At 35.3% G+C, this 72,089-nt stretch overlaps 3 protein-coding genes across 4 annotated transcripts; 2 read left to right on the top strand and 1 right to left on the bottom strand.

The window, feature by feature from the left end:
• Positions 1 to 7,889: 7,889 nt before the first annotated feature.
• On the bottom strand, positions 7,890 to 9,867 carry LOC133829481 (uncharacterized). Of its 2 annotated transcripts, XR_009891802.1 has the most exons (3): positions 9,767 to 9,867; positions 8,343 to 9,197; positions 7,890 to 8,259 (listed from the first exon to the last, which is right to left on the bottom strand). XR_009891802.1 is itself a non-coding variant. In XM_062259203.1 (2 exons), the coding sequence occupies exon 2, from the start codon at positions 9,195 to 9,197 to the stop codon at positions 8,406 to 8,408; it is 792 nt and encodes a 263-aa protein (XP_062115187.1). In that variant the 5' UTR covers positions 9,767 to 9,867; the 3' UTR covers positions 8,293 to 8,405. The 2 variants fall into 2 exon arrangements, 1 of the variants encoding a protein (XP_062115187.1); XM_062259203.1 differs by lacking the exon at positions 7,890 to 8,259 and having other exon boundaries at positions 8,293 to 9,197.
• Positions 9,868 to 19,961: 10,094 nt separating this feature from the next.
• On the top strand, positions 19,962 to 25,994 carry LOC133831464 (NADPH-dependent thioredoxin reductase 3). Its single transcript, XM_062261766.1, has 10 exons — positions 19,962 to 20,235; positions 20,918 to 21,125; positions 21,254 to 21,359; positions 23,233 to 23,498; positions 24,186 to 24,465; positions 24,650 to 24,757; positions 24,870 to 24,956; positions 25,069 to 25,173; positions 25,417 to 25,547; positions 25,724 to 25,994. The coding sequence occupies exons 1-10, from the start codon at positions 20,028 to 20,030 to the stop codon at positions 25,782 to 25,784; spliced, it is 1,560 nt and encodes a 519-aa protein (XP_062117750.1). The 5' UTR covers positions 19,962 to 20,027; the 3' UTR covers positions 25,785 to 25,994.
• Positions 25,995 to 39,792: 13,798 nt separating this feature from the next.
• On the top strand, positions 39,793 to 41,869 carry LOC133831465 (glucose-6-phosphate isomerase 1, chloroplastic-like). The gene has a single exon (XM_062261767.1). The coding sequence runs from the start codon at positions 39,840 to 39,842 to the stop codon at positions 41,694 to 41,696; it is 1,857 nt and encodes a 618-aa protein (XP_062117751.1). The 5' UTR covers positions 39,793 to 39,839; the 3' UTR covers positions 41,697 to 41,869.
• Positions 41,870 to 72,089: the final 30,220 nt, after the last annotated feature.

The following is a 72,089-nucleotide window of genomic DNA, read 5'->3' on the forward strand; positions in this document are numbered from 1 at the left end:
TTTCATTTTTTTAGATTATATGTTTCTTTTTTCAAATCATGGATAAGGTAACCACTTAAAATAAATTAAGTCGCCTCCCCTTCCACTCAAAATATTTTATTATTTATTATAAATGTTTATTATTGTACTTATTTTTTTTACTATACATAAAAAAATCAAATCAATTTTTTTGCTCTAACTTTTTTTTTTTTAACATTTTTTTTAAAGATCATGACTATTTTTTTCCTTGCTTGGGTTAAGTAACTAATAACAATCACGTTTTCATATATGATATTTTTTTTCAAATTTGGATGTTCCCATCAGGGTAACTAGGTAGTCATTCACGTTTTCATATCAGATTTTTTTTTTCAAATTTTGAATGTCTACATCAGGGTAACTGGTTACCTATTCATATTTTTTATATCTATTTTTTTCTTTCCGAATTTGGATATTCCTATCAGGGTTACTAGTTACCCATTGAAGTTTTCATATCTATTTTTTTTTTCAAATTTGGATGTTACCACTAGGTAATTTGTTACTCATTCACATTTTTATCAAAAAAAATTTCTTCAAATTTGAATGTTCCCAATAGGGTAACTGGTTACCCATTCACGTTTTCATATCTATTTTTATCTTTCCGAATTTGGATGTTCCTATCAGGGTTACTAGTTACCCATTCAAGTTTTCATATGTATTTTTTTTCCAGATTTGGATGTTCCCATTAGAATAACTGGTTACCCATTCATATTTTCATAAAAAAAAAATTTCTTGATTTGAATGATCCTATCAGGGTAACCAGTTACCCATTTACGTTTTCATATTTTTATTATTTTTCTTTCCAAATTAGGATGTTCCTAAAAGGGTTACAGTAAAAAGAAAATGCTGATAAGATTTATTTGACTTTTTTTTACATATAGTGGAAAAAACTATTAAAATTACAATAATAAAATAGTAAAATAATTATGTAATGTTAAAATATATGTGTGAAAAAAAGAAAAAAATGGAATGAGAAAATAATAAGTACAAAAAAGAAGAAAAAAGAAGGGAAAAAATAGGGGAAAGAAGAAAAAACTGAAGAAAAAAAACTAAAGAAATGATAAAGGAAAAAAAAGAAAATGAATGAATAAAAATGAAAAGAAGAAGAAGAAAAATAATGGAAAAATAGAAAGAAAAAAAAAAAGATGAAGGAAAAAATTAGTAGAAAAAATGGAGGAAGAAAAAAAGAATGAAAAAAAATGAAAAAAAGAAAGAAAGAAAACTGAAAAATATGAAGAAAAAAAACAAAATAATACAAATGAAGAAAAAAAAAATAGAATAAAAATGAAGAAGAAGAAGAAATGGAAAGAAAAAATTGATAGAAAAAAATTAAAACAAAGAAAAAATAAGTTTGGAAAAAAGAAAGGAAAAAATAATAAAAAAATGAGGGAAAAACTAAAAAAATTGTTTTGGTTTAAATTTAGTCTACAAATTTTAGTTAGATATTAATTGTGTTTCTCATATTTTAATTTTTTCTTTAATAAAATTTCTCATACAAATTAAGAAAAATATAATTTTCATATTTTTGCACATTGATTGTATAAAAGTCATATTTTGACAAAAAATTTTTTTTGGATTCTTGGCAAAATGACCTATTTTTTGTACTTTATCATAGTTTTGATAATTTTTTTACAAAATGTCATGTGACAAACTAGATAGTTAGTCGAAAAATTCAGATAGCTGGTAAAAAAATTTAACTAATTGAATTTTTAGATAGATACCATTTTGTAAATAATTATCAAAACTAAAGACAGAATGCAAAATTACTTAAAAAAAAATCATTTTGCTAATTATCTCGCTTTTTTTTTTTTAATAAGCATATATGAAATAATTACAAAAGTAATAGATGAAAAACATGACTACACAAATACCCAAGTTTCCATAAAATAATCCAATTATTCTATACAATTTTTTTAAAAAAACAAATCTCATCTTTTTAAACTATATTATCATCCCCATAACACATCTTACTAATTATAGAGGGTGAATTCTCAAAAAATGGGCAAATTGAGAGAAATAAGAGGAAAAAACTTGCCACAAATGTAAATTTAACAAGGGAAATTTCATTATTTATGTCTAATAATGTCTATATTACCAAAAAATCCCAACACTAATAATATTTTCAATTTAATGCTAAACTTTCCTCTCATACCCAAAATACCCCTCCCATTATATAAAAAAATCACAAAACCTTCTCTTCCACTCTCCTCCCTCTTTCTCTCTAATTCTCACGAAATCATCCATAAAACCTACAGTTTTGTATAATTTTATTGTCAAAATCATTGTTAGTCATCTCCATTGTTTCTGTGAAATCGTTAATATAAAAGGCAACATCTATTTTGAGAGTTTTTGGAGGAGAAAAACCATGGGTAATGAGATTTTACATTTTATGTGTTGGGTATTATTTGTTTACATTTTTTTGGCTATTTTGAACAGATCTGAGCCGATATTGGTGTATTTTTCGGGATTTTTTGAGAGATTCCGCGATCTGTGTTTTTCTGGGTTTTCTACAATTTTTTTGCTCGATAGCAGCTCGATAACGGTTCGATGGTATGTAGAAGAAGGTCTTTGTAAGAGCTCGATGTAGCTCGATGTGAGCTCGATAATAGCTCGATAGGTTCGGGTTTAGTGCTCGATTGTGCTCGATGGAAACTCGATAAGGGTTCGATAAGGGTTCGAATGGATCTACAATATTTGAGCTCGATAGTAGCTCGATATGAGCTCGATAGGGTTCGATGGAGGGTTTGGTTAGGTTTTATGGTCGGTTTTGAGAAATGGTAGCTCGATGCTAACTCAATAATAGCTCGATAGGGGTTGGATGGAGGGTTTGGTTAGGTTTATGTTCTGTTTTGAGAAATGGTAGCTCGATTCCAACTCGATAATAGCTCGATAAAGCTCGATAATGTTATTTTTTATTGCATTTCTGGAAAAATGATAGTTTTCCTGACAATGTTAATGCTTTTTTTTTTCCAACACAAGCTCTATTGTCTACGTTTTTGTATCCTACAATGGTGTTTGGGAATTACAAGGGAATAAGTGGATTTTCAAGGACCCTTAATGCACGGTGATACCGATGGAGGATACTGTAACGTACTTGCAACTTCTTGACATATTGCACAAGGAACTTAAAGTTGATAAACAGATGTATGAGTTGAAATTGGAGGTTCCTTACACTTGCGGCGACCAACCATTTACACCCGTTCATGTTGAAAGTGATCTTGGTGTCTGTGCATTCATAGGAGTAACATCTAAAGAAAGGTTGGCCTTGTGTGTCACTCCTGTTAAAAATATTGTCATTGCAGACCCATATTCCACTCCCGGACCTGAGGGAGCAGCCAGTACTTTAGGATTTCCTATTGGTGACCTGAGGGACAACCAGTATGAGTACAACCCCTATGTGAATGACGATCCGGTAGCCGAACACAATGAGGACTTAGGAGACAATTCGGTGGATGATGATCTATTAGTTGAACATTTGCAAGTAGAAGAAGCACAAGAACAACCAATACGTCATATTGCACGGACGAACCCACCAAGTCAAGGACGCCGAACACCTGGCACCAGCTCTAGTCGTCCTGGTGGAACAGAATATAACTATACAGGGAACATTTCAATATGTTCAACAGAAGATCACAGAAAATGGAGTGCTCCCATGTTTACAAAAGAAGATATCATAGCTTGTAGTCGTTCTGAATCACCCTCATCCGGTATAGCGTTGGGGAAATTACATCTTGGGAAGACATTTGAGAACAAGATGGAATTGAAAACCAAAGCGGCTCTCTTTGCAATGAAGAATAATTTTGAGTTTATGGTTAAGAAGTCTGGTACTGATGTGTTGTATATCACCTGCAAGGATCCTGATTGTGGTTGGAGAATAAGAGGGAAAAAAGTAGCGCGATCAGAGATGTTTGAGATCACTGTTTATAATAGTGTACATACTTGCTCACTAGAATTGCGACAAAAAGACCACCGTCAAGCAGCACCTTCTGTCATTGGGCACCTTATCAAGAACAAATATGCTACTGATGGCACTAGCTATCCACCAAACAGCATAAAGGAGGATATGAAGAATAATTTTGGGATCGATATGAGTTATATTAAGGCTTGGAGATGCAGAGAGAAGGCACTCGGTTATGTTAGGGGGACACCTGAAGAATCGTACTCCAAGTTACCTTCTTACCTGTACATGCTGCAGCAAAAGAATCCAGGTACAATTACTGATTTTGTCACAGATGACGGTCGCTTTCTTTACTGTTTCTTCTCACTCGGAGTTTGTAGAAGGGGATTTACATCATGTCGTCCTGTTATATGTGTGGACGGCACTTTCTTAAAGTCAAGGTACGGTGGCCACATGTTGTGTGCCGTCGCATTGGATGCGAATAACCACATTTATCCAATTGCATTCGCGATTGTTGACAGTGAGAATCATGCTTCTTGGAAATATTTCATGATGAAATTGAAGGAAGCCATTGGAGTTGTTGATAATCTGTCTTTTGTATCAGACAGGCATGCTAGCATTATTCATGCTCTTGAGTTGGTCTTCCTTGATGCCTACCACAGCGCATGCTACCATCACATAAGTATGAATGTAATCGCTAAGTTCAAGACCGATCACTGTCACAAGGAGATGTGGAATGCGGCATATGCATTTCGGAAGTCAAAATTTCACAGGTTCTTCAACAATATAAAGCAAATGGATCCTGCTATAGCTCAATATCTCAAGGGTATTGGCTTCGATAAGTGGACTCGTGTATACTTTCATGGGAATCGATACAATGTAATGACAAGCAACTACACTGAAAGTTTCAACAACAAAACCAGAGACGCAAGAACCTTCCCAGTCACTACTTTTGTGGAATTCATTCATTTCACAATTCAGTCATGGTTTGCCGCGCATCGTGAGGAGGTAGAGAAGTGCACATCCAAATTAGCAACAACATATGAGAAAGATGTCTCAGGCATTGCGGATGATGCAAGGTACTTGAAAGTCCATCCTCTTGGACAATTTGAATTTCATGTGGTAGACCCAGAAGGTGATGGTGACGTGAATTTGATGACCAAATCATGCTCTTGTGGTCAGTTTCAAATAATGGGTTACCCTTGTGTTCATGGTGTGGCTGCGGCCATGTTGCGTAATGTCAACATTTACTCACTGTGTTCACCATATTACAATACTGAGATGTGGAGGGAGTCTTACAAAGAAACAATTTACCCAACTGGCAATGAGGATGATTGGGAAGTTCCCGAGAACATAGAGAAAATGCAAGTTGGGGTTCCCATTGAAAAACAACCAGTTGGTCGACCGAAGAAGAATAAGGTGGGAAGAAGACAAACCGCACTCCATCGAATGGAGAAATTATTCCCAGTTAGCGCAAGTGTAGCATGTGTGGTGGTCTTGGCCACAACAGGGCTACATGCAAAGCTAGGCTTTAAACTTTTTTTTCCCATTTGAACTTGTTGTATTAATAAACTCTTTTTATTTGATTTTTCTGAAAAGTTATGTTTATGGCAAAGCTAGGCTTTAAACTCTTTTTTCCCATTTGAACTTGTTGTATTAATAAACTCTTTTTATTTGATTTTTCTGAAAAGTTATGTTTATGGCAAAGCTAGGCTTTAAAATTTTTTTTCCCATTTGAACTTGTTGTATTAATAAACTCTTTTTATTTGATTTTTCTGAAAAGTTATGTTTATGACAAAGCTAGGCTTTAAACTCTTTTTTCCCATTTGAACTTGTTGTATTAATAAACTCTTTTTATGAAGGTAACAAATTTTGATAATTCAATAACAGTTCGATATAGCTTGATATTAGCTCGATAACAGCCCATGAAAGTTTTAAAAAAATGTGAACAACAAACTGTACATGTAAAGACCCTGTATATATATACAATCATCAAGGTAACAAATTTTGATACCACAAGTCTGTGGTCCACTTGTTCCTGAACACCTCCATATTTTCATCGCAGATAGCTTCCAATGGAAGACCGACCATTAGATGCTCAATATACTTGATAGCATACACACCACAATCCCCACTGTAAAAATAAATAAATATTAAGTGCACATTACTATAAATTTAGTTAGAAACAAAATTAGTATAAAGATGATGTTTGTTACCTTCTCTTTGATTGAGGGAGCTCGTGTTTCTGTTTGCGACGCAATGTGAACTGATGCGGCCTATTTCCTGCTGATGGAATCTTCAACATCAAGCTATCAGTAAACAGTTTACTCTGCATTAACAGAGAAGGTAGCATAAAGCACCATGGACTCATAATATCCTCAAGCTTTGCGTCACTAATCACCGAGTTGTCTGAATCGTAAACAGTCAGAGTCCAACTAGAAATGGAAGCCTCAATGGCAAACCAATATTGTTGTCCATAGTTCTGGCACCAATATACATCCTCAACTCCTCCCCAAGATGCCAGAAACTGCTGCTCGATGCCGGTCAACATGGACATAATGTCAGCATCCCAATAATACTTTGTTTTGTCGGCTGTTTTCTTGAACTGATCATATCGGGCAGGTATCACTTGTGAGAAATAACTGTTCATCACAACTGCATTCTGTCGATATATATTGGGAAAATACTTGCGACGCATACGAAGCATGTGTTATGCCGCATCAATATGCTGCAAAAGAGAGTACGATAAAAAAATTAGCAAAAACCATCATAAATTGTTGCTGTCGAGCTCCATCGAGCTCACATCGAACTCACATCGAGCTCATATCGAGCTCACATCGAGCCAATCTGAAACAGTAAAAAACAACCTACTTTAACATACCTATTGAACTACCATCGAACTACTATCGAGCTCACATCGAGCCAGCATGAAACAGTAAAGACAACCTATTTTAACATCCCTATCGAACTCCCTATTGAGCTCCATCGAGCTCACATCGAGCAATCATGAAATAGTAAAGACAACCTATTTTAACATCCCTATCGAACTCCCTATCGAGCTCCATCGAGCCACTTTGTTAAGGGAATTTTCACTATCGAACTCATATCGAACTCACATCGAGCTTTTAACATCCCTATCGAACTACTATCGAACTCATATCGAGCTCACATCGAGCCACTCTAAAACAGTTAAAAAAACAACCTATTTTAACATCCCTATCGAGCTCCATCGAGCTCACATCGAGCCACTCTGAAACAGTAAAGAACAACCCCTATTTTAACATCCATGTCGAACTACTATCGAACTCCTATCGAGCTCACATCGAGTCAGTAAAAATAAAACATGTAAAATTGAAAACAGTCCATAATTAGGTATAAATGGCTTACCCCATCATTGAGCCACGACTGGGGTGTCTTCAACGTCAGAAACCATGCTGGACCGTGACTCCCAGTCTTTACATCCCGAGGGGTCTTGTTGGGCATGTCTCCAAGAAGCCACTTGCACATTGTCCTATACTGTTTGGGATCTGGCTTCTTGAGAGGGTCCAGCACATGTGTAGCCTCGTCTGCTGGTGCAACTGCAGCTGTGCGAGGTCTTTTCCTCGTGGGATCCGTATAGTCCTCAAACCAATCTGGCTTGCGTCTTTGGCGTCTAGCCCTCTGAAACTGAACCCCAGCAACATCCTCAGGGTTGACAATAACGACTCCCGGAGTCTCAGTATCTGGTGTCACAATGATGGTAGGGGGCGTCGTTGGATCATCAACATAGTCTAGCGGAATATCCAATGACTCTGACTCTGAATCTTCATTGGACCCCCTCGGTTTCTCCTTAACAAATGTCAGGATCTGACTGAGTACGTCCAAGATCACTGACTAGTTCTTCAAGAGGGTCTCCTGTCGACTCTGTCCAACCGCTCAATTAAGTCGGCCAGCTCAGGGGCTGAGGCTGAGGCTGAGGCTGAGGCTGAGGCTGAGGCTGAGGCTGGTGTTGGGGTTGGTGTTGGGGCTGACGCTGAGGCTGGGGCTGATGTTGGGGCACAGGTTGAGGCTGGGGCTGAGGCTAGGGCTGATGTTGGGGCACAGGTTGAGGCTGGGGCTGAGGCTGGGGCAATAGGAGGGGTGGGACCTGCAACCTCCTCCCCCGAGGCAGCATCAACAAATATCTTGGCTGCCTCGGCAGCCTGAGAAACTTTCTCTGCCATTTTCTCAAAAGTCGCATCCTCCTCCTCATCAGTCTCCGAGGGATCCTAGCCAAGCCCAGGATAAAGGGGAAGATCTCCCTCAGTCAAAGACAAGTAATAGTCTTTTTCTGCTGGCCGAGGCTTCAACATCGGAAGAACAATTAACTGTAAACAACATAAAACATTTGGTTAACTCAAATAATGATAAAAGATAAGCATATAGATAAAAAAAAAACAACATAACTTACATTCTTCTTCAATAATATCGGTGCGATGACGGACTTGGTGAAATCCTTGTTCCTCCGATGCGACTAGCTAAGCATCCTTGGGAACATGTTTCCCGAGCTCACAACAAGCTCCACCGCAAGCTGTTGGATAGCCTCATATGCCCAGTACTGTAAGGCGGGGGCATAACCATACATACTGTATTTGGACTCTTGCTGCACCTTGGCATCCTTCTTGGCATCATAGTTGGCCTTTTGCTTCACCATGTCCTTCTTACAAGAATGCAATAGCCTCCTATAAGAGTACCTTCCCCATGGATAGCTGAAGAAGTACTCTACATTCTCAACAATTTTTAGAATATCTCGCCAAATGTGCAGCTTGCCCTCAATGGCATTCAGAACCCCCTCAACAAACAGACATAGACCAAGCTTGTACACATCTTCCACATCCGTACAAGTCTTGAAAGCATGGTCCACCTGTGACAGCTTTACTTTCTCAGCATCGTTGAAATACTCATTTATCAACCGATCGCTGAGATTACGCCCTTCCAACTCTTCTGGTGACGGGAAGGCACTGAAATCCAACCCCGTCACCAGGGCAAACTCTCCCATGCAGAATCTACAAGACTTCGACCCCAAGAAAAAATGCACCTCATCTTCGTTGTTGCTGGCGATTTTCCTCAGCAACAGTTGATGCACCAAGACTCCGGAGAAATTAAACTCCGAAGCCAAAAAGAATTGCTTGAAAGGGGATTCCTTAGCCCTTTCAAGCAGCCCGAGCTCCAAAAACCTGGTCTTAATGTGATTTAAAGTACTACTACCCCGATATGTCACTCGACCAGGAAAGTGATCACTGAACGGAACAAGCAACTTAGGCATCTGTAACAACACATGAATTTTTTTTTGTAAGAAAACAGAATAAAAAATTTTTCATAAAAACACTGAAATAAGTTTTCATCGAGCTCTATCGATCTATAATCGAGCTGCAACATACCCTATCGAGCAACTATCGAAAAACTATCGAGTTCTATCGAGCAATATCAACAACCTAAATTTATCGAGCCTATCGAGCCAGTGTCGAGCCTATTGAGCTAAGAAAAATCTGTCTATCTACATAAATAACCATCGAGCTACAGTCTAGTCTCATATCGAACCATTATCGAACCTATCGAGCCCTTGTAATGTAATACAACATATCCTATCGAGCTCTTATCGAGCTTCTATCGAGCTCATGTCGAGCTCATATCGAGTTCATATCGAGCCATAATCGATCCATCATCGAACTGTTCAAACTACCCTATCGAGCCTACTATCGAACCATAATCGAACCTATCGAGCCACTGGTTCAAACCCAGAAAAAATTTCCCACAAAATCGGACAACCCATTCCACAAATCACAGATTCAACAATGATATAAAGCAAATATGGACTTGGGTTCAAGATTTTACCTTAGTTTTTTAAACTTTGAAGGAAATATGCTTCGTGGGTCTCGGGTTTGACAGAAAAATGGGAGTTTGCAGTGGGCTCGAGATCGCCGGAGAAATGGGAGAAGGTGGGGGCTCGACGAAGAAGGTGGGAGCTCGACGGAGATGCGGGCTCGACGGAGATGGCGGCTCGACGGTGGTGGGGGTTCGATGGTTTTTGGGGGATTTTTGTGAGACTGAGAGAGAGAGAAACCGAGACTGAGAGAGAGAAGGTTGAGATTGAATGGGAAGGGTATTTTGGGTAGGAGGGAAAAGCTTAGCATGCATTTGAAAAAGTTAATAATGCTAAGATTTTTTTGTAATTATACCTATTAGTATGTATAAAAAGTGAAATTTCCCTTTAACAATAGTAATGGTTAGATTCCAAAGTTTGCAAGATTCTCCCCATCAATCTGCAAGTTCTGGCAAGTAGTGGAGATCCGCCCCATTGATTGAAAACAAGTAGTAGCAAAGAAGAATAGAGAGAGAGAAAGGGAGGTGAAAGGACGATTAGGGAAAAAGAAAAGAAAAGAAAAGAAAATAACATAAAATATAATTTTGAAATTTGTTCATTTTTTTCTACAAAAGAGAATTGTTTAGCTTTTAGTTTAAGCATATATTTGGTTTTAGTTTTTTTTTTTTAAAAAAAAATTATAAGAACATTTTTAAAATTAAATATTTATATTTTTTATTAAGTAATATATTTTTTAATTATGTATTTTTATTTTAAAATCAAATATTATACTTTTGAAAATACATAAAACAAAATATCTGATGGTATTTTGGTCATATTTAAAAATATTTTGACCAAAATCTAGCCTAAGAAACTATTATGATCCATTTTGCGAAAACATGGGAAGTGAAATATCATTTAACAAAATACAGAAGCCAATCGCGTATTTAAAAAAGATACAAGGGTTAAACTGATTTTTACTTTAATATAAATGTGTGTAAAATGTTATTGAAAAATGTATAAAAACAACTGAAACTATAATTTAAATAAAACATTACATTATAACTTAGTAGTTAGTCTCTTAGTTATTAAAAAGGAGGTTATGGTTGAAGTTACCGTTCTTTATTTTTTAGTAATAATTAACTAAGCCTGTATGAGCCCTAATTTGAAAAGCTATCAGCACGACATGACCCATATTTATACAAAAGTCCAGTTTGGCACATATTTTTTTAAATGTGTGTTGTGCTGAGCTAGGTAAATCTACACGCCTTGGTTCAAGATTTCTTGATCAACATTCAAATAATCTATTAAAAATACCAAGTTCTAACCCAATAAAAAACATGTTAACCTCATAATAATTATTGAGAGTCAATCCTAAATAATAGGAAACCATATCATTATGCCACCACTCTTCATATATATCAATCACTACTAATAATGAAAATACTTTATACCATTTTAGCCCATGTGTACTTATTTGGACTTTCTATTTTGAAAATTTTATTTTTGGACCTTGTGTTGTGTTTTGTTAATATTTCAAATAGCCTATCTAAATTAATTTTGGTCAAAATATTGTTCAATATGACCAAAATACTTATATTTTCATGAATGAGTAAATTTAATAATTTAAAATAAAATGTTATTAAATTAGAAATTAATAAAATATAGATATAAAATTTAAAAATTTAGAAAAAATATATTTTAATTAATTAAAAACAAGTAACATAATTTTATTTTAAAAAAACTAAAATAAATTTGTTAATCAAATCAAAATTTAATCAACTAAATATGTACTTTTTTGTAAAAAAAAAACCTAAAGCTAAAACCTAACCATAAGTCTATCTGATAACTCTAGAAATTAGAGTTATTTTACCACATTTTTTAAGCTAAAAATGATTTAGTTCTTAAGTTTTTAATTAAATTATTAAGTTTTAATTACTTTTTGAATTTATTAGGCTTATTTTAATTTTATAGATTTTTGTGTGTTTTTATTGTTATATTATTGTAAAAGGTTATGGTTTAATTATTTAAAATTAATATTATTAAGTTAGGAGTAAAAAGATGAAATTTTAAGCTTAAATGTTTAAGTAAATTAAATTTTAACTAATATTTTCATTGAACTTTTGTTGTATATTTCATTATTGAAAATATTTAGTTTTAATTTAATTTATGTTTGTTTTATAGGGAATTTTTTGTATGCTATTTGCTCTTGAAAAGCAAGAAGAATGGTGAAAAAAATGACATTTTTGTAAAGGAAAAGTAAGGAAGTGGCATTTTTCTTCAGGCCCATTCCAAGACTTCCTTGTCCGCCTGCTACAATACCACGAAGACCCCAGCCAGCTGAAGACTTCCAGCCCCTCCAGCTGTCCACGCAGAAACCACCTCAAGCCCTCTGCTTCAGCATGTCTCCACCGAAGCCACTCTCCTCTTCAGCATATAGCACCTGCCGAAACCCTCTCCAGCTCCCAACACAATCAATGTCCATATACACATCAACAAACCAATTCATCCCTCAAGGCCCAAACGGCCCAAGTCATTCCACCAGCCACGCCTGGCTCTTCAACACAAAGCAGCCCCAAGCCTCTTCAAGCCCAACACCATCAGTCATGCTCCCATGCCAAGACAGCTGCCAATAGCCACCAAAAGGCCAAAAACTACATTTTTATTCCCAATATTTTTCACTCAAATATCAATTCACTCTTCCCTATTTTTCTTACCTAAATAAACATTCCTAATTCATTTTTTTACCCTAGCTTTTCACTAATATTTTACCCAACCAAACATTTCATATTTTCAATACTCTTACACTTACTCTATTTATCCTACCACTTCCCAACACAATTAAATTAATCAATTTATTTATTTTAATTTGATTAATTTAATTTCCATATTTTGCCTATAAATAGAGTCTTGTAAGACAATTTGGGGAGCTCTTCTTCTTTATCTTTTCAACATCTTCTACACATATTTTTCTCTCTTATTTTCATTATTTTCTCTCTACCATTTTCATCTTTTGAAGAGCATGTCAAGTATGTTATTTTGTAATTTTTATTTCAATCTAGTTATGAGCTTCTAATCTTTTTCAAAGGTTATTAAGATAATGATGAAGCAAAATGTAACTAGATAGTATTTTTTGTTGTATGTTGATTTCCCATTTGTACAACATTGTTTATGGATTTTTCTATCAAAGATATGCATTTTTCATCTAGTGTTGATTGTTAAAGCATATTACACTTAGTTCTTCATTATGCAAAAAATATGATATTCTTTGATTAAATATTTTTCATTAAATTGTTCACATCTAATTCTTAGAGCATAAGTATCATATTTTGCCTAAGCATAATTTCTTTGATTTTTTGTAGTTTCATTAGGTTGTAACACAACTAATGCTTAGAAATTATATCTTATATAAGTGAAGAAAAATCCTACATTTTTGAAAGAGTAACTTGTGCTTGAATAGAAAATATATTTTGAAAAAATATATAGTGTGATTTATTTCAACTATATCAAAACTTGGGAATCAATATACTTATAAATACTATTGAACTTGCATTTTGTGGATTCTAATATCTTAATAATCTTATTTTACATATTTTATTTGAAAACCATTTTTCTATTTAATCTTAAATCTTTTTATTACTTGTCTTTTATTTTTCTAAAACAAAATCTCATCAAATATTTGGAACTAGGTTAGAATATTCTTGCTTTGTTTGAAATAGTTTCTTTTGATATTAGTCAACTCCCATGGGTTCGACCTCGTACTTACATGAACATTATATTCCGAAACGATTCGTGCACTTGCGAGTTTAATTATTAAAACACCCTCTTTTGGGATCAACACTATCCTCCTCCTCCAATTCTTCTTCTTCTTTTGTTTAATGCTTGAGCTTGGCATGAGGTGAGCTTAGCTTAGAGTTGGACCTAGGTTGGAAGGGTGCGACATTGGAGGCAAGGACAAAGTACAAATGGAGGTTTTGAGTTTTCTGGGTTGTAGGTGACCAGGACAAGTGCGACTGTAGGTGCGAGACTTGGATTATATATGTGTGGTCCTTTCTCACTTAGATATTGTTGATTTCTAGTGTTTTTATATGTTTCTAGCTCTGTTTTACAATTCTTTGAATTTTAGGCCACAAAACAATTTTATGAGAGTTTATTAATGAATTTTGTGTATTTTGTGGCTAGATTTTGACATGAGATGATAAGACTCAAGAAAATGAAGTTTAGAAAGAGTTTAAAGTGTTTTAAAAGTCCTTAAACTCGAGGTCAAGGTTGGAGTTGAAGAAATTGAAGAAAAATTAAGAAGCAGACATATAGCCTGATGGTCGCGGCATCCACATTCCAGGATGCCACCTCACGAACAATGGGTAACGGCCGCAGCGAAGGGAATTGGTGGCTGTTTAACGCCCAAAATGTGACAACTACTAAGTGGTAGTTGTAGTATAATCGGGCGGTCGATCCACAAGGAGGTAACCTAAAATCAAAAGATTAGTAGAAAATAATACAAAAAGTTAGTAACAAGAAATAAATAAAATTGTAAATGGAAAGAGGTTTGAGATTTTGGTATTGTCTTTTTGATAAAGTGATAAAATGAGATAAGTGAAATAAATGTAAGATGTAATCAAGAGTTTGAGAAAAGGAAAGGTTTCAAGAATCATCCATATGCTTGTGTTAGTTACTTGATTTACAAAGATACACAAGTAAATAGTTCACATCCCAACATTTACTTGGAAAATTTAACATTAAAGTCCATATTTTTTTTCTAACAAAAATCCATTTGAGTTATAAAGTTCTTTACAGTAAAAGCACAATGTTAATCTTATAAAAAATCTAAAAATGACAAAATACCCAAGGGCAATAATGCAATAGAAGATTAGACATAAAATTATGTATCAATATTACTTTTACTAATTCTATATACTAGTCCTATATACTAGTAGCATAAGTAAATAAAGATAGCAAAATAAAGATGGAGATGAAAGAACATAAATAACTCAAATATATTACATTAAGAACATAGTAAATCAAAGTAGAAAAATAACATCACTAGCATATGGAATCATCTCTAACCTTCCTAGGAAGATTAGGCCATTATGCTCATGATTCTCACAAAATTCTAAGAAGAAAATATGAGAAGAAAGTGAGTGGAAATTTTGCTATAATTTCTCTACTCTAAAAATTACATACATAATGTGAAGAAAGTGTCCATATTTATAGATGGAGAAAAAGACTAAAAAGAAATTAAACAAAAAAATGGGGTTTACAAAATAAATCTGAAATATTAATAATAAAATATGATTTTGAAAAATCAAATCTTATTATTAATATTACCCTAGCTATTTTTGTGTATAGTCAAAATGCTCATTTTCTAAAATACCACAAAAACATGATCTTTAGAGCTCAAAATAGCAATTTACAAAGCCCAATACCCACAAAACATGGCTGGTGACACAAGAGGGTTTTGACCCATTTTTGGCCAATGAAAACATGCCACGTGGGCGGCTGGGTTGAAGAGAAGGCTGATGGGCTGCTGCGATTTTGGGCGTGAAGATGCTGAAGGAGTGTTGGGCCTTGAGGATTTGGGCCTGCTGGGGAGAAATGCTGAAGGAGGAGGGGAAAGCTGATGGTCACGAGGAGCACATCAGGATCACGCAACTCGGCTGGAAACGTTGGGTAGATGAGGGAGGACACGTGGCGGGCAGGGAGATGCATGTGGCTGGCTTTGGTTCACATTGGAGGAAAGGGCCGGACTGCTTTGGGCTGCTAGAACCGTGGGCCTGCGTTGGGCCTGGAATGAAAAAGAGAAGTTAACTACAATAATATCATTTTTCAGCTCTCATTTTTCAAGTTTAATTCTTTTCTATATTTTTTTCTTTTAATTAAGCTCCAATGCATTATAATTCATATAAAATGTTTTTAAATTAAATTAAAACTAATATTTTCCATTTAAAGAATATATCATAATAAATTCAAGAAAATATTATTCAAAACTTAATTTAATTTGAACTTAAACTTGATAAAATGACATCTTTTGAGCACTAATCAGTGGCTGCAGCCTACGTTTGAATTTTTGAAAAATTTCGTTTTATGGTCGCGGCAAGGAACATCAGTGGGCGTGACCTGCGACTGATTTTTCAGCTTAAATTTTAATTTTTAAATGTATTTTCAAAGTGACTATAAAAGAGTTTAGAGTTAACTTTTAACACAACTTTTTATTACGAATTTTAGAGATTAGAGTGACAGAGGAGAATGAGAGACACCATTACTTTCAACATTCAATCTAATTTTTCTTCCTCTCTAAAACTTCTTTATTTTCAATTCATGTTTATGTTTGTGATCATGTTTATGATTATGGAGTAGTTCTCTTTTAGGTTAAGGGTTATTTCAAAACCCTGGACATGAAATCTTGAATGCAATGATAAATCTTATTTCTTATATTCCCTTGTATTAAATTGTTTCTATTATTCTAATTGAATGCTATGAATCTTGTGATATCTTGTTTAAACAACAACTAATTAAAGTATTGCATTATTCTACTATTATCTTATGATTGCTATTCACCTAATAATCTAGGGTTCTAAGTAGAGTGATAAATTAAAATTAAGTATTGTGATGAGTGTGTTAATTGTGATGACGAATAGAACCTAGGTTAAATGAATTGCACGCTTAATAATTTTTTTGTCTAGATTAACTTGTTTACATTGAATGTAGTGCTTTTCTTGAGTTAAATAGATCACATGCTTAATGAGTTTATTGTTTGGTAAAAATGATTAATTAATGAGTGCTTAGCTTTAATTAATTATAATAGGGAAACTGAGATAATTGATTGCTTAAGTGTTATCAGCGAGGTTAATAGCTTAATTGGGAATAGAGAATAATGTTTGTCACTGTTGATTGATTGATTGTTGAAGGTGGAGAATAATTCTTAACTGTTCTTTAAAATCGTTATTACCAATTGTTCTTTGATTATTATTTTAGTTTATGCTATTAAATTTAAAAAACATAATCCTTTTTTTAATTATTTGTTTCAGTTTTGAATAATAAATTGATCAATAGTCCTCGTGGGTTCGACCTGTATTTACCATTATACTAAGTAATTGGTTATATAGAAAATAAAATCTTTAGTAAGTTTGATACGATATACGACACACATCAGTGCACAAGGTTGATCTCTACTGGGGCTCGCGATAGAGAGATGGTGGGTCTTCACCTAAGATTATGGTGTCGACGCATGGTCTTTGCCTAGGCTTGCGATGCTAAGTTTCATGAATGGTTGGGATAGATGTGAGGTCTAGTCCCTTGGCACTGGTGTGGTTAATGTTAAATATGGCTTGTTGGTTTCTTTTGAGTATATGGGTTCTCGGTTAGGTTAATTTCATGAATTGCTAGCCGGGTTTGAGGGATTTCAATGAAAATAGCGAAAAAAAATGTTTGAATTTATGGCATGTGTTACTTAAGGTAAATGAGAATAGTTTTTGTGGTAATGATTCTCTTTCACATGTTTACTAAAATAAAGTATGAGATAACTTAGTGGGATAAGGGGAAAAAATGAGAGTGCTTCTCTCCCAATGACCTAAGGAATGCCACTAAGGATAATGACTTCTATTTTTGTTATTTTATTTTTTTTATAAATAAAAAATTAAAAAAGACACTTTTGTCTTTTGAAAATTTATATCACAAAATAACTACTTTATATTTCAAAAATGATAATTTAGTCAATTTAAGCATTCCGATTACATTTTTTATGATGTAAACAAAATAAAATGATTTTGATTTCTTTTCCAAACAATTTTAGTAAACAACATAATACAAATAATGATTATGATTCTTTTATATTTTATTCACATTCATTTCTTCATTGATTTATACTAAATAAGATTACACTTTAGTAAATATGCCATTAGGTTTTAAGATTTTAAAAGCATTTGTGGCACGTGTGTACACAAGTCATTGGTCATCGTAGGTTCGATGCTTCAGGCATTTTTATTTTGAACGAGAGATTGGGTTTGTGAGATTTCAAAATCAAAAGTTTGAATGAGGGATTAGCTTGCTGGTTTCGAATTTCAACTTTTGAATTTTTTTTATTATTATGATTTATAACTAGTTTTGGTTAATGTTTTAAGTTTAGAGTTTAGGTTTAGGTTTAATTTTGATTTATTAAAAATAATTTTGAAATTTTAATTAATTTAAATATATTATTTTAAATGATTTTTGTTAGAGTTTTTTTTTTTGGTAATGAACTAATTTATAAAAGTATGTACATGTTAGTTGAATTAAAAAATATTTTGATCAAGATAAATTTTAGAGGAAAATTTTGAATTTTCCGGGAAAATATGATTCAAAAATACATTTTTTAAAAGAAAGATTTAAACAAATAATGGTGCAAACATAGGTCAAAATGGTATAAATCCTAACGAAAATTATCATGAAAAAAGTTGAAATTTTGTATTTTAATATTACCAAGTGATTTAAAATAAACAACTTAATTAAATGCGGAATACTGAGTAAGTTGTTTAGATAGATTTTAGTTTTGTAAACACTACTTATGCAACTGTTTAAACAGAAATAGAAAAACAGGTAAAAATTCAACACACAAGAATTTTTACGTGGTTCATAAATCTTTTAAGATAACCTACATCCACGGGGCCACGCCTAGAGAATAAACCAATTAATAATGAAATAATGTGTACAAAAGTATTGACTTAAACAATGTAAGACTCCCTCTTAAACTGTTGCCGCAATCTTGTTGTACTATTCTTTACAAATCTGGTTTTGATGAAACGCTGATTCTCTTGAAATCCCTTCAAAGAATAGCGAGATAGATATCCACAAGTACACTCATCACTCTCACAAAGATTAATGTGAGCAAATTTAATCTCTACAAATAAAAACACTCTTCAAAATAACATAATGTTTACAAATTTCTAAATGGAAGAGATGAAATTTTCCAAGGGCCTTGGCTGTGACAGTCAGAATCCCGTGATCTGTAAGGGGAAAGACTGGGTAAAGCTGTGCAATCCCACACCGCTTGGGGATGGTCAAGTGTGATGATTCTAAGACTGTATATGTATGGGACTACACAGTTGAAGATGACTTAAATGGATTGATGGGTACTACTTATATCAACAAGATGCGTCTTCTTTTCGGTAGCCCATCACTTGAGAACTCCAAAGTTAAGCGTGCTTGACCTGGAGTAGTCTCAAGAAGGGTGACCTCCTGGAAAGTTTTCCCAGGAAGCGTGCGAGTGAGGACAAAGTATGCTGGAAAGACTCGTGTTGGTTTGTAGGGTTAGTCGTTATTCCAGGAAGCAGCCATAGTGACGTGGGGCGTTACAAATGGTATCAGAGCCTTGACCTGGGAGGTTTTCTCAGGAAGCGTGCGAGTGAGGAAAAAGTACGATGGAAAGACTCGTGTTGGTTTGTAGGGCCAGTCGTTATTCCAAGAAGCAGCCATAGTGACGTGGGGCGTTACAAATGGTATCAGAGCCTTGACCTGGGAAGTTTTCTCATAAAGCGTGCGAGTGAGGAAAAAGTACGCTGGAAAGACTCGTGTTGGTTTGTAGGGCCAGTCGTTATTTCAGGAAGCAACCATATTGACGTGGGGCGTTACATTGGCAAGGTATTTATAGGAAAAGAAATCGTCCAATGCCAACTTTCTCTGAGATCTTTGTAATCAATTTGCAAATTCCTTTGATTTAGGAAATCAACCAGCTAGATAAATTCTGTGTCGACAGAAAAGAAAACTGATGAGTCAGCAATGCCATCAGATTTATCTAGCAAAACGAACATGATCATTTCTTTTGACCATGTTCATTTTCGAAACCTTCTTTATTCTAGAATGAACATAATACCTGAAAATATTATCACATGATAAAATACAATATTTTACCAATAAAAATTGAGTGTGATAAATAAGGTAAAAGTTATATTCACAAAGATTTTCACTTAAAAACTAGGTGAAGTATGGGATAATTAAAGATATGGTGCTTATTTTTTACAATTTTAAAATATTTTATATAAAATTAAAGTTAACCAACCATGCTTTTACAAAAGTGACTCTATTAGGTAACCATATCAGATAAATATATAAAAAAAAAATGAAAATTTTACAGCATGGAGAGGCGTGCAACGTACGCGCCAGGCGATGCGTGTAGGCATAAGAGACGATCATGTGTCCAAAGGAAGTCCTCACTCACTCGCTCACCCCCAGAAAACAGAATACAAATGCGTTTTCTTTGGTAGTAGTAAGAAAGAAATAAACAGTGATACCATTTGTATGGTCTGAAACCAACTGGTTATGGCTCTTAGGATAGGACCCGGAATCGGTGCCGTGCCGACTCACCGAGTCACCATGACCACCGCTACTACTCTTCCCCCTCCCCACAGTCTCATCTTCTTCAAGACCTTCCCCACCATTTCTCCACGCTGCTTCCGTCTCGACTCGCTCAGAACTCGTCTTCCGCTCAGAGTCAGAGCTTCCTCCGACTCGCCGCCTTCTTCTCCAGGTTACTCTTCCAACTCTCTCTGCTCTCAATGTTCTTTGCTGTTTCAAATTACGTAGAAATTTTGGCGTGCAAGTTTATCGAAGAGTGTTTGGTGAATTTTGGGGTGTGGAGATTGCGAGTTGGATGGAATGTAATAACATGGCCGATTAAATCGGTTAAAGTCTTAAACTATCTAATGTTTTGGGTTCGGATTTGATTTGTGGAGCTGTAATTATTGTATAACTTATTTTCAAGTGTAATCTATAGAGTTGGATTGCGTTGTGCGGATTAGGTGGGAGTGTTGAACAAGGGAGTCAATACCCAATGTTGTTGTCAATTGACTGAATTGGGTCAGTGTGAGTGAGTGAAGAATGTTAGACTCAGCTGTAGAATTTGTGGTAGTGATTATGCTTAATGGGAATGCTCTAGTGGAACAGTGCAATTCTGGGCTTCTATGGCAGAGTGGTCTGAAGGTGATGGTTAGATTATTTAGCAATAAGTATCAATAGTTGAAAGATAGCGATTTAATTTGATTGTTAATGATACTTTTTCTGCTGGTTATTAGATTTAAACCAGATATGGACCTAAATTATTGAATAATTTGATGAGAGATTGGTCAGTTTTTCCATTTAGACTTTGGTAGCGATTTATTTGATTGTTAATTAGAAATATAATTCTATTTGGTGATTACTTGTTAATGCAGCAAGAGAAATCGAAAATTTGGTAATAATTGGCTCAGGTCCTGCTGGATACACTGCTGCGATATATGCAGCACGTGCTAATTTGAAGCCTGTAGTTTTTGAGGGGTATCAAGTAGGTGGTGTTCCTGGGGGACAATTAATGACTACCACTGAAGTGGAGAACTTTCCCGGGTTTCCTGATGGGATAACTGGTCCAGATTTAATGGACAGGTATGATATAGAAGTGTACTACAGAGTCAAATTACAGTCTTTTGTTTTTGATTTTATGAATATGAAAGTATGAAACAGAAACTTGAATTAGAAAACTATTTAAAATCTCGGCATTGTGAAAAATCTAGGATGCGACGGCAAGCTGAGCGCTGGGGAGCAGAATTGTTCCAAGAAGATGTTGAATTGGTTGATGTGAAAAATAGTCCTTTTACTATCCAAAGTAGTGAGCGTAAGGTATGTTGGCCCTTTAATATCTCATTCAGTAGCTGCATTATGTGCAGAATGAATCTAAAATTCTGAAGTTTTTAAACATTTATTTCCAAAAGAGTTTTTAATACAACATGGTAATTTGGTCCAAATATAACTACAAGTTACAACTGTTTAAAAATCCAGGTAGAATCTTATTAATAATAATTCATGTGGAATTTAGTTATTCTTCATTTTATCATTCTATTTTTGTGGAAAGAGATGATACTTCAAATTTTAAATTTACCAATACCAATTAATTCTTTAATTACCTTACAAACAAATAATTGTTATAAAGTATATTCTATGTCAAGATTAGTTATGCCAAAGTAGAAAGAAAAAGTAAAGAAGATTAATCCTGCACGCATTTATAAAAGATGGTCATTCTTTCTCCCATGTCTAGTTTGTACTTTGTCATTGACACTCCATAGTTTATATTATAGACAGAAAACAGTTCATAGATAAGAATAAAGGGTGTCTTCTTAATTACAACAAGAAACTCTACTCACTAAAGAAATCAGAAGACAAAAATCCCTGTGTGTGTACACCTTTACACCAGAAAGCTATAACGCTACCCAAGACTTTACTCTTTCCCATATCAACTCTTTATCCCTCTCTTGATCCTTAAAGGCTACATCCCTCTCTTTTATTATTTATCTGTTATTTTTTTTAATAAAAAATAAAGAAAAGAAAAGAAAAGAAAAAGAGGCTATATCCCTCTCTTGATCTTCAAAGGTTCTGCTCTTTTTTGCCCACAACCACCAAGAAGATGTTCCACAACTTCTAATTTTTCTCACGTCTAAGAACCTCATCAACTCAATAAAAAAAATCAGGGCGTGACTGAGATCAAACCCAAGATGCTACACTTCTCATGCAATCTGGACCATAATGAAGCTGCCAAGGAACAGTGTAAGGATAGATGATCCAAAGTGTCAGCATCATTTTCACACATAACATACCACCCTGGATAACGCAACAGAAAAGGTTTTATTCTTTAAAGTTTATCTTGAACAGTCAATCTTCCTAATGCATTGGCCAGCTAAACACTGACTTTTAAAGGCACATAGGCCTTCCAAATGAAAAATTATGCATGAAATCACTGATTTTCTTTAAACGTTGTAAACTCCTTGAAAATAGATTTGGAATAAAAAATGTCTGATTTATCTAAAACAACACCCTTCAATGCTGATATTTTTGCATAAACTAAATGGATCTAGAAACGTAATTAACTCTGAAATCTGCTCCCAAGTCTAGTTTGAGTGGGGGAATCTCAAACTCTTAGTGAGGCCATGCTCAAACCATGGGCAATTGACAGCCTGTACAGGTTGGGAATAACTCTTCAAGAGTGGATTCAATCAACCATTGATCCTCCAAGAATGAATCTAACAACTCTCTATTACCCACCGTTAGTGTAATAACTCCTCATAACATTAACACCTAATGATAGCTTTCCAAGGCTTCTAAAGTGCCTCTACCTTTATCCTATGCATCGCATTCATTTGGTTGCAATCCATATTTACTTTTAATAACTTTGTACCACTAGGAATTATGCTTTGATAAAAATATCTAATGCCACTTAATTATCAAAGTTTTGTTCCTTTTGAATATGATCCTGAGCCTAAGCCTTTAAACTCTTTTGGTCTACTATGTACTTTCCACGCCATGAAATGATCACCTCCGAAGTCATCACAACCTTCCCAAAAGAAATTTCACTATCTTTCCAAATGATCACATATAACTATGCTCTTTAACTGTGTACAGTTATAGGCGATCAATCAATCTTTGTCCCTAGGTTTGTTTGAAAACAAAATGAAATTTTTGTTGCTTTTACTTTAAGATTTCTTTTCTTTTTGCATTTCAGGTTAAGTGCCACAGTATAATTTACGCCACAGGAGCAACTGCAAGAAGACTAGGCTTACCTCGTGAAGATGAATTTTGGAGTAGGGGAATCAGTGCATGTGCAATTTGTGATGGAGCATCACCATTGTTCAAAGGCCAAGTACTTGCTGTGGTTGGAGGTGGTGATACAGCTACAGAGGAAGCCTTATACTTAACCAAGTATGCCCGTCATGTTCATTTACTTGTACGCAGGGATCAGCTAAGGGCTTCTAAAGCAATGCAAGACAGGTGAGCTATTGATGAGTTGTTTAATATTGATGCCTGGTGGCTTTTATAGCATATCTGTAGTACTTGTAAGATTGGTAAACTTATATGATTAACTTAGATGTATGCCAAATTTTGATGTCCCGGCAATTCCACTTATAAAGGAAAAGTATATTTGAAGCTTTTCATTCATTTAGCAGGGAATACCTTAAACTCCTAAACAAGCCACTTGGAATAAAGACAATTGAACTTTGGAGTATATTTATAATTTATGCATATGATGCATTAGTTAAGCAATATATTGGGTTTTTTTCTGTTTAACTTACCATTCTTGTGATGGCTATTCAATTTATTTTTATCTCATTTATTGGATATGGAAATTTTCAACATTTTCCAAACTAGTATAAGGTTCACAACTCCTGATTGAAATGTATAGAAAATGTGTGAACCATCTACCAATGTTTTAAAGTTGGCTTCTCCAGATCTTGCAGGTTCTATACTTAGGGACCCTTATTCTATTTTGATTGTGTTCTAGGGTATTTGCCATTTTTAAAGCTGTGACTGAAGTTTGTTTTGTGGTGGTTCTTTTCTGTTTAACATTATTGATCGGCTTTCATAATGGTGTTAATTATGTACTAATGAAAGTTTTGCATTTGAGTTTTCAACTACCTGAATGTTTTTTTAACAGGTTAATTATCACGAATGTTTCAGAGTGTTCAACAATCCAAATATCACTGTGCACTTCAATACAGAGACTGTGGATGTTGTTAGCAACATGAAGGATCAGATGTCTGGCATTTTAGTTCGTAAAAGTGATACTGGGGAAGAATCAGTGCTTGAGGCAAAGGGATTATTTTATGGTATAGGTCATTCACCGAATAGTCAACTCTTGGAAGGCCAAGTTGAGCTGGACAGATCTGGCTATATTGTAGTTGAGGAGGGCTCTGCTAAAACTTCTGTTGATGGTGTATTTGCAGCTGGTGATGTACAGGTAATCCTGTCTAGAAGTAATTTTACAACACTTGCTGGCCAAAAGAAAATCTCTGCTAGACATGTTCAACAGAAAGATTGTTATTTGCTGCATCAAGAGCCATTTTCTGATCTGACCTAATGCTTTGGTGGATACCCAATATGTCATTGATTCTCTAGTAATAATTTTCTTAATACCTAAATAGGACCATGAATGGAGGCAAGCTGTAACTGCTGCTGGGTCTGGATGCATAGCTGCTTTATCAGTTGAGAGATATCTCGTTAGCCAAGGACTCCTAATTGAATTTCATCAGGTAGTTAATCTATTATACAGGTTTCCAGGTCGCACCATAGTAATTTTTTAATTTCATAAACTATTTCAATAGAGTTCTTTACTTAATGTTCTCACGAATTTTACTTTTACAGCCACACACTGAGGAGGTCAAGAAGGAGCTCACAACAAGGGATGTCAAAGAGGGCTTTGACATTACTATGACAAAGCATAGGGGGCAGGTATGTATTCTTTGACAGAGATGCTACGTGGATATAAACATTCAGTTTTATTCAATATTTGTTATAATCTTTCTTTCAAAGCTCATTTGTCTTCTTTTCTATTTCGTTTCAGTATGCTCTACGTAAATTGTACCATGAAAGTCCTAGACTCATATTGGTACTATACACATCGCCAACTTGTGGTCCATGTAGGACTTTGAAGCCAATTCTCAGTAAGGTAGGTCATTTTAAATCATTTTATATTGTATTTGATACTCTAAACATTAGAAAATCACACACTCAAGCATCCAACCTCTTGAACTAGACTATTTTCGTACGTGTTCTGGGAAAGGGTCACCCTGATGCAGGATTACCTTCAAATTGTTTAGTAACTGGCTTTATTATATCCATTGCTGCTGTTGTGATGCTGTTGAGAAATGATACAGAGCACTGAACTTTTTGTTAAATCTCATGACCACAGGTAATAGATGATTATGATCAGAATGTACATTTTGTTGAAATTGATATTGAGGAAGATCCAGAAATAGCAGAAGCAGCTGGGATTATGGGTACACCTTGTGTTCAGTTCTTCAAAAACAAAGAGATGCTCAGGTTGGATATATTTTTACCATCTTATGCTTCATTTGTCGAACATATTATCCCTGAAAACAATTCTTCTGGGAACACTTTTTGGGACTTTGCATAAAGGGCCTGGAATATTGTTTACATTGGTCATCCATCGATTTATATTAGCTTCAATATAAAATAGTTTATTCTCGTTATGGCAGGACTGTTTCGGGAGTCAAAATGAAGAGCGAGTACAGAGAATTTATCGAAGCAAATAAATAAGAAGAGACTGAAGAGTATCTCAAGATGCCAATTGGCTGGAAGTTTGCTTTCTGTGATTCAATTTTGTTCTCTTTAAAAGTTTAAACTGGCTTGTCCAATAATCCTTCAATTTTCACAATGAATCTAGTTGTCATTCATTGATCAATTACACTGTAAATTCTACTCCCAGAGTTTGCCAAATGCATTGATCCGGATTTTCTATTTCCAAAACACACTCCATTTTTCTTGAAAACTTGGCATGTGGTTTTATACTTGCCAAATTTTCAACTACAATCGGTGTTAGATAAATGTTCAATTATTTCATAATTCACTGCTTAAAAAAGCAACTTATAATTATAAATGCAAAATCAATAAATTTGATGTAGTGTATATTCATACTTTTCAAAAAGAAAAAGTACTTGGAGAGTGAAGAATTCCAAATACCAAACTGGAGTGACACCATTGTCATTGTAAAGACCATTTGTGTAAATAGCTCAAGAGCACACTGGAAAGAACACAAAAGCAAATAATTTTATCACATTTTTTTAAACCAAAACATGGAATATAATAAGCACAACACATAAGTGGTTTGGGCCTAATCAATCTTATTGATCATGAAGATGTTTACAAAATCAACATTTGCACATCCTAGTTTCTTTCTTACAAACTATAAAGGTACCACCTTACACAAATCAATGTCAAAGTATTTCCTCACTGTCTGAAATGAATCCTCAACCTTTTTAACCCATTACACATTAGATTAACAATCCAAAATAGAGATAATAACAAACAAAGTGCTGAGACGCCAGAGTTCCACGCTGTGACGACAACTTGATAGGATCTTATGACTTTGTGGTCGAGCATTTCTGCCGTGACGCCATCTTAGCACGGTTCAGGTCCAGCCTCACCACTGCCACGATCATAATGGCTCTTAGCTACGTCACTACCTGAAAGTTCATTTCATTAGCTAGGGATTAAGGGGTACAAAATCTAGACCAATTTATCTAATGTAATTAATGTAATGTAAACTTTATTATAATTGCACAAAATACTAATATTTCTTTTGTATATTATTTTTATTTTTTAGATTAGACTTTATTTTAATTGCTAGAAATCAATCGCTAGAGACAGTGACTAAGGACCTATTTGGTACAACTTTTAGAAAAGTTAGAAGCTGCTTTCTGAAAAAGCTGTGTAATAAAAGTGTTTAGTAAAGTGTTTAGTAAACTGTGAGAAAGCATCTTAACCCAACTTTTAGCTTTTTCTAAAAATTGCTTTTTAAAAAAACTCTACAATAAATGTATTTATTTATTAATTATATTTTAATCTAAATTAAAATATTTAAAATAATATATAATAATAACTTTAAATTTTAAATATTTTTATTAGATATTTTTAAATATTTTTTATTTTAGTAATTTTATATTAACAAATCACATTAATATAGATTTAAAAAAAATGTTTAACATAGATTTTATTATACACTATAATATTATTTTTGCTTCTTATAGTATTCTTAATTTACAATGTATCAAATATGTAATTAAAAACATATTAAGTGAGAGTTTTGCATAACTTAAATATTATAAATTTGTGATTATATCATGATAAAATTATTATACTACGATCATTATAATTATAATTTTAGTTACACAGACTAGTTATAATATATACACAATTATATGTGTATATTATATAATATGACATTTTTGTTGATGTTCACTTTATTAGTGTCTTATCGAAAACATATTTTAATTGTAAATTATTTAAATAAATACAATATTTATATTGAAATTTGTTTAGTTGTGTGAATTTATTTTAATAAAGAATAATTAGCATTTTTGCCCCCCGAACTTATGACACTACCAAATTGTGCCCCCTAAATAATACAACTTGTTAAAAACTCCTCTTGAAATATATTATTTACAGAAACTTAGTCCTTCCTGTAATGTCCCAGATTTTTAAGACTTGATAATGCGGAAATATAAACGTTTTCATTTAACAAAATGTCTCAAAAATCCATATAAAAAAACTTTTTAAAGTCGTATGACCATACTTAATATTTAATACAAACATAGTTTATGAAAAGTAAACCGAGCCTTGTTTATGAAAATAAAACAACATTTCCAAAAGCAAAATAACTTTCCAAAAGGTCCGTCCACATGTACATCCACAAAGTAGACTCCAGCACTCGCTGCTTTGTTCTGCCATTGTTCTTACCTACAACAGTGAATAACTAGGTAAACGAAAACACATAGTAAGTTCAACTTAAAAAAAAAAGTATGTAGAGAAGACAAGTGGAAACTGGCCAAGTCACTGACCACTGATAACAATAGCTCAACAAAATTAGGGTTCTGGACCTTAAACAATCAATTTCAAGAACGCAAAAGCGTCCTGACAAGCTTATAGTTATGCCTGATAACCAATGACAAACTATTTAAGATAAACAAATAAATCCCTGCACTCAGAAAATCCTAGAGCAAACAAATATAATATATCACAATATAATTCGAGACCAACGCTCGATAATTTACGACAATTCAGGCGTACCACACCCTCCAACATATTTGCTAATTAATAAAGGAAAACTGAGTCTCAACACTAAGATCTAGCCAATAAATATCCCCATCAATGGTAGCTATTGAGTTACTTAGGGCATCACTACTTATCAAAAAGTAAGTCCCTCACAAGGGTAACAATTAACTTACCTAGGGCATTGCTACTATTCAAGAGTGTAATCGAAGTTACACGGGTTTACAAAGACTTCCATGTTAATCAGTGGTGCTGGCGAGTTTCCCCTAGGGTGTTCAACCTCACTCAAACTTGGCAACCCCTAGTATCTCTAGGCACTCTCACTGAATGACCAATATTCACGGCTTCTATCTGGGAATAACTTATCAGAGCACTTGCTCGGGTTCTAACCGTTTAATGATTAAGTAAGCATGAGGGCTCCTAGGTCCCATTCATTTTGGCGCCCCTAAGTTTAAACCAGCAATCCTCACCTCTTGGCCACTCGTTGCGGTAGTGAACCAGGCATAATAAATCAAACAAGCAGTGTGACGGGGATTAGTCGTCTAGGATATGACAGATTTCTACCGGTCATATTTTATGAATCAGCACTTACTAGGCTAACGCCTCTATGTAAAGTTTCTACGACAGTGTTTACATGTGCATGCGTCTCTATACTAACATCCATTACACTAGTCGTTTCATGTTGTAGCCACATAATAGAAGTTGACTTACTTGGAGTCCTTAGCTCTTAGCAGGATTTCACCCTTCAACGTATAGTCAAGTTATGCTTAGCCAATACTGTAATTATCCATGCAGTATACTCGAATTAATTATGACACTCATAATTCATTATAATTATTTTGGGCAATTTGGTCATTCTCAAAATAATTTGTAAGGATTAAAGATCCTTATTTGGTTTTAAACCCACTCAAGAAATTCATCGCAAAAATTTGAGACTAAATCCTAAGTCATGGGTATACCTATCCTATGGTCTCGATACCTAGACTCAGGTATCGCAATAGTATTTCCCATAATCCGCTAAAAATCTTATTCTTTAAAAGTTTCGCTATTGACTCGTACTTTCAACAAGTCGGTTAAATATATAAAAGATTTTAACCGGTATTATATCCAGAAAATATTGATTAAATTCCACAATTATTTTTCAAGAAAATAATCTTTTAATTTTTCTTAAGGTTTTAATTTCTAAAAGCAGTTTTAAGAAAATAGCCTAATTTTAACTTAATTAGGAAAAATCGTTAATAATTGCTTATCTTGACTAGTTAATTCTCCAAAGTCAATTAATCAAGTTTACTTGCTAAACATAATTTACTTAATTATTTTATCAAAATATAGGGTTTTAAACCCTCTTTTTAATTTATTAATACATTAAATCTTTTATTTTTAGAAAGAAAAAAAAAAATTCTCACTAAGTGTGAAAACCCACTTTTCACATTTTAAACTACATACTTTATTAGGTTATAACTTGAAATTTACTTACCCAATTATTACCAAAATTTCCCAATTCAATCTTTGGTATGCCATTTAGTTCTCTGTATAATCTTAGGTCAAAATAAACCTTTTTTATTGGTGAAAACATTTTTCATACATTGAGGTAAAAATGACATTATTTTCAAGTCCTTATTTTTTTTTTCAAACTTTGGCCCTTAATAATGCTCAAACTGTTCATTATTTTGTTACCAAATTTTACAGAGACATACGAGGGTATGCCAAGAACATCTCCACAAAATTTTAGCAAAAAGGAGGTTTATTTGCTCTATACAGTGGCTATCAAAACTTGGTCCCGAAATTAAGAATATGAAAAAACAGTTTTTTACCTAAACTTTGAAATACCACAACTCACTCATTTCTAAACGTTTTTGAGTGTTTCAAAATCTCAAATTCATTTACTCCATCTCAAAAACATCACAGTATAATTTATTTTTACAAAATCAGTTATATAGTGGATGCTTGTCCCCTTGGAATTCAAGGCTCAAAACCTTTCTTTTTTCTTTTCGGTTTTAGGGTTTTCAACAATACCCAGGGATTCTGGGTCCCTATTTTCACAATCAACATACACGCATCATAAAATGATTATCAAGCAACTACCATAGCTTTATTACATCACCAATAAGAAACTTTAAGTATTGAATACACAAAATAATCCTTAAAAATAAAAACCATACAAAAACAACCATAAAAAGTAAACATTTTTACCTCTTGTTGTTCTTGCTTTAGGTTTTGATGTTTCTACTAGCTTTAGAACCTCCAAAACTCATTCAAAACCTTAAACCAACTCCCCCAACAACATATATAGTTAGTTATTGAAAGATCTATGGTTAAAAACTTAATAAAAGTCAAGTTTTTGAAACTTTTACCTTAGGGGAACTCTTCCAAGATTAAAACTTAAGCTTCCAAGGTTTCTTAGTGTTTTTGGTAGTTGAAAATGATGAGAAAACTTCAGAATTTTTTTTTGAACAAGATGAGAGTGAGGGAAGAGGAGGGGGTTCAATTTTGGGGAGGTTGGAAGAACTTAAACAACACCAAAAATATCTAAAACACTTGAGATTTTTTACTTTATGTTACTTTGTGTCATTAACATTAATTAGATGTGATTAAAAGCTTAAATCAATTTCTATAACCTTTTTCACTCTTATAAATGTTTTTAAAAAAAAAAACAAAACACATAATAATTAAATTAAATGTCTCTCACATTTAATTTAATTAATCACACAATATAATTTAACCTAAAGTTCATTTATGGAATAAAATTCCACATTTAGGCAAAAATTTAAGCATTTAACACAAAATGCCATAAAATTTCTATTTCCTCTTAGGTTTATTATTTTTGACCAAACTTTAATTTTTATGAATGTATTTTATGCCAAAAATATATTTGCCATAGTTTATCATTTTATTTTTTGAGATTTTTACCCAATTAGGGTTTTTATGTCGGTTCAAGACTGAAAGTCTTCTCTTGACTTTTAATCACACAATTCATAATTTGGCTAGCAATAACTCATGGAAATAAATTCCAAACAGATATAATATTATTTAACATAATATTCTTAACTTGGGGAAAACAATCTCGACTCGAGTCGTTTAAAGGTACCCGAAACACTGGGCGTTACACTTCCGTTAGGTTCCGTTCAATTTTGCCATTTAAACGCTGATATGACATTGTAAATTATGATAAATTAGTATTTTTGCCTCCCGAACTTTGACCATTACCAAACTGTACCCCTTTTTATTGGAAAAATTAATTAAAAAAATCCACTTTTTGTATTAATTATTTAAAAATTAATTAAAACCTAATAAATTTTTTAAAAAAATTCAAAAATTAAAACAGTAAAATTAAAAACAAAAACATTATATCTTTGAAACAAAATCTTAGTATTAGTTCAAATTTATAATAATTTAATTTATAAAAATCCAAAGTTAAATGAAACTAAAATCTAAATACCAAACTAAATATACATTCTTTGTCCAAAAAAACAAACTAAATATACATTCAAATTCAAATCACATTTTACACATCTTCTTTCTTTTTTTAAAAAATAAAATAAAATAAAAGAATTTTTTTTATAAGAAAATGAAACGATTGGAGCCATGCAAAAATTATAAGAAAATTCAAAACCCAACATAAATGAATCATTTCTTTTTAATTTATAACAAAAATAAATATGTTTCTAATATTCATCAATTGAATTAATTAAGATTTTATTTATATTTAATTTTTTTATTTAATTCATATTTGATATTTTAATATCTAGAATAAATTTTAATTTGATATTTGATTTTTTATTTCTTCATATTTATTAAATATTTTGTTTTTTTTTTAAAATCTAGAGTGAATTTTAAAGATTTTATTAAAGTTTCAATGAATTTTATTTAATTTTTTAAGATTTCAATTAATATTTGAATTGTTTTTATAAGAATTAGTAAAAAAATAGATTTTTTTTTTAATTTTAAATTATTATTTTTTCAATAAAAGGGAGTGCAATTTTGTAGTAATCAAAGTTCAGGAGAGCAAACATGCAAATTTTCTACACACGAAATTGACATGACAACGGCACATCAGAGTTTAAACGTAAAAATGGAACGGAAGCTAACATAAGAACTATGTTTCTGTAAATGGAAAAGTTCATGGAGAGTTTTTAATAGACCGTATATTTTAAGGAACACGATCTGACAGTGTTATAAGTTCGGAGGACAAAAATGCTAATTATAATATTTTAAATTTAATGTCTAACTTTGAGAACTGTATTGTCAAGTTTGTTCCAAGATGCTTCAATGTTTTTCTGATAAAGTAGACTTAATAGCTCTAATGGCTCTTGTAACCAATGGAGGATCCCAAATATAGTTTCCATGCTTCTTTCAGAGGCTATCTTTGAATTCTGTAGCAATGCATATTGATTGCCATAGCAACCCTTTTCCCACTTTTGCTCCTTGCCTCGACTGGTTGCTACAGCTGCTAAACCTACAAAAATTGTTAGCCACCCTCTGACTTCTCCACCGATACTCTTCATTGAATTCATTAAATTCGACCATATTAGCATTCTTCAAGGCTATAATCTCAACTTGGCCATGCAACCTTTGTTTTCAGATATCTTTTGTTAAAGTCACCACCCACTTTAATAGTTCTAGAAATTTCTAGAGATAATATAACAGCTAGATGTTTCTAGCGTTTTGGGTCAAGTACATTGAAATATTAGTTTATCTAAGATGTCTCAAAAATGGTCATGCTTTGTAGAAGCTTCGAGAGTTTTTAGTCATACAATTTGCTAGAAATTTCTAGCATATAATAGTCGGTTGTGGCAACCGACTTTAGAACAATATAAGTAGGGACTTTGGTCCCTTGCAAGTGTGTCCAAATTTGTAGTAAAGCGAGTGTTCCAAAAGTGCAAGTAAGTGAGTTCTCAATAAGTGATAGTGTGAGAGATATAAGTGTCTAAAATGGGTGCAAGAGAAATTATAAGTGAGTGCTTCAAAATAAAGTGGGCAAGTGTTTAGTGTGCGTTGTGGTCAAATATTGTATCAAAGTCTTGATTTTCCACACGTTATGGTGTTCAACATCTTTTTGTATAATTCACACTCCAGGAGTGACTATAAAAAGACTAGGCTTACCATTGTTTAAGGGGCAAGTACTTGTTATGGTTGGAGATCAAGATAGGTGAGCACTTGATGAGTTTAATATTGATGTCTGGAAGCTCTTATAGCATCCTATAATATATAGCATTAACTTATATATGGCAAATTTTAATGTTCACATGTAAAGGAAAATTGTGTTTGAAGTTTTTCATTCATCACTTTATTGAAACTAGACTTGTATATAAAGAAAATATTGAACATGTAGGCAAACATTATTGAAACACAAACATCATGAACTTAATGAAGCCTATGCAGAAACTGATAACAGAGAAATTGAGTAAGAGCTTTGGAAATATTCCACAAATTATATGAAATCAAAGTTCCTTCATTATAAGCTATGCTTCCTTGACATAATATAATATATATATATATTTGACAAAGTGATCCATGTTGAATTTCAGTAAAAATAATCATCAATTAATATTGACAATTCTTATTAAGTAGTTATTCTTTACTACCAAGTAATAATTGAAGCCTTTATTCTTTGCTGCAACTAATAAGTGACATAAAAGTGGGAAAATTAAGATGTTCTTTTACATTCAATAATTATCTGCATATTAATAACAAAGTTGATGAAACTTTCTCAAAACTATTAATCTTTCTCAAGAAAATCTGGGCAAGCAAAGGAAAGTGTGAGGATTCAAGTAATCCTCCTATCTCAGAAACTAAAGCACTAACACTACAGAAAATTAGAACAGCAAGAAAAACAATAAAGAACACAACAAGATACTTGGTTCAGACTGAAAAACAGTCCTACATCCAAGGCAGAGGTTTATCCTCTAGTCAAAACGATCAAAGATTACAAGTATAGTTTACTAATGAACCAAGTTACAAACTCTCAGTACAAGAACATTCACACACTCACTTTTACAGAAGCAGAGTTTTCCTCTCAACACCAAGGTGGATTTCGGTTACAAAATAAAAATGGAATGTTAATGTAAAGGTAATAGGAATATGAATTGAATGGAATGAAATTTTATTTCTTTTGTTTGGTAGAGACTTTGAAATGAGTGACTGAATAATAATTATTATGTTTGATATACTATGCAATAGAATGGAATGGAATATAATTAATATTATTTTGACCAAATTACCATTACTCTTATAATGAATAATTTTTTCTATCAAATTACTATTATTTTGTAATTTTAGTTTTTATTATATACCAAAATACTATTTTGTATTTGAATTTAACTTTGATTTCACTAAATTACCCTTATATACAAATTAAACAAATAAATAATAATAAAATTCTAATTATTAATACTCAATATACAAAAATTTTATAGAAAGAAATAATGTTATTATTACTTAAAAAATGTGCTTAATTGAATGGACTTTTTTATTAATATAAATATGTTATAAATTTATTGAATTTTAGTATATTTTTATTATTAAAAAATAAAATAAAAATTACACCTTCTTAATATAATAAAATAGTAAATAATCATTACACAAAAAAGAACAATAAAAAATGTTAATTGTCTAGTGTTTATATTTTTTTATCTCATAGATACGATATATATATTATAATATTATTTTTTTATCAAAACTTTTCCATGATCATATATATATATATATATATATATATATATAATGTAAACTAGTTTTGGAGAATGGCATATATGGTATAGCAAAAATTATGATGGAATGCAACGACTTTTCAAGTCATTTAATTTAGTAAACCCAAATGCCTAATTCAGTGGAATTAGAAATCCTATTGGAAAAGTCATTCCAATGATAAAATGCAAACCAAACACTTGAATGGATCATCTTTAGGAATAACAATTCCATTTCTATACTTATTCATGTAAACCAAACATTACCCAAGTGTTCAAAGCCTTATTATATACATTAGTAACCAATAAGAAATAAGATCGCTAACAAGTCATCAATCGATGAGTTAGATTTAGCAATGCAAATAAAGAGGGTTGTTAATTTGATTTTTTTTTTAATATGGAACAGAGTTTATTACTTCTTAAATTTTGTGCATTTATTTGCGAATAAAGACATTACTGTAGAATTCGTTACATTGCTTCCATATATGTTATGTATTTGAACTATTAAGCCCATTGCAGATGTAAATATTGTGTTATATTTGACACAAAAAATTAATATGTGATATATTTGATACAATTTTTAGCACTATGTTTCAATGCACAATCGTAAAAGTTAATGCAAAAATTAATATTTCATCAATGCTCATTTGATATTTATTGAATATATACAAAAAAAAAAAATTATTTTATATTTAATTGTTGATAGTTAAAGATAATAATAAAATACAAAATAAGATAAAAATCTAGTATTTAATGTTAATAAATAAAGATAATGCTAAAAATAATAAAAATGACATAAAGTAAATAAAAAAATGTAGTATTTATGGTGATGCAAAATATGCATCATGCTAAGTTGTGTGGTAAATTTGACACAATTTATAGAGTGAGCTATATTTTAGTATTGCATCATCAATATAACATTCCATTGGAGATGCTCTTAACTTATTTTGTTTATTACGTAATTTGTGGTTTAATTTAAGGTATTGGAAAATTCTAGAGTGCACCCCATGTTTTTTGGAGCACCAGTGCACTCCTTTCTTGTTTTCAGTACTGAAATGATTTTCAACGTAATTTTTTTATTTTTTTATGATCGTGTATATTGTAGTTATTTAAAATAACCTGTAAATTTCAAGAAATTCCGAATAATTCACAATATCGAAAATATGGTTCGAACAGATTATCTTCCACGCGTATAAGAAAAAACAGTTACGCGTGCAACATACTATTTGAACATTGTTTTCCGCATTGTAAACTATTCGGAAAATTTTCCAAAAAATTTACAAGATGGTCTAAATAATTATAATATTCATGTTCATGCAAAAAAATTCACCAAAAATCATTCTAGTATCAAAAAATAGAAGATGTGCACCAGTATGCCCATTTTAAGGTATTAATGTATTAGGTTATGTGCTTAGTTGACTGGTTATTAAGCCATCTTTGTTGTTGTATTATTTTTTTCTTGCCGGAATTGTTGTTGTATTATTTGAGGTATGATTTTTAGAAGATTGCTTTATTGATCATAATGAGTTCTTACATTGTTTGATTGCTGACATTGTGTTTACTTGCATTATGCCCTCCTGTTTTGCTACTATTAAATTAAGTTTATTATTGTATTATTTGAGTCTTCTTCGTATCCTCATTATACAATATATCGTGTCAAACTTTGCCTCCCAAAACTTCTTCTCAAGACCATTTTGATAGGTCAATGCATCTTTTGAAAACTTATATTGTTCATTTCACTTGTAAGATTCAGCTTCATCATAAGCTTGAACCGGTTCTTTCTAGGTCATACCCTCGTAATTTTTTAATTTCATATACTATTTCAATAGAGTTCTTTACTTAACATTCCTCAAACCGAGGAGGTCAAGAAGGAGCGCACAACAAGGGATGTTAAAGAGCAGTGGTCGACCCAGAATTCACGTGGCGATCGATGCTAAATAATAAAAAAAAATATACACAATACAATGAAATCTTAACGTAAAGTTAATAAATTTGTTGGAATTTGAACCTCATTAAGATTTATATAAATGGTTAAATATAAATTTCAATTAAAATACATATATATTTTTTAAAATATTTTTTATTTTTTTTCACCCAAGATAAGTGTCCACCGGTGCCGGCCTCATCTTAAGGCAGGAAAGATAATTGCCTAAAGCCTCGAAACATAAGAGGCTTCATATTCTATATATCATTATATATATATTACATTTTATATAAGATTAATGTATACTAATAAATGATTAGTGTAAAACCAAATATAAATGTGTAGAAAGTATAATAAAAATAATAATAAGAGAAAGACAAAACAAGAAAGGAAATGAAACACAAGAAAATGACAAACAAGATGATTAAATTATAATAAATTATTTATCTCTGTTTTAAAATTTTCATTGTTACTGTTAAATTATTTTGTATCAAATGTCAAAATTTACTATTCATAGAAAAATAATTGCCTGGAAAAGGACATATTCCTTGTAAGTCTATCTAAGTTTTATAGGTAATAGTTTAGAATTAGAAAAAAAAATATCCAACAAAAAATATCCATCAAATTTTTAGTGAAAAAAACATACATCAAATTATATTAATATTAAAATTTTAAAGGAAAAAAAAACTTAAAAAAAAAAATCTTCATTTTTTGTATTTGCCTACGGCCCTCAATTTGCTTGGACCAACCCTAATGTCTACCCTCTCTCGTCTCTACGTGGGCTCGCCAGGAGGTTTCCACGTTACTCTGACAAATCATAGAGGTGAGGTATGAATTCTTTGACAGAGACACTACTACCTACGTGGATATATACATTCAGTTTTATTCAATATTTGTTATAATCTTTCGTTCAAATCTCATTTGTCTTCTTTTCAGTATGCTCTTACGTAAATTGTACCATGAAATTGAAAGTCCAAGGTCGACTCAGTATGCTCTTACGTAAATCATTTTTATATATATTGTATTTAATACTAAAATATATTAGGGTGTGAATAGTTTCTAATTTAGATACAACTTTATAATTTTAGATTTTTAAAATATATGGTATTAGTTAAAATATATGATTGGTAGATTGTATTTGAAGATTAAATCTAAATCAAAATTCAGATTTTATGAAGGAAAATAGAAAAACAATAAATCTATGTTTTCTCTACTTTCACAGATTCAATTTTTTAAAACTCAAAAACCATTTTCAGAAACATGTTTTTAGTCACTAAATTCATATTTTTAGTTTAGAATCTCACTTTTAAAAAATATAATTTTATAAATGTGAACCAATCATATTCTTAGTAAATCACACTCAAGTATCCACCTACTTGAACTAGAAGACTATTTTATAGGAAGATTTATTATTGAACCAAATTGCACATGCAAAATTTGTTACACATTAATTATCTATACGCCATTCTATAAATTTTAGCCAAATAGCTAGTTATTTTTTTGAATTTCTTCCCACTATACTCTCTATTATAGAGAGTTGATTATTTTAATAATTTACCTAATTAATTATTTTTATTATCTTGTATTTACAGAGAAAATATCTACTTCCAATATTAATTTGGTTAACTTTCTACACTAACTATATTTGACTAGTCCAAAAATAAATTGTAATAAAAACAAGGATATGAGGTTACGGTTGGAGTAGGAAAAAAACTAAAAAAAATGTTGTATCATTAGTTAAAATAAATAATTTTACCAAATGACTAGTCTGGTTGGAGTTGATTTCAACGACTGACTTTATTATATTTATTGCTGTTGTTGTGATGACAGTTGAGAAATGATACAGAGCTCTAAAGCTTTTTGTTAAATTTTGTGACCACAAGTAATAGATGATGATCATGATCAGAATGTACATTTTGTTGAAATTGATATTGAGGAAGATCCAGAAATAGCAGAAGCAGCTGGGATTTGGGTACACACCTTGTGTTCAGTTCTTCAAAAAACAAAGAGATGCTCAGGTTGGATACATCAAGTTTGCTTTCTGTGATTCAATTTTGTTCTCTTTAAAAGTTTATAATGCCTTGTCCAATAATCCTTCAATTTTCACAATATGAATCTAGTTGTCATTTATTACTTTATTTTTCTTGAGAATTTGGCATCTGGTTTTGTATTTTCTCTTAATTTTTTTTATCATGAAATATTTTAGATAAATGTTCAATTATTGCGTAATTTGCTGCTTAGAAGGAAATTTAACAATTTTCACTGGGTCCTCATTATTAGTGTAACTCCGCCAAATATATAAATACTACTCGCCGCTTAGATTTCGTCATCCATTACATAGGTTTTATCGAAAGTTTGGTAGTAAAATTTGGTCACTTTAGTAACATTTTAGGTATTTTATTATTAAAAAAAAATGTTGTTATTAGGTATTTGAAGTTCCGTGACCATCTGAGTTGTTAGCCATACTTATAATATTTATAAAATTTAAATGTGTAGTATAAAATTTAAATGTGTAGGAGAAGACATTAAATTATACCTAAAGTGATATGCCAATTCTTAAGCACATAGTAATTCTTTAATTTTATTTTTAAAAGTGAAACACTTGTAAAATATTTTCCCCGCTGTTAACTCTTTAATATTAAATTTATAAAAAAATTAAACTATTCAAATTAGTAATTAATTTTATTCATTATCTTTTTTTATTTTAAAATTAAAAATGGGAGGAAATTATGAATTTTAAATTCTATAGCCACATCTCTAATATTTTATTAAAATCTATTTAATATTAAGATTTTTTTTTTTTAAAATGTGTTCAAAATCTATTTCTATTACTATTCAAATTAGTAATTAACTTTATTTATTTTCTTTTTAATTAACTCTATAAATAAATACTATAACAACCGATTCGATTTTGATCACTGTTCAAACTCTCCAATGGCGTCGATCTCAGGAATTTGCTTCTCTTCACCATCTCTCAAACCCCACGAAAAGCCCTTCCACAGAGCCACTGCCACCTTCTCACTCCCAAGACACTCCCTTTCCTTCCCGACTCGCTCTCCTCGGATCGCTCCCGCTCAGTCCGTGGCTCGGGAGATTTCGGCTGACTTGTCCAACTCCGATGGATCTGCTACTTTTTCGACGAAGAAGAATGGGTTGGAGAAAGACCCCCGCGAGCTTTGGCGTAGGTACGTTGATTGGCTGTACCAGCACAAAGACCTCGGCTTGTTCATCGACGTGAGTAGGATCGGGTTCACCGATGAGTTCGTTGACCAGATGGAGCCCAGATTACAGGCCGCTTTTAAGGCCATGGAGGAGCTTGAAAAGGGTGCGATCGCTAATCCCGATGAGGGTCGGATGGTCGGCCATTACTGGCTCAGGAGCCCTGATCGTGCCCCCAACTCGTTTTTGAGGTCACAGATCGAGAACACGCTTGATGCTGTGTGTGATTTCGCCGACGATGTCGTGAGTGGTAAGATTAAGCCACCCTCAGGGGGACGCTTTACTCAGATTCTTTCGGTGGGTATTGGTGGCTCTGCTCTTGGACCACAGTTTGTTGCAGAGGCACTGGCTCCTGATAATCCTCCTCTCAATATAAGATTTATAGACAATACCGACCCAGCAGGAATCGATCATCAGATTGCACAGCTTGGGCCGGAGTTGGCATCTACACTTGTCTTAGTGACTTCAAAGAGTGGAGGTACTCCCGAAACTAGAAATGGCTTATTGGAAGTACAGAAGGCCTTTCGTGAAGCCGGCTTGGAGTTTTCAAAACAGGGTGTTGCCATAACACAAGAGAATTCTCTACTGGACAACACTGCAAGAATCGAAGGCTGGTTAGCTAGATTTCCCATGTTCGACTGGGTTGGTGGTAGGACATCTGAAATGTCTACCGTGGGTCTTCTTCCAGCGGCACTACAGGGAATCAACATTAGAGAAATGCTTGAGGGTGCAGCATTGATGGACGAGGCCACCAGAGCCAATGTGGTGAAACATAACCCCGCTGCATTGCTTGCGTTGAGCTGGTATTGGGCTTGTGATGGAGTAGGATCAAAGGATATGGTTGTGCTTCCATACAAGGACAGCCTCTTGCTATTCAGTCGGTATCTCCAGCAGCTAGTCATGGAATCTCTCGGCAAAGAGTTTGATCTTGATGGTAACAGAGTAAATCAAGGCCTGACTGTGTATGGAAACAAAGGGAGCACAGATCAACACGCTTACATACAGCAACTCAGAGAAGGTGTGCACAATTTTTTTGTCACTTTCATTGAGGTACTAAGAGATAGGCCCCCTGGCCATGACTGGGAGCTCGAACCAGGTGTTACATGTGGTGACTACCTTTTTGGAATGTTACATGGAACTAGATCAGCTCTATATGCAAATGATAGGGAATCGATTACAGTTACTGTTGAAGAAGTGACACCTAGAACCGTAGGAGCTCTAGTAGCTCTCTATGAAAGAGCAGTAGGGATATATGCCTCGGTTGTCAACATTAATGCGTACCACCAACCTGGTGTGGAGGCTGGGAAGAAGGCAGCTGGACAAGTGTTGGCTCTTCAGAAGCGGGTTTTGACAGTACTTAATGAGGCCAGTTGTAAAGACCCAGTGGAGCCATTGAGTTTGGATGAAGTTGCCGAACGTTGCCATGCTCCTGAAGATATCGAAATGATTTACAAGATCATTGCCCATATGGCTGCTAATGACAGAGCACTCATTGTCGAAGGCACCTGTGGTTCACCGCGGGGCTTCAAAGTTTTACTTGGGGAGTGTAATGTGGATCAGTTATATGCTTAAATTCATTGCCATGTGGCCTTAATTTGTAGGGAAAATTTCATGAGACATGGCTTTGTTTAATGTTTACACTGAATATTGGGAGTTTCCATTTTTTTCCCCAACAAAATATGGCTTTTTCTAATTTGATGGAAAATGTCATATATTTTGAATAAATTTAGTGTTTTTTAGTTTTATATTATTTTTGTAGTAATTTTGTCATTTTAACTTGTGGTTTAAATACTTTTATATTTGAGAATTTCTATTTTTTTATTTTGTTTTTAATTTTATCATCCAATTTCTCATCCATTTATTGTTATTATGTTAACACAGGGATAACTAGTTCACAGATATTAATGCAAATATGGTAACTAGTGAGTAACCAGTTACCATACTATAGTAATAGCTTTATTAAAAAAAAACAATAAACAAAACAATGAAAGACATTCATTTATAATGATCATTGATAAAATATTCTACAAAATTTTAAAAAAGAGATCGAAACGCATATCCAATAGCAACAAGAACAGATCAAACAAATTGAAGTGAGAACTTGTATGATGATTGTGAGTGAATAGAATCAAATGTTTATGATTGTGGTTTGATGTTGAGTTTCTACTAGTATTATGATGTTTATGGTGAAATGTAGTGTCTTTGTTGCGAGTTATACAGTTCTTATTGCTAGATGTTAGTTCACAGTTACTCTATGTTGCAAGTAAAGGAAAAAATATGGCTCAACAACAATGAGTCGGAGGGACTTGGCGCGAGGGAATTGCATGTTATGGACTTATCTGATCGGAAGGGGTTAGAACTTAGAGGCTCAACTTGGATTGTGTTTTTAAGTTTTTAAGGATTGTGTTATTTTATTCTAAGTTCTAAATTGGTTTTTATGGTAGTTACTTAATAATTTGATTTTGCATGTCAATTACATTTTATTTTAAAATGGGAGACCCCAAAATACTTTTGTTTATATGTTGCATGGTTTTATTAATAAAAGGGCACAATGCATGTTTTGGTTTATGCACGGTTAGCACCCGGTTTCAGCATAAGTAGGGAAAAGAAAATTTTCCAAACAATTGGGTTTTGAATATGCAACATAACTATCCCACATTGAATATTAATGTCAAAATTTAAATTCTTATCCTAATAAATAATCTGGTTAAATAATCTGGTTAATTTTTATGGGAAATTGCATATAATTGAATAAATTAGGTATTTTTAGTTTTATATTATTTTTTAAAATAATTATGTCATTTTAACATTATCTTTTGCTTGTGTTTTAATTATGTGTTTTAAAAAAAATTCATTTTGGATTTTATATTTTGTAAAATGAATAGACCCTAAACTTAATTTTGATTAAGAAAAAATTGAATATAACTGATTATTTGTGATTTCAGTTGAGATAACTTTGACCAAAATCAGATTTAGAGTTCTATTTGAACCATTTTACAAAACATAGAGTCCAAAAAGTAATTTGTCAAAACACAAGGTCCAAACAAGTAATTGGACAAAACACAAGGTCAAAAATTATATAATTTTTTTTTAAATGCAAATATGGCTATCCTGAGGGTAACAAGTTACCCAACAATATGAAAATAATAATTAAAAAAATCCAACTAAGTGGTAATAGCGAATTCTTATTATCGACACTAAACAAAACAATCAAGGACTAAATAATAAAATATTCTACAAAAACTTTGAAAAAGAAATTTGAAAATCATATCCAATCACAACAAGAACAGATGAAACAAATTATTTGAGAACTTGGATTGCATGTCCAAGGTTCCTCTCTTTGCATTGTAAAGTTAAAGCATCTAAGAGATATAAATATTGTCATGTGAGACATACATGGACCAACAACACTTCATTGCAATTCTTATCCAAAATCAATGGACAAATAAAGAGCATGAGGGAGCACCATGCCCACAAAATGTTGCACCAGTACTTAATAATTTCTCAAGAGCATTATTCATGTGTTCTTGATAAATTTCTCAAGAGCATGAGAGGCATGCACTTACCTGTCACAGACAACTTTAAAGATTTTGGAAAGATTTCACAATGTAAATATTTGTAGAAAAATTTAAATGTCAACAAACACGGTTGTAGGTCAGCTTTGCTATCAACTTTAATATTGTTATGCTTATAAATAAAAAAGTAATTCACAATTCACAGTGAAAATACTAAATTTTTCAAAATTAGTAATTTAATACCTAAGTTTTTTTTATAGCATTAATATTTCTTAACAACCATAGGTACAAGACTGTTAAGTACCAGGTTGATGCCTATATGTCAATTTTTTATTGGTACTAATAAATATTTTTATTTCAAAAAATTATTTAACAATTAAAAAATTAAATAAAAATAATTTAAAATTCTTGAAAAATATTAAAAAATCATTTTATTAATTAAAAAATTCAATAAAAATAATTTAAAATCTAATAAAATATTGAAAAATATTTCAAATTCAAAACCAAACCTAGTGTTATTATTATTGCATTTCTAATTCATTATAATAAAACTACACTAAAAATCATACGAACAAAGGATAATGTTGGGATATTTGCTAAAAATAAGATTCTCTCTTAAAATAAATTGACAATGAATGTAGTCTTATTTCATCTTTCTACCTTCTTTATATGAGACTTTAAAGCATCTCCAACTCAAAGACCATAATGTGGCTAATATTGTCCATGTAATGATTCTCTAAATTAGGGTCATTTGTGATGATCATATCTTTTAATTATTTATATAAAAAGTATAATGATAATTAATGTTAATTGAGATATTAATATAATTTTTAATATTTTAGAATATGAAGAGATATTAATTTAATTTGAAAAATTGATATATTTTTTAGGGGCTTGGTGCAAAATGACTATTAATAGTGTGTGATAAGTAAATGTCTATATTTTTAATTTTGTTGTAAAATAGTCTAACCACCTTCTTAATATTACATATTACCAAATAGGCATTTAACAAATTACATTGATACTATTTCATTTTAAATATTTTAATATTATAGTATATGTATATTAATTTTGTTTAATTAGTTTTTATTTTAAAGTTATTTTGATTTTTTTCGTATGTTATGGGTTGTTGTTATATCATTTTTCAACTAATGCATATGTTTTTTGTGGGATGGTATATCAAAGTTGTATGGTTAATATTATATAAAGATTACATATTTTTTTTAACTATTGTTAACGCGGTATATGCATTGTTTATGCCATAATATATCAAATATTGTTATTTTATATCAATTGATTTTGTTTTTTTTTTTAAATTATGGTATATAAGTTTACTAGCATGGTATATTAATTTGATATATCATAGTACAACAAATACAAATATCATGTTATTGAACATATATACCATACGAAAAAAATCAATGTACCATGATAATAAAATTATATATACTATAAATATTTTTAATAAAAATCTAACTGGTATTTTATTACTCAAACAATATATATACCATGCTAACAAAACTATATACCCCTATTAAAATGAATATATTATACTAATTGTTACACTCCTAATTTCGAGATATTTAAAATAGTCTTGAAATGTAGGCTCACAAGTATGAAAATCAAATATGCAAAAGGGTTTTCAGTGTGTGGTTACTTACGCAGATAGTAAATCACTTTAAGATGCCATGTCACTGGCACTCGAGCATGCAGTTTGAGCTTGAAGACAAAGGTTCCCTCCAAAGGGCAGTCTCAAAAGACTGACGAGGATAAGGCGTGTTAACATTATCCTGAGCTCGAAACATCATGCAGGCTTGAAAGCGCGTTGGAGCAGCATTGTGTGCAGTTATAAATCCCTATAATTATGGGCGTAGTTGAAACTGTGGGTAAACAATCCTATTTTTAAGGGATATTTATTTAATTAATACATTTAATTATATTTTAATATATTATGTTGTATTTCAAATTCAAATGAGTTATCTTGTAACTTTCCTAAAATTATGGGAATAATATTCTGTAAACTGGCTCTATAAATAGCATGAATTTAGTCATTTATTTCTCACACACAAATTTGTACTCAAAGTTCTGTGAAATTACTTTCAAAGCTTTAAACACAGACTACTTTTTTAATAAAGTTGACTCGTGGACGTAGGTAGATTTAACTACTGAACCACGTAAATTTTTTCTTTCTTTCTTTTCTTTCTCTATTTTTTATAAGTGCTTAATTGCTCTTATTTAATTTTAATTGACAAAAAACGTCGTCAACAGTTTAGTGCTTTCATTGAGAGCCTTAAGCATTCTTAAAACGTCCCGTTTTTATAAAAATGGCTGCTATAAAAAAGGTCCTTGGATGGACTCAAAAAATCACCACGACAATGGTATAAAAGATTTGATGAATTTGTTACCAAATCTGGATTTAAAAGATGTGTCTACGACAATTGTGTCTATGTAAAGTCATCAAGTATAAAATCTTTGGTATATCTACTTTTGTACATTGATGATATGTTAATAGCAAGTGAGCAAACTAAGGAGATAAATCAAGAGAATAAAATGCTAAGTGATGAATTTGAAATGAAGGATCTCGACCTGCAAGGAAAATATTGAGTATTGAGATTTTCAGAGATAGAAAGTCAAGAAAACTTATACTAACTCAGAGGAGTTATATCTCAAAGGTATTGAGTAAGTATGGGATTTTAGAAGCAAAACCCATCTCAACGTTTCAAATTGTCAAGCACTCAAGCTCTTACAGAAGAAGATATCAACTGCATGGAAAGGGTACCTCACACTAATCTAGTAGGAATCATTATGTACATTATGGTATGTACCTGACTAGATTTGTGTCAGGCTATTAGAATTGAGCCAAAGATCAACACAAAATTTTACTTGGTTCGAATTACAAGTAATCCTACATTTAAGGGGTAGAACAACCTTAAATGGCTGAGAACTTTATTCATACAACTTGAGAACAGTACAAGAGATTACACCAGGAAGACTTGCTTCAAAATTACAAAGAGAGCTCACACCAATGAGAGATCAAGATCAGAAACCCTTGAACTCTTTTACAACCCTCCAAATCTCTTTTTCACTCAACATCTATTCAATAGACCAATATTATCAAGTATATGTAGCTAATTCCTCTTAACAGAATTAACTAATTAAACTAAACAAAATAAAGTTTCAGCCAATAACAGAGAACCTAAAAAACCACATCAGCATAACAGATAAAGTGGCTGAACTAACACCACAAATCCACCTTAGATCAGTCACTTTATCTGAAATAAAAAAATATATATGCTGAACTACCCTTAGCCAAAGATGGCTCAACATTACTTAGTAGATGTTGAGTAAGTTTAGGCAGTGCCTAAACTTTTGCAGGCTGACACTTTTAGTTAGCATATCAACTGAGTTTTCTTCAGTACTGATTTTCTTAGCTTGTATCTCTCCTTTTGCTACAATGTCTCGGATGAAATGAAATTTTATGTCTATGTGCTTAGATCTTTCATGAAGCATAGGATTTTTGATCAAATGTAATGTACTCTGGTTGTCACAATAGATATCAATGGCTTTTGAATTCAAACCAAACTTATGTGTCAAACCTTTGAGCCATAAAGCTTCCTTAAAAGCTTCTGTAGCAGCCATGAATTCGGCTTCAGTGGTTGACAAGGCAACTACCTTTTGCAAATTTGACTTCCAGCTAACAGTTCCACCAAGTACTGTGAATACAAGTCCAGTTAAGGACCTTCTTGTATCCAAATTTGCAGCATAATCACTGTCAACACATCCTACAACTTCTCCTTTTGATCCTGTATTTTCATTAAAAATAAGACCAAGTTTGAGAGATCCTTTAATGTACCTGAGTATCTATTTAAATGTTGTCCAGTGAGTTTCTCCAGGATCTGCCATATATCTACTGACCACACTTAGAGCATGAGCAAGATCAGGCCGAGTACATACCATTGCGTACATTAGGCTACCCACAACACTAGTGTAAGGCACCTTTTCCATTAGTTCCCTTTCTGGATCTGTTTTAGGACATTGAGTTTGAGACAACTTGAAATGTGGAGCAAGAGGTGTTGACACACTTTTTGAGTTATCCATTCCAAATTTTTCTAACACTTTCCTTAAATAGCCTTCCTGAGATAGCTTGATAATACCAGCTTCACTTTGGTCAATATCTATTCCAAGTATCTTCTTTGCCTTTCCAAGATCTTTCATCTCGAATTCACTGCTCAACTCTAATTTCAGCTTTGTGTTTTCACTTCTATTTTTCCCAACTATAAGAATATCATCAACATATAAAAGTAAGTAAACATGTTGATTAAAATAGACACAAGGATCATACTTACTTTTGGTGAAACCAGTTTTGATAATGAATTCATCAAATCTGCTGTTCCATTGCCTTGGAGCCTGTTTAAGACCATACAAAGACCTTTTCAAAAAACATACTTGATTTTGATTTCCATTGTCAAATCCTTCAGGCTGCTTCATGAAGATTTCTTCTTCTAACTGACCATGGAGAAAAGCAGTCCTTACATCCATTTGATCCACCTCAAGATTTTCCCTAGCAGCTTTTGCTAATATAACCCGAATTGATGTTTGTCTAACAACTGGAGAAAAAATTTCATTATAGTCTACACCTTCCTTTTGAGTAAAGCATTTGGCTACAAGTCTAGCCTTGTATCTCTCCTTTTCAATTCCTGGTATGCCCTCCTTTCTTTTGAAAATCCATTTACAATCTATCAGCTTTTTCTTCTCTGGTTTGTCCACCAAAATCCAAGTTTCATTTTTCAGTAATGAACTCATTTCCTCTTCCATGGCCCATTTCCACAGTTTGCTTTCAGGTCTACTCATGGCTTCTTGAACAGCTATAGGATCAGCGCTAATTTCCTCTTCTGCTACAGATAAAGCATAGGCAATGGAATCTGCATATCCAAATCTTTCAGGTGCTTTCACCTCTCTTCTTTCTCTGTCCCTAGCAAGCTGATAATTACTCAAGTCAATTTGAGTTTCCTCATGTTGAATCTGAACTTGTTGATCAGAAGTTTCAATATCCAGCTGAGTCCTTTTCTGTTTTACCTTATCAGTCAATTTGTTTTCAACCTTCATAGGCCTTTTATCTTCTCTGAAAACAACATCTCTACTTATGATGAATTTCTTGAAACCTTCTTCCAAACACCACAGTTTGTATCCTTTTACACCGTTTGGATATCCAATAAACACGCACTTGACAGCTCTAGGCTAAAGCTTGTCTTGTCGAATGCGAGCATATGCAGTGCATCCAAACACTTTTAAGTGTTCATAGGATGGTTTCTTTCCTGTCCAAACTTCTTGAGGAGTTTTGAAATTCAAAGCTACTGAAGGACACCTATTTATTAAGTAGCTTGCTGTAGTAACAGCTTCTCCCCAAAATTTCCTTTCTAGATTTGCACCTTTCAACATGCACCTCACTCTTCTATTCATCCTCTCAGCCAAGCCATTATGTTGAGGAGTATTTCGGACTGTGTGATTCCTTGTTATACCAGAATTGCTAGGATATTCATTAAATTCCTTAGAGCAATATTCAAGGCCATTGCCAGTTCTAAACTTCTTTATTTTCAGTCCTATTTGATTTTCTATCAGTTTCTTCCAAGTAATGAAACTGTCCAAAGCTTGATCTTTAGTTTTCAAAAGCAACACCCACACCTTCTGAGAGTAATCGTCTATGATACTCATAAAGTAGTTTGCTCCACCTAAAGATGATACCCTTGCTGGTCCCCAGAGATCAGAGTGAATATAGGCCAATGGGGCTGTAGTGTTATGAATTCCAGCACCAAATTTCACTCTGCAACATTTTCCATAGATACATTCTTCACAAAATCAAGCTTGCCACTGAGAACCCCTTGCTTCAATAGTTCTGAGATTCCTCTTTCACTAATATGCCCAAGTCTTTCATGCCAAAGCTGAGTTAGATCAACATATTTGTTTAAAGCTACTGCTGCAGATCCAACAACAGACTTCCTTGTCAGAAAATAAAGACCTCCTCTGAATGCACCTTCCATAACCACAAGAGATCCCTTTAGAACCTTCATACAACTTCCATCGATTTTCACTATGCATCCATTTGATGCTAGGACTCCAACAGATAGCAGATTTCTTCTTAATTCAGGCACATATCTGACATTTGTAATAGTTCTACTTACACCATCATGCATTTTAATTACAACAGATCCAATTCCGTGCACCTTACATGCTTTATTGTTCCCCAAAAGAACAGATCCACTTGAGATTTCTTCAAGATTGCAAAATAGATCTTTATTGGAACACATGTGAAAAGAGCACCCAGAGTCAAGTATCCAATCTTCACCTGTTTTTTCACTTGAAACCACCAATACATCAGCTGACTCATAACCATTAGATACTATACTTGCTTCTGTTGGGGTTTTATGCCCTAATTAAAACTCAAATTCTTTGTAATCTCATTTTATTATCAATAAAAGAATAGAAATCATTTTTTGACTTGGTCAATCACTTTGCTCACATGTTTTATTTTCATGATTATTTGTTTAATATAAACTTCTATTAAATCCCGAACATATAGCTAATCTTATTTATAGTGACGTAATCACAATGGCATATAAATATGATTATATGTTCAAAATAAGTTAGTCCTAAGATTAGTTAGTGCACCGGATTTACACTGACTTGCCAATCTACGATATGATCTACTTACACATTACACTGTTATGTTCTTTCCAGAACATTAGCAAAGTAGATAAGATCAGATGTATTTGTTACATCGGACAGGACCGATATTGACAGTTGATAAGATAAGTAAACATACCGTTATTATCTATTCTAGTCATATCATATAGTTGACCATAGGTCAATTCAATCTCAATTATGAGTGGTTATTATTCTAACTAATTGTATTATTTGAGTTCTTTGACTTGTTCGTTACCAGCTTACCCTACGGACTAGCCCATACTTACATCTTGGGAACTCGGTAGTATAATTGAGTGGGAGTGTTAATCATAGATATGAACTTCTATAGCTTCTGATGAAGAAGTGAAACGATGGTTTCCTTTTAGTTTGGTTCAAGGTGTTAAATGATAGAGATCTCATTTCAGTAATTAAATTAGTTTACTGAAATATCATTTACAAGGAACTAAGTGTTTTAAGGATAAAATGTTAGAATTTTATATGGACTAATATAATTACAAACATAATTCCATTATCACAATCATTTTATAGAGTGCCTACGAATAGTTAAAGACCATAATGGGATGGTTAATATTAATCTAATTGCAATTGAGGCACATGGTAGCACCCTAAAGACTATAGGTTGGCCCATTAAATCATAGTCCACCATATCTGATAATATAAGCCCAATAGGCCCAATATACCCCTTAGGGTAAGAAGGCATATGAGACATATATGTTGTTGGGAAATGTACAGTGGTATATGGTTTGGTAAGGGTTGCTTTCCATAAGATCTCTCTTGCATTGGGTTGACGCCGCTTTTCGTCAACAGATAAAAGAAGAGAGCACGTAAACAATTAAAGATAATGGCCAAAAGAAATAAACGAATCAAACACACGGTTTTTTACGTGGTTCAGCAGTTAAATCTGCCTAGTCCACGAGTCTCTGTTATTAATCTCAAGATTATCTCTGAACAATTCTTTAGCATGAATTCTCCAGAGTATTCTCTCAAGGATCAGAATTTCGGTCCTCTACAATGGTGCATGGCTTCTCTATTTATAGAGAAGGATGAAGGATGAAGAATACTATCCCACATATTTTGGGTAGTTACCCTTTTGTGAATAAAAATAAATGGCTTTAAATGCCTTTAATCAGATAAAAAAGGAAACGTCCCTGAAGACCAGGGAATGCATAACTGACTAAATAATATCCCACGATTCTTGGGGATTTACATCAATAAATGAGGATTACATCTCATGTTTACAATACTTGTAGATATTCAAGGTGGTTATAGCGTATCTCCAAGGCTTCAGCATCTCAGGTTTCATGTCATTGTGCGAGCCACTGACATCTCCCGAGCTAACATTGCTTTTGAGATAGTACATCGAGCTCAAGACCCATGCTCCGAAGTTCCTGAAGATGAAGGTGTTCTCGGAGCTACCTTTCAAGATCGAGATCATTTCGAGGTCACCGCATTCGAGATCATCTATCATACTTTGCATGCTCGATTTACAATCCTAGATCATACTCTAATCCTCACGAGACCATTTATTGCAAACTCAGCTTTCGAGGTCATATTTACCATGGCTCGAAATCTGGGTATAACATCTTGCCCCCTCAAAAGTATTTGTTCGAATCCTAAGAGAAGGAAACTTTTGAACTACTTTCTCTGGGAACCGTACCGTCATACGCTCTTGAAAACGGACACGTGCCAGATGGGTATTGCTCACTTTAGGTACTTGAGTACCTTGGGAACACGCCCACGATCGTCCGTCTGACAACTTTTCGGCGCCATCTTGTCATTGATCCCCATCCGTTCGATCTAGTGAGAATTCCATTCGACGCTCCTGATTAATTCCATTTTCCCACCTATATATACAAGACCCCCTCTTCGTCTTCTTCTTCACGTTTGTTCATCGTAAACCAGAAAGGAAAAAAAAAACAAGAAAACCAGAGACTTTCTTAAGAAGCTTCCGTCCCGTGCATGTTTTCTTGACCCAAGAAACAAAGAAATCCTGGTCTGTTCGAGTCAGTGAGTTCTTTCTTGCAACCTCTCCTCCAATCGACGATTTCGCTGCAATCACCATCACTGTGTAAGTGTGCCATTTTTGTTTTCAGCTTTTTACCCATACTGTTCTTGTTGTGTATGCTAGTTTACGTTCTTAGAATGATACGATAGGAAGTTTTGAACCGATGGGCTTTTATGCCTTCTAGATTTTCATTCTGGATGTTCGTCTCTGGTTTGTACCTAGTTTTGTCGTTTGAACGAAGTTTCAACTTTCTGGGTTTTGAAAATTTTAGGCCATGTTTCTTGTACACTAAGTTTTCGGGTAAAAACCCTTGTTCTTGACAATTGCACGAAACCCAAAAATGCCCTTTCCTGGCTAACCGCCACCTTTCTTTCCCTTGAATTTCAGGATTTTCAAAAAATCATCCACGCTCCTTTTCTTTCCTGTGGAACACACGCTCTGACTCTTTAGTAAGGGTCTTAATACTTAGTTTCTTGTCCTTAAATCTCCGAGTTCATCCCATCGAGCTCGTGATTCTTGCATGCATGGCCCTCACCATTTTTTCTTTCTCGCTAGATGTCACAGAATCCGGAAAGACGGTGGGGGTCATTACGAGCAATCCCTTACGAGCCCAAATCTCCGAGCCCGGAATCGGTCTTTGCCCGGAACCAACGTCGGATTAAAGAATACGAGATCGCACGCGAGCAAGAAGACATTCGAGCCCACTATCGTCGCCAGATAGACGAGGTTATTGAAAAGAAGAGAAGAGTTCTTCGGGAAGCCATCTATCCGGAGCCCAACCCAGGACCTAGGCCAGTTCCCCTCGACCCTGCGTTAAAAGTCACGGTTGCATACCACCCAGGGGAACTCCAGTTTTCCTTAATGGCGGAGCCTTCGTCTTCGCAGCCTAGGAGGGAGATGTTTGAAGCCGAGTTCTACCAGAGCTTGGTTACCACCATCGACCAAATAACTGATATCTTGGCCCTCCATGGCCTTAGTTCGTTGGACACACTGAAATGTCGAGCTCCGACTAGGCATGAACGGAGCTGTTTCGCCCCTGGGGGCCGCGATTCCAGTGTAAAATACGCGGCCTGGAGCCAGGAACATATAAGGGCAGGAGCTTTGCTGCCCCTGAAGTCCTTTTTCAGAGACTTTATTGATTTCGTTGGGTTGGCTCCATTCCAACTCAACACCAATTCATACAGGGTGCTGTCTGCCCTGAGGTCCTTGTTCCACGAACTGGGGTGGACAGGGCCTTCACCCCAAGAGATTTTATATCTCTTTTGTTTGAAGAGTAATCCCTCCCGAGCTCGGGGAGGAGATGGTTTTTACTATCTTTCGAGCTACCCCAAAGAGACGAAGATCTTTGAAGATCTTCCGAACCACCCTCCTGACTTCAAGAAGGCTTTTTTCTGGACAGACGGTCTGTCCCCGTCTCGACATCGTTCGTTCAGGCAGATTCGTAAGTATTCTCGTTACTTCCTATTTTTGAGCTCAGAATTTTAGCCCTTAAGTCCATATTTAGTTGAAGTGTATCTCGCCTTTCAGCTAACTTTCAGCGTCCCACCCCTGACGAGACAATGAAGGGGCATAGAGAGACCTTGCTCCGACTCCCTTACGGCAGGATATCTCTCTCATTTCTATTACATGAGGACAAGCTACGAGCTTGTGGGTTGTTGGGACAGGGCCAGTCAACCTCTGACTGGTCCAGTAAAAAATATGAACGCTGGGAGGAAGTGCCACTGCCCACAGGCATCCTTCCTCTGAGGAGAGAAAGGAGGGCATCTCTCCCAATTCGCTCGAGAAGTCCGCGGTCGGGGAATGAGGCCAATGACGAAGCCTCGGGTTCGGACTCCGATGGAGGTAAAACCCTTCCTACTTCGCGAATGTGGTCCCCCACTTTATTAAAACACAGGCCCAATAGACTAGTCTCGTGCCCACAGGATAGATACCACTTCTACATATGGAGTTGGGTAGATGACTGTCCATAGGTTTGATAGTGGGCTCGGGAAATACGACACTATGTACACCACGGACGAGATGTGGAATGGGATAGCTGTGCAGTATGGGACCAATGATTATAGGGACCTCTCGAGGTTATCACCAACTTATAGGGAAGGCACTCCCCCCGCCTCTTCTGAAGACGGGGGAATTTCATGGTCCCCAAGCTCGAGCTTGGGGGAGAGTCTCAGTTAGGTTTTTTCTTCAACTAGTTTCCATCTTTTTTCAAAGTTATTATTATTGTTTTAACTCACTGTCATTGTGCAGGTGCCATGAATCCCGACCTCGATGCCGTGCTTTTTAGCGATGGGGGAGCTGGCGCCCAGAAGAGTAAACGCCCGAGGATACCAAAGAGATCCGACCGACCGTCCAAGGTACCTAAACATCGCGAGACGACTCCCACGGCCCAGACCACTGCGAACACCTCCAAGGAACCGACTGCCCAGATTGATGGGTCAGGCCCGACTGCATCCATCTCGCTGCCTCCCACCGAAACCCGGTTAACAGTTGTTCGGCCCCCGAAGAAACCTTCTACCTCAACGGTTCAGCTGCCAACGGCTCGAACCCACACTGAGGAGTATGTACTTGATGGTGCCGCTGAGACAGAAGGGGCTGTACTCAGCTCGGACGTCCTTTCTCGGGTAGGTCAGAGCTTTTCTGGCTTTGGCGCCGACCACTGGGATCTCGTGCGCAAGACCTCGGACTGCAACACTCTTTATGAGAAGAGTATCGAACTCACCGCCGCAGTAGCCTTCTCAACTCTATTTTAAGTATTTATGCCTCAATTTGCAATTCTGATTCGTTTGTGTTTCAGGCCCTTGTTGTTTCAGCACAGCTCAACTATAAACTGACCAACGAGGTGCAAACGAGCTTGTCTCTGGCTCAGAAGTCGAAGGATCTCAAGCTTAAGATGGTTGACGAGCTCAAAGACTCGAAGTCTGAACTTGAAAAACTGAAGACCCGTCTCGAGGAGCTGGAAAAGTCAAATGCTGAGCTCGAGAAGGCCAATGCCAAGCTCGAAGAGGAGAAAGCTGCTACCCTCGACCTCATGGAGAGCGAGAAGGTCTGCCTCCTGAACGAGTCTAAGGAGCAGAAGGAGAAAGCGGTCGACCAGGCCATGTACAAGCTTTGGGCCGACAATGTCGACCTCGACACCAGCTTCCTGGGTCCTCTCGAAGCCACATATGTTGAGCGGTGGAATGCCCGTCTCGAGGCAAGTGTAGCTGCTCGAGAGGCGGCCCAGCAGGATAGCCATGCTATTTGTCCTGGAGGGTCTGGTGATACTGATGCTGAGAAGGCCAAGGATACTCCTCTTCCTTAAATCCGATCTCGGAGGAATCAGTTATTGGGGCTGCGTCCCCTCATTCCTATAACTATTTAAATTTGTGCCCACGGGGCTGACACAATTTCTTTAACTATTCCTTTTATATGCTTTACATTTCTTGGTTCGAAATATTTTGCATATTCTTACATTGATGAGCTAGTTATGTTTATTTAATTCATACAAACATAGTTTAGATTTAGGCTCGAAATTCGATGCATTCATGCATAGTTTATTCGAATTATCCGCTTCCAACCTCGTTATTTATCAAGGTCGGACATTACTTTAACCATGAACTGAAAAGTACTTATATGGCATGTAATATGAATGATTTGGTTATATATTTTTTTAGTCACTTTTCCTCATCCTCAGTATTTTGGCTCCGAGGTTAAGAGTTCGAAACTATTTTTCTAAGATATTCCAGCCTCGACTTTGACTTATCTCGCAATAGGTTTAGGCTCCCATTTATCATCGATCGATAATTTGGCTGGTTTCTTCCAAACCTGTTGTGTTTGCACATCTGGTTAACTCCAAATATTTAGGTTTTTTGATGGTTCGGTTATATCCGAACTATCTAAGCTCGCGTATTTGGTCATGTCCAAATACTTTATGTTTTTGATAATTCGGTTGTGTCCGAACTATCTAAGATCGCGTACTTGGTTATATCCAAATACTTTATATATTTTTTATTTTTTAAGCTGGTGGTATGTATACCAATGATGCCCCCTTAATATCCTATGAGTGTGACCATAGGTTATTAAATTAAGAGAGATTGCAAAAATAAAAATAAATTACATGTGAAACAAAGTAGACCTTTCATTTGATGAAATTCAGAAACAAACTAATATAGATAGAAAATCATGGTTACAGGCAACACTTTTCCTATACTATTGATAATAAGGTCTAAGGTGTTCGCCATTCCATGCTCGTGGTATCAGGTTCCCATCTAATCTCGCCAGTTTGTACACGCCAGGTCGGATGACTGATTCTATCTGGTATGGTCCTTCCCAGTTTGGCCCGAGCACTCCAGCCGCTGGATCTCGGGTTGCTAAGAATACGCGTCTCAATATCAGATCTCCCACTCCGAACTTTCGATCTCGAACCCTTTTATTGAAATATCTTGTGGTTCGTTGCTGGTAAGCAGCATTTCTTAGCTGAGCCTCTTCCCTTTTTTCTTCGATCAAGTCTAGGGTTTCTTCGAGCTGAGTGTGGTTTGAATCCTGATCGTAAATTTGAGTTCGAATTGTTGGGATTTCGACCTCGATGGGCAACATTGCCTCGCAGCCGTACGCTAGAGAGAACGGGGTATGTCCCGTCGATGTCCGAGCTGTAGTTCTATATCCCCAAAGGACTTGGGGTAATTCCTCGGGCCATCGTCCCTTTGCCTCCTCCAACTTTTTCTTTAGAGAACTCTTGAGAGTTTTGTTAACGGCTTCGACCTGACCATTCGCCTGAGGGTGAGCCACTGACGAAAAGCTCTTTACTATGCCGTTCTTGTTACAAAAGTTGGTGAATAAGTCGCAATCAAACTGGGTTCCGTTATCAGATACAATCTTTCTTGGTACTCCATATCGGCATACGATGTTCTTTACCACGAAATCTAGGATATTTTTCAAAGTTATGGTCGCCAATGGTTCAGCCTCCGTCCATTTTGTGAAGTAATCAACCGCGACCACAGCATATTTTACTCCTCCTTTGCCAGTTGGGAGTGAGCCTATGAGGTCGATGCCCCATACCGCGAAAGGACATGGGGATGTCAACATGGTCAGTTCGGAAGGTGGAGCTCGGGGTATCGTGGCGAATCTTTGGCATTTGTCGCACTTTTTCACGTAATCGAAAGAGTCCGTTTTAATGGTTGGCCAGAAATATCCTTGGCGTATAATCTTCTTGGACAGGCTATGCCCCCCGGTATGGTCTCCGCAGAACCCTTCATGAATTTCTTCAATAATCTTCTTTGCCTCGGGAGGAGTCACACATCTGAGCAACGACATGGAATACCCTCTTCTGTATAGCCTTCCGTCCAGGATGGTGTAACGAGGAAGTTGATACATTAGTTTCCGAGCCTGATTTCGATCTTTTGGAAGAATTCCATTTTCGAGATAATCAACTATCGGGCTCATCCAGGTCGGCTCTGTCTCGATCATACACACATCTTCCTCATCTGGCTCAGTAATGCTGGGTGCTGACAGGTGTTCTACGGGTACAACATTCAGCTCTTCATTTTCGGCGGAAGTGGTGAGCCGAGCTAAGGCATCTGCATTTGAGTTTTGCTCTCGGGGAACCTGTTCGATTGCATAAAACTCGAAATACTCTAATGCGGATTTTGCCTTCTCCAGGTAAGCTGCCATTTTTGTGCCACGAGCCTGGTATTCTCCCAAGATTTGATTAACCACGAGCTGGGAGTCGCTGTAGCAATGTATAGCTTTGGCCTTGAGCTCTTTTGCTATTCGTAGTCCCGCAAGTAAAGCCTCGTACTCAGCTTCATTATTAGATGCTTTAAAGCCGAACCTTAAAGCAGAGTGAAATTTGCTCCCTGTAGGAGTGATCAGAATAACTCCTGCCCCCGCTCCATTTTCATTTGACGACCCGTCGCGTAAAGTTTCCACAGCTCGTGGGCCGTGGTTGTTACCTCGTCGTCGGCTAAACCGGTGCACTCCACTATAAAATCCGCCAACGCTTATGCCTTAATGGTCGTTCTCGGATGGTAGGTGATCTCGAACTGTCCGAGCTCAACAACCCATTTAAGGAGTCGACCAGACGCCTCTGGTTTAGACAAGACTTGCCTTAGTGGTTGATCTGTTAGTACATGGATAGGATGTGCCTGAAAGTAAGGGCGGAGCTTGCGAGATGAGTGGATTAGACTGAGGGCGAGCGTCTCCATCAGTGGATATCTTGACTCTGCCCCCAGTAATCTTTTACTGATATAGTAGACGGGTTTCTGTATTCTCTCTTCTTCTCGAACGAGCACCGCGCTTATCGCGTGTTCGGTAGTTGAGAGGTATAGGAACAGTACTTCTCCCGTCTCAGGCTTCGATAGGATGGGTGGTTCAGCTATGTGCTTTTTAAGCTCCTGAAAGGCTAGCTCGCACTCATCTGTCCATTCAAACTTCTTGCTTCCTTTCAATAAGTTGAAGAATGGGAGACCGCGGTCCGTTGACTTCGAGATGAACCTGCTCAGAGCTGCCATCCTGCCAGTCAAGCTTTGAACATCTTTATGCTTCCGAGGCGAAGGCATATCGATCAGGGCCTTTATTTTGTCGGGATTAGCCTCGATCCCACGAGAGTTGACAATGAAACCCAGAAATTTTCCTGAAGACACCCCAAAAGTGCACTTCTGAGGATTCAACTTCATGTTGTACTTTCTGAGCACGCCAAAGCACTCTTCGAGGTCATCAACATGGTTCTTGTTAAGTTGAGACTTTACGAGCATGTCATCAACATAAACTTCCATGTTGTTCCCTATTTGCTCTGAGAACATCATGTTTACGAGCCGCTGGTACGTGGCTCCGACATTCTTGAGTCCGAATGGCATGACATTGTAGCAGTAGAGCCCTTTATCTGTGATGAAGCTCGTATGCTCTTGGTCGGGGGCGTGCATGGGAATCTGGTTATATCCAGAATAGGCATCCATGAACTACATCAGACCATGCACCGCCGTGGCGTCTACGAGCTGGTCAATTCTCGGCAGTGGAAAACAGTCTTTTGGGCAGGCCTTGTTGAGGTCTGAGTAGTCAATGCACGTTCTCCACGTCCCATTGGGCTTCGGGACCAACACTGGATTGGCCACCCAGTCAGGGTAAAAGGCGTCCTTAATGAAATTATTTGCTTTCAGCCTGTCAACTTCCTCCTTTAGTGCTTTCTTTCTGTCTTCATCCAGCTGTCTTCGCTTTTGTTGCTTCAGGGGAAAGCTTTTGTCTATATTCAATGCGTGGCTCGCTACATTAGGGCTTATTCCCACCATGTCAGAGTGTGACCATGCGAAGACATCCTGGTTTTTCTTAAGAAAGCAAATTAATTGCTATTTTGATTCGTCTTGGAGGTGTTTTCCGAGCTTCACCTTCTTTGAGGGATCAGCTTCCTCGAGCTGAACCTCCTCAAGCTCTTCCAAAGGTTGGAGGTCAACCTTTTCCTCAATCCTCGGATCGATCTCCTCATCAATTTCTAAAACTGTCCCATCTTTATTTTGTATGACGAGTGCTTGAGCGCTCGTTTGTTTCTTTCCCCTCAAGGAAATGCTGTAGCACTCCCTTCCTGCCAATTGATCTCCTTTTAATGTTCCGACCCCGCTTGGGGTTGGGAACTTAAGGGCCAGATGCCTTACAGATGATACTGCCCCCAGCCCGACCAGGGCGGGTCTCCCGAGCAGTACATTGTAGGCAGATGGTAACTCTACTACCACAAACTCCATTATCTTGGTCACCGAGACTGGATAGTCTCCCAAGGTCACAGGGAGTTCAACGGATCCCATACAGGCAGTTCCTTCTCCAGAAAAGCCGTACAAAGTGGTTGCACAAGCCTTCAGGTCGCGAAGGGAGAGTCCCATTTTCTCTAGCGTTGCTTTATAAAGAATGTTAACTGAGCTCCCATTATCTATGAGAACTCGGCGCACTCTTCTGTTGGCAAGTTGCAGGGTGATGACAAGTGGATCATGATGAGGGAACTGGACATGGGAGGCATCTTCCTCGGTGAAGGTTATAGGCTGAGTTTCAACTCTTTGGCTTTTTGGTGCCCTTGGTTCGGGTTCATAAGGAGACTCGTCCCCTGTCTTCAGCTCATTCACATATCGCTTTTGAGCATTTCTACCCCCTCCTGCGAGATGAGGACCTCCCGAGATGGTTATTACGTCCTCTCCATCTATCGGCGGAGGCCTGTCTTCTTCCCGAGATCGGGAGTTATTATTCTGTGCTGCCGGAAGTGCGGCTACTCTCTGGCTTGCAGTAGTCTGTCCAGTACTCTGGTTTTTCACATACTGCCAGAAATAACCTCTCGAGATGAACCCTTCGATCTCGTCCTTCAGCTGTCGGCACTCATCAGTTGTGTGTCCGGTGTCTCTATGAAACCGGCAATACTTACTGGAATCCCTCTTGGACTTTTGATTCCTCATTGGGTCCGGACGCCTGAAGGGGACCTGGTTTTCATTAGCCAGGTATATATTTTCCCGAGACTCGTTGAGCTCGGTGTGTACTTTATATACGGAGTAATACCTTTCTCCTTTCTTTTTCTTTCCTCCTTCAGCCTCGGGGTTATTTCCCTCGCTCTTTTTCCTCTTGGAGGGATTCTCTGAGGTAGGCTGTGAAGCCGCTGGGTCAGCCGAGGTTGGGGCGGAGTTAATGTTTATCGTTGTAGTTTCGGTTTGCGAGGTTGCTTTTAGCATTGACCTCGCCTCCTCTACATTGACAAATCTCTGCGCCCGCTTATTAAACTCGGTTATTGACCTCACCGGTTTCCCTTGCATGTCATCCCAAAGGGCACTTCCAGGTAACACACCAGCTCGGATGGCCATCAAGTGCCCACTGTCATCCATGTCTCAAGCTCGGGCGACCTCTAGATTAAATCTTGTCAGGTAGCTTTTCAGTGTTTCGCCCGGTTGTTGTCGGACGTTAGTCAAAGTGGATGCTTCGGGTCTGACTCCCATCATAGCCCGGAACTGCTTCTTGAAGTCTCTAGACAATTGATCCCACGAAGTTATAGAGTGTCTCTTGTACTTCTCGAACCAACTCTTGGCAGGTCCGGCCAATGATGTCGGAAACAACATGCATCTGAGCTCGTAACCTACATTACTGGCTCTCATAATAGTGTTGAATGTACTCAGGTGGCTACATGGGTCAGTTTTTCCTTCAAACGCTGGGACGTGAGGAATCCGGAACCCTTGAGGAAACTGAGTGTTAGAAATATTAGGAGCAAATGGCTTGAGCTCCTCATCAGAGTCCTCGTATCGACCACTCCCTCGTTCATTCTTCAAAAGCCTAAAGGCTTTTTCGAGCTGATCAATCCTTTCTTGAACTGGGTCCTTAGGTGGTGTCTGGAATTGATAGTCATTAATCGTGATCCCAGGCTCGCGTCTCCGTGAGGGATCTCTACGCCCATTCAGATGATTCCTTAGATCCGGATTTGTCTGATCTCCCTTTCCCCTGCTCTGATTCAGATGATTTCGCAAGTCAGGATGACTCTTGCGATTTCCAGTATTTTTATGACCTCGGTCGTGTTTACTGACGGACCTAGTCTCTCCGGACTCATCACTGGTGAAACTCATTGATCGGGCATTTCGTGGTGGATCCTTTCTACGTCGCCTTGTCTCCGCAGTGCGAGATCGAGACGTCTGACTTCTCTCAGATGGTGCGCCTCTCCGCTCCTGGAACATCTCCCTGTTTCCTTGTCTTTCCCCTGTACGCCCTTGATCCTGATCTCGAACAGGTTGAGCGTTTCTGCGGGGAGGTGAAGGATATCTTATGGGAGACGGAGGGAACCGTATAGGCGATGGTGGTTGTCGCCCTTGCCTCGGCCTAGAGGGTCCAGAATTTGCCCGAGATGGGTCAGTCGCGTTCGGTGCACTACCAGGAACCTGAGTCCGAGCCTCGGCAGGAGCTCGGTTGTTCTCAGTTCCTGCAGGCACTTCCATAGGTGGATTAGGCGGGACCCGAGCTCGGGTACTCCTCTGAGGCCTAGAAGGAGCAGATGGCTCTGCTGGTGCTGGAGGTTGTGTCGGCCTCCTTGTGGCAGCATTTTTTCGTGGACGTCCACGGGGCCTCCGGGGAGGAACGTGCACGTCCCTTGGAGGAGGGACTTGGTTTTCGCGCGGAGGCGGGGGCTGAGCCACCTGCGCCTCTGCGGCTATCCTGTTCAACTCCTCGTTACGTTTGTTGGCTTCTGCCAACAACTGTTTCAGCTGCCGATTCTCCAATTCTACAATAGGGACATAATGCTCAGGATTGTAGTACATGTCCTCATCCCTTGGTTGTGGAGGTGGTCCCCGGGAATCAGAGGACCCACTTCTTTCATCAGCATCCGGGTTCTCCATTGGTTGTTTTCCAGGGCGCCTTGGGTAATTTTCTTCAGGAGTGTTCTGATTGTTTGCAGCCATGAATCTCTCAGGGATGGATGCTTAAGGCTCTCAATGAAAGCACCAAACTGTTGACGCCGTTTTTCATCAACAGATAAAAGAAGAGAGCACGTAAACAATTAAAGATAATGGCCAAAAGAAATAAACGAATCAAACACACGGTTTTTTACGTGGTTCAGCAGTTAAATCTGCCTAGTCCACGAGTCTCTGTTATTAATCTCAAGATTATCTCTGAACAATTCTTTAGCATGAATTCTCCAGAGTTTTCTCTCAAGGATCAGAATTTTGGTCCTTTACAATGGTGCATGGCTTCTCTATTTATAGAGAAGGATGCAGAATACTATCCCACATATTTTGGGTAGTTACCCTTTTGTGAATAAAAATAAATGGCTTTAAATGCCTTTAATCAGATAAAAAAGGAAACGTCCCTGAAGACCAGGGAATGCATAACTGACTAAATAATATCCCACGATTCTTGGGGATTTACATCAATAAATGAGGATTACATCTCATGTTTACAATACTTGTAGATATTCAAGGTGGTTATAGCGTATCTCCAAGGCTTCAGCATCTCAGGTTTCATGTCATTGTGCGAGCCACTGACATCTCCCGAGCTAACATTGCTTTCGAGATAGTACATTGAGCTCAAGACCCATGCTCCGAAGTTCCTGAAGATGAAGGTGTTCTCGGAGCTACCTTTCGAGATTGAGATCATTTTGAGGTCACCGCATTCGAGATCATCTATCATACTTTGCATGCTCGATTTACAATCCTAGATCATACTCTAATCCTCACGAGACCATTTATTGCGAACTCAACTTTCGAGGTCATATTTACCATGGCTCGAAATCTAGGTATAACACATTGCTTTTCTAATATTGTTTTGTGTAGATCGTGAGAGATTCAATGATGAATATTGGAGACTCAATGTTAGGTATGTTTCATCTATATATATATTCAATTCAATGCTCTAAATAAAATGCGTTCCTGGATTGTTGTATGAGCATGCTATATTGATTTGAATTTGATTTATGGATTTATGCTCATAGTATTATTTTATATTTAACAATTGGTATCATGAGCCAGGTTATTTGATTTTAGGGCTTGAAATTTTGATATATACCCAATTTTTCAAAATCTAATTTTTCACAAGAATTTTTGAAATCTTTCTTTGTTAATGGGAAATTGGATTTGATAATGAGTATTGAATTTTTTAGCTATTTTTTTTTGGGCAAAAATTCATCTATCTTTGTGGTGAAACCGAGCTCTTCATGGAACTCAAAAATGGTGGAAACCCATTTTAGTTTTCATGTTGTTTTGACATTTTTGTTATGAAATGAGGAGAATTGATATGGTAGAGTGGTCGGCGACAGTGAGTGGAGGAAAACCCCTCAAAACGGTGCCCAAAACAGTGGCCGGAACCACCTTTTTCAGTCGGGTCGGACCCACGGACTGAATCGGGTCGCGGCGACCTGCATGCTGAAAAATCAAGGTCAGGGATGAAGAAAATGACATGTCATTTTGTCTCTGTCAGACAAAAAACGACGTGTCGTTTCTTCAAAAGGGCTGTTTTCTTTCCCAAAAATGACGCGTCGTTTTTGACGTTTGGGGTCGTTTTTATATGAAAAACGACAAGTCGTTTTTGTAAAAAGACAAGTCGTTTTGACAAAAGTGGGTCGTTTTATATGAAAAACGACAAGCCGTTTTTTGTAAAACGGCACGTCGTTTTCACGAAAGTGAGTCGTTTTTTATATGGAAAACGACAAGTCGTTTTTTTAAAACGACACGTCGTTTTGACGAGAAAGGGATTCGTTTTGATATGAAAAACGACAAGTCGTTTTGGCATGTAAGGGTCGATTTTTATGGTGAAAAACGACAAGTCGTTTTTTGTAAACTACATGTCGTTTTCGAAATTTAAAAAAAAAAAAAAAAAAAATTTTTGGGGCGCGTGGAGGCGCGTGAGGAGTCTTTTTTGGCCAAATTTTTACCATTTCACTCCTATTCTCATATCCTACTATTTGTATATGTTTATGCACAAGATTAATCCATGAATTGTATTCATAATTGTATTTGTATTTAATCTTTTGTGGCATGAATCTTATTATATATTGTCAACAATTATTGTTTGTTTTCTTGCTTGTCGTAAGAATAAGCATGTGAATTGTTTAGTAAAGAGGAACATTTAAATAATTATTTATTTAAATTTTGTGTTTTTTCCTCCAAAATTACATTAAGATCTATATAAGTAATTAATTATCCTATCGATAATAATTGCTTGGTAAGGATGCTTAATATGGTGAAGAAAATTTATTAAATATTATGAATCACAATTTATCTATCCTTTCGATAGTAAATTAATGTATTTGATTATAATGTTTAATAAATTGTTCTTGCTAGTGTATGAGTTCTATTTTGTATGTTTATCTAAGAACTCTAGCATACATAATTATCATTGGTTATTTTGCGATCATATATTGATGAGAAAAGAGCACAAATGACATGGTTTATCATAACATGTATTTAATAGTTATTGCTCTTGTTTCTCATTCAGCTGTAAGCATTCCTAGATCTCCTGCCGTCTTGACGCTGAATGCAACAAACCACAAGCAGTGGATTGAAAATATCATGATGAACTTGACCTTCATGAAAGTGGACTTGGCCTTGAGAATTGATGCACCATCTAAGCCTGCTGATGATGCTACTGAGAAGGATAAGAAATCTTACGAGGACTGGGAACACTCCAATCGTTGTTGCTTGATGCTTATGAGATATCACATGGACGAATCCATTCGTGATAGTATTCCCAAGTCTGAAAATGCAAAGGATTTTCTTGCTGCCATTAAGGAAAAGTATAAGAAATTCTCAAAGAATGAGAAGAATGAACATCTGAACATGCTGCATCACACTGTTTACGATGGTTCAGGTGACATTAGGGCTCACATTGACAAGCTCGTGGGCCACTATCATAAACTTAAGGCCATGGATATGGACCTTGGTGAGGATTACATGGTGTGGTTGGTGATGGAGAACATTCCATCTCAGTTTGATTCAATCAAATCAAGCTACAATGCTCAAAAGGAGCAATGGACTGTTGGGGAGATGTCTACTATTCTTGCCAAGGAAGAGGAGGACATGAGAAAAGGTAGGGCAAGAAGTATCTCCATGGTTTGTTTAGAGTCCAATATTATTGATGTGCCCTCAAACACTTGGTGGTTAGATACTGGAGCTACAATTCATGTTACAAATTCCTCGTAGGCAGTGACAAACCGAAGAAGACCAAGTAGGTTGGAGGAGCATGTATACATGGGAGACGATACTAAAGTCAGAGTTGAATTTTTTGGGACTATTAGACTGCAGCTAAATACTGGGCATTTTTTGGAGTTGCATGATGTTGCTTATTTACCCTCTATTAGGAGGAACTTGATTTCTGTATCTATTCTGGATAGACTAGGTTATAGTCTTCATTTTGAAACTGGAAAACTGACTTTGTATCGTGACTCAATGTTGGTTGGAAATGGAACTTTATGTGGAAACTTATATAAGCTTGATTTACATGATGTTGTTCCTGTTACTTCTACTTCTTCTTCTCTTAATGCTATTGTTGGGTCAAAACGTGCAAGATCAGATTTGAAATCTTCTATGCTTTGGCATAAACGTTTAGGCCATATTTCTAGAGATAGAATGGAGAGATTGGTGAAGGATGGTGTACTTCAGGATCTTGATTTCTCTGATTTCACTGCCTGTGTTGATTGTATAAAAGGAAAGTTGACTGTCAAGGTTAGAAAGAGCAAGTCAGACAGGTGCACAGATGTATTGGACACTATTCATACTGATATTTGTGGGCCTTTTGTTCCACCTGCTATGGGTGGTTATAGATACTTTATCACCTTCATTGATGACTTTTCCCGGTATGGTCATGTTGAGCTCATTCATGAAAAATCTGAATCTTTGGATGCTTTTAAGATTTTCAAGACGAATGTTGAGCTTCAAAAGGGAAAGAAGATTAAAATTGTCAACTCTGATAGAGGTGGAGAGTATTATGGACGTTATGATGAAACTGGAAGGAACCCCGGGCCTTTTGCCAAATACTTGCAGGAATGTGGTATTGATGCAAGATATACAATGCCAGGGACGCCCCAACAGAATGGAATCGCTGAAAGGAGAAATCGCACACTTCTTGACATGGTGCGTTGTATGTTGATTCATTCTAGCTTGCCATAATTTTTATGGGGTGAGGCATTAAGAACTGCTGCTTATATCTTGAATCAAGTACCTAGTAAGTCTGTCCCAAAGACACCATATGAGTTGTGGTCGGGTAAGAAACCAAGTTTGCGTCATTTTCATGTTTGGGGATGTAAAGATGAAGTAAGGCCCTATAACCCACAATCTAAGAAACTTGATCCAAAAACTATTAGTGGCTACTTTGTAGGTTACACTATTGGATCGAGGGGTTCCAGGTTCTATTGTCCTTCTCACACCACCAGAGTGATAGAATCAGATAGAGCTGTCTATTTTGAAGAAGAATTTGGTTCAAGTCAAGGGTCAAGAGAAATTGTATTCAGGGAAGAACGTGTTTATGTCCCTGTACCTGTTGCTTCCGCTTCCGCTCCTATTGATGACCCAATGATTGAACAGATTCCGGCAGAAACTCATGATGAACCTCAAAATCAAGAACAAGGTGAAAATCTTGATATTGGGGATGATGAAGCTATGATGAGTAGATCACAGAGAACCCGCAGGTCTGCTATTCCTAATGACTACCTTGTCTATTTACAGGAACATGAGTTTAATGTCGGAGACACTTTTGAGCCAGTTACCTATCAAGAAGCTATGAATAGTCCTCAATCTGTGTTGTGGATGGATGCAATGAAAGATGAGTTGAATTCTATGTCACAAAATGAAGTTTGGGAGTTGGTTGAATTACCCAAAGGTTGCAGACCCATTGGATGCAAATGGGTGTATAAGATCAAACGTGACTCCAATGGGCAAGTGGAAAGGTATAAGGCTAGGCTTATGGCTAAGGGCTATAGCCAGAGAGAAGGTATTGATTTCAAAGAAACCTTTTCACCTGTTTCCACCAAAGATTCGTTGCGAATCATTATGGCTATAGTTGCTCATTTTGATCTAGAACTCAATCAAATGGATGTGAGGACTGCCTTCTTGAATGGAGATTTATTTGAAGATGTTTACATGACTCAACCTATTGGTTTTGAGAAGTCTGGCAAAGAACACATGGTTTGCAAGCTCAAAAAGTCTATCTATGGGCTTAAATAAGCATCAAGGCAGTGGTATCTCAAGTTCGATATGATTGTCACTGCAAATGGCTTCAAGGATAATGTTGTAGATCAATGTATATATATATGAAGGTCAGTGGGAGCAGTTTCATTTTTCTAGTATTGTATGTTGACGACATCCTGCTTGCATCTAATAATTCTGATCTGTTGTCTGAGACAAAACAACTTTTGTTTAGCCATTTTGATATGATGGATCTTGGTGAGGCTTCCTATGTGCTTGGGATTCAGATTCTTCGAGATAGGGCTAATGGTATTCTTCGTTTGTCTCAGAAGACTTACATTGATCGGATCTTGAAAAGATTCAATATGCATGCATGTTCTCCTGGGAAGGCACCGATAGTGAAGGGTGATAAGTTCTCAAAGGCCCAATGTCCACAAAATGATAAAGAGCGAGATGAAATGAAAGATATTCCTTATGCGTCATTGGTTGGTAGCTTGATGTATGCTCAAGTATGCACACGCCCTGATATTGCTTTTGTTGTCAGCGTGTTGGGTAGATACTTGAGTGATCCTGGTCTTAGCCATTGGAAAGCGGCTAAGAAATTCATGAGGTATCTTTAGGGTACAAAGGATCATATGTTGACTTATCAGCGAGCTAACACTCTTGATATAGTTGGGTTCAGTGACGCCGATTATGCAGGATGCGTGGATGATAAAAAGTCCACTTCAGGCTACATTTATATGATGGCTGGAGGAGCTGTTTCATGGAAAAGTGTCAAGCAGACACTCACAGCTTCTTCTACGATGGAGGCAGAATATATGGCGTGTTATGAGGCTACTTGTCAAGCAATATGGCTGCGGAATTTCATTTCAGCATTGAATGTTGTAGACTCTATTTCGAGGCCGCTGAAATTGTATTGTGATAACTTCGCAGCAGTAGCTTTCTCTAAGAACACTAGGAGTACTTCTCGCTCAAAGCATATTGATATAAAGTACTATTTTGTTAAAGAGAAAGTCGCTGAGTCCCTCATTTCTATTGAGTACACGCCTACCACTAGCATGTTGGCAGACCCACTAACGAAAGGCTTACCCATATGTGTATTTCTGGAGCATGTTGCTCGGATGGGATTGTTAGGAGCCTAGCTTGTTGAGCTCAGTGGGAGTTTTTTTATTATGTATCAAACATGCTAGTATTTTGTATGGATTGCTTATAGCTTGTGTTTTGTTATGAACATGCATAATGATAATTGAAGTCACTTCTTATTGTTGCTGTTACGTATATATGTTTATATAAGTATATACTATTGTTCACCGAAGTGACAGGTACAAAAGGAGATGAATGCGCATAGTCTCAAATTAATGTACCACATGCATGTTTGGTTTAATGATTGTTATTGTTTTTGAATGTCTTCAAGACCGAATCATAAATAATATATTTATCCTATCGATATGATATTATATATGATTTATTAGACTGTCTTTTGTGATGGACAACATTATGGTGGTTTGATTATATTGTCCAAGTGGGAGAATGTTAGAATTTTATATGGACTAATATAATTACAAACATAATTCCATTATCACAATCATTTTATAGAGTGCCTACGAATAGTTAAAGACCATAATGGGATGGTTAATATTAATCTAATTGCAATTGAGGCACATGGTAGCACCCTAAAGACTATAGGTTGACCCATTAAATCATAGTCCACCATATATGATAATATAAGCCCAATAGGCCCAATATACCCCTTAGGGTAAGAATGCATATGAGACATATATATAGAACATATCTGTTGTTGGGAAATGTACAGTGGTATATGGTTTGGTAAGGGTTGCTTTCCATAAGATCTCTCTTGCATTGCTTTTCTAATATTGTTTTGTGTAGATCGTGAGAGATTCAAGGATGAATATTGGAGACTCAATATCAGGTATGTTTCATATATATATATTCAATTCAATGCTCTAAATAAAATGCGTTCCTGGATTGTTGTATGAGCATGCTATATTGATTTGAATTTGATTTATGGATTTATGCTCATAGTATTATTTTATATTTAACATAAAATACAATGAGGGGTAAAACGGTATTTTAGTCCTATCTCATTGTAGACCGTCTATAGAGGATTGAGTGACAATTATGGTTGTAACAATGGATAATTAATAGCGTATCTATATTTGTTATAGAGTGTTCTATGAATTCAAGAGTGCAATTCCAAGTCTATAGTGGAGTCACGAGGAGTTAATAAGTTAGTAAATTTATTTGTTAGATTTATGATAACTTATTGGAGCTTGATTTCATAGGCCCATGGTCCCCATTGTACCTTGGATAAAATCATCTAGATAGTCTCAATTAATTGATTTAATTAACAATTAGAATTATCAAAGTTAACCAGGTCAATTTTGGATAGTTTCACAGAGTTGTGTAATTTTGAGAAGAAAAGAGAAATTATGGCAGATTTATTAATTAAGATAAATTGGTATCTAAATTAATAAATAAATTTAAATCAAGGTTAAAATTATAAATAATTAATTTGATAAAGGATTTAAATAATTATTTAATTAATTAAATCAATAGAAAATAATACAGGCCTTGATTTTAAGTCCAATGGGCTTATAATCAAATGAGAAATTTCACGGGCCTATAGCCCATGATAATTTCGACCTAGGGCTTCAAAATGATTGCTATTTTATTGATTTTTTAATTAAATTAAATGGCCTGATTGAGTCTATAAAAGGAGTGCTTAGAGAGAAGATTTCAGAGACGACAAATAAGTCACAAGTCAGATTTTCTGATATTTTTATATTCTCTCTAAACACAAGTCCTTTTCTAAGCCACTTTGTTATTTTCTCTTCTTCTCTCTATATCTATCTCATGTGTTGAGAATTGCCCACACTAGTCTAGGTGGTTCTAAGGATACATTGGAAGATTGTGAAGAAAATAGAAGATCGGTTCAGTTTCTTGGTAATACTCTGCGACAGAGAGGATACAAGAGTTAGAGAAATTGAAGGAAGGACTCTTTACTTCCGCTGCGTATATTGTAAGTATTATATTTTTTGTTTCTCTTTGAATTCAATTTTAGAAACATGTGTTTAGGCCATCTTGTATTAATTTGTTTAATATTAGATATACATGAAAATAAATAAAGATTCTGTATAAGTTTTTCCAACAACTGGCCTCAGAGCCTTTGGTAATCTTTATTTTCATGCATGAACATGTTTAAAATTAGATTATTTGATATGTTTGAATAATTGGATGATTTTTTCATGTTTTTATGAACATATTGATTTTATGTGAATTTTAGCAATTTTTAGGTCATTTTGTTGTGTTTTCTATGCTATTAATTTTTATATATGCTTTATTTTGTGTAAAACATGGTAAAAATTAATTAGAAAATGGTTTTGGTTTGAAAAATTGCTCAAAATTTTTTTTGGAAAAAATTTGGCCTGGCTGCCCTTGCGCGCGCGCACTCCCGCGCGCCTCCGTGCGCCACCCGCGCCACCTGCACCACCAGCGTACGCCACCACGCGTACGCCCGCGCGCACCCGCGCGCATGCACACGTGATCAGTACCGGTGAGCAGTACATCGGGTACTATTCATCAATTTTTTTTTTAAATTAATAAAATTTGTAGAAATAAATTATTTATAATCAAAACCAAAATATATCTTTTTTGTTTTTAAAAAAAAAGATATTTTTGTTAGTTGAGATATAAATAATTAGATATTTTCTACAAACATTCAAATTCAAATTTAAAAATAGACTAACAACTTAATTTTAAATCTTTTAATATATTAAAATATTAGAGTTATGATATTAGATATTTAAGATATTTTCATTTAAATTCTTGATATTTTTATTAAATCTTTATTTGAAAATATAAATATTTTTTTTATTCTATAGTTTTTAATATTTAAATTATTTGAAATTTGAACATTGTTAGTTAGATATTTTTATGGATATTTGAATTTGTTTAACTATTTGAGATATTTTAGAGTTGTTATAACTATTTGTATTTTATTATTTTTAAATGGTTAAAATATTAGATAATAGTTGTAACAACACAAGATATTTTTGGAAAATAGTTTACATATTGATTTTAAAATTTAAAATTGGTTAAATTTTGAAAAATATAATTTTTTTCAGCA

The sequence above is a fragment of the Humulus lupulus genome, chromosome 4, assembly GCF_963169125.1.
Source record: "Humulus lupulus chromosome 4, drHumLupu1.1, whole genome shotgun sequence".
NCBI classification, from domain to species: Eukaryota; Viridiplantae; Streptophyta; class Magnoliopsida; order Rosales; family Cannabaceae; genus Humulus; species Humulus lupulus.

What these genes read in the sequence shown, in the direction of transcription:
- LOC133829481 (XM_062259203.1), bottom strand. Translation starts at nt 9,197, where the DNA reads ATGCCTAAGTTGCTTGTTCCGTTCAGTGATCACTTTCCTGGTCGAGTG.
- LOC133831464 (XM_062261766.1), top strand. Translation starts at nt 20,028, where the DNA reads ATGGCTCTTAGGATAGGACCCGGAATCGGTGCCGTGCCGACTCACCGA. An exon ending in CTCGCCGCCTTCTTCTCCAG is followed by an intron (nt 20,236 to 20,917) that starts GTTACTCTTCCA and finishes TTGTTAATGCAG; the next exon opens with CAAGAGAAATCGAAAATTTG. An exon ending in TCCAAAGTAGTGAGCGTAAG is followed by an intron (nt 21,360 to 23,232) that starts GTATGTTGGCCC and finishes TTTGCATTTCAG; the next exon opens with GTTAAGTGCCACAGTATAAT.
- LOC133831465 (XM_062261767.1), top strand. Translation starts at nt 39,840, where the DNA reads ATGGCGTCGATCTCAGGAATTTGCTTCTCTTCACCATCTCTCAAACCC.